The following is a 72,089-nucleotide window of genomic DNA, read 5'->3' as shown; positions in this document are numbered from 1 at the left end:
GAGGTTTCCCAGATACCCTCTGTCCCCACCACATGCATAGCCTTCCCCGTTACAACATCCCACACCAGCGTGGACATTTGTTACGACTAGTGAACCTACGTGGACACATCACAATCACCCAAATTCCATAGTTTACATTGGGTTCACTCTTGGTGTTGTCCATTCTATGGGTTTAGACGAGTGTATAATGATTTGTCTACCATTACAGTATCATACCAAATATTTTCACTGCCCTAAAAATCCTGTGCTCCACCTACTCATACCTCAGTCCCTGCTAACTCCTGGCAAACACTGATAATTTTATTGTCTCCATAGATTTTTTCATAAATGGATGTTGGTGCTTACTTTTGGGGTTAAAGAAAACAATAAAGAAGATTAATTTTGTAGAGGAATATCACTTAGGCAATTATCATTTACCTGCACAGGTGAACCCCATCTTTCTCTGCTTACAAGAACATAAAGACCAGATTCTCTTGTACCCTACACAAACACCATACGTGCCATTAAAGTTGCCAAGAGCTAATTAGAGCAAACTAGTTTAAAGCAGAATCTGTAGGCTTCAGTTTAATTTTTATTCCTCAGAGAACCCTCCCTGCCCTTTCACGGCCCCCCTCCCCTCCCAGCAGCCTGCACTTTCCCTTCTCTGTAACTGTCATGATACCTGAGAGGTGACTTTTGGCATTTCCTTGTTTAGTGTCTGTTCCCCACTGTGGCGTGGACTCCATGTGGACAGGGAACAGGGAAGTTGTGTTTACCTTGAGTTATGAGCATCTAGCATGTGCCTGGCACACAGGAGGGGCTCAGTAAACATCTACCGAATGAGTATGGAATAAACACCTGTGAAACAACCCTGGGGACAGATTCCAGTTTTCAATTCTGCTTTCATGGGGTCGGCAGTGGGAACAGAGTTTACTTGGGAGCAAATGTTCCTGTGTATGTGGGGGAAGAGATTCACACATAGGTCTTGTTGGCCTTTGTGGAAATGGTGATGGAACATGCCTGAATATCTTTCATGAGCTGTTATAAGCAGAAGGGATACGAGCTCAAGGAGGGGTAGCACTTTTTAAAAAATAAAATTTATTTTATTATTTTATATTTTTCGCGGGCCTCGCACTGCTGTGGTCTCTCCCGTTGCGGAGCACAGGCTCCGGACGTGCAGGCTCAGCGGCCATGGCTCACGGGCCCAGCCGCTCCGCGGCATGTGGGATCTTCCCAGATCGGGGCACGAACCCGCGTCCCCCGCATCGGCAGGCGGACTCTCAACCACTGCGCCACCAGGGAAGCCCTAAACTTTATTTATTAGAACAGTTTTAGATTTACAGAAAATTGGGAAGATAGTAGAGTGAGTTTCCATACACTCATATACCTTCCCCTATTATTAACATTTTACACTATTAACATTTGTTACAATTAATGAGCTGATACTGACACATTTATAGTCCCTATTTATTCAAATGTCCCTAGTTTGCCTTGATGTGCCCTTTCTGTTCCAGGATCCCACCCAGGACACCACCTTACTTGTAGTTGTCATGTCTCTTTCGGCTGTTGTAGGCTGGGACAGTTTCTCAGACTTCTAATTTTTCGATGACCATTTTTTTAAAGTTAATTTTTATTGGAGTCTAGTTGCTTTATAATGTTGTGTTAGTTTCTGCTGTACAGCAAAGTGTTGATGACCGTTTTGAATACTGACCAGCATTTTGTAAAATGTCCCTCAATTGAGACTTCTCTGATGTTTCTCTCATGATTAGACTGGTGTTTGGATTTTGGGGAAGAAGAGCACGGAGGTAAAGTGCCATTTTCATCACATATCAAGGGTACATACTACCCACGTGACTTACCACTGTTGACCTTGACCTCCATCACCTGGACAAAGGGAGTGTTTGTCAGGTTCATCCACTGTGAAGTTACTCTCCCCTCCTCCCCATACTGTCCCCATTGGAAGGAGGTCATTATGTGCAGCCCACACTTAAGGGGGGGGGTTATACTTCACTCCTTGAGAGTGGAGCATCTACACACATTATTGGAATTCTTCTGCAGGGGAGATTGTCTCATCTCCATTTATTTATTTACACAATCATTTATTTATATCAGCAAACACTCATTGACATTTATTTTATACTTTGGGTTATAATCCAAAATCACTGTTTAAATTTTTTTTCTGGTCAGCTTATTCCTAGTTTGGCCATTGGATGTTCTTTAGCTGGCTCCTGTGACCATCTGACGTACCCCCATCATTTCTTTTTTAAGAATTTCCTTACGTTACGGCACTGAGAGAACTCTAGGCTCATCTTGTATATTTCCTGCTTCAGTCCTAGAATCAGCCATTTCTTTAAGGATCTCTAGTTCCATTTATTGGGGAATAGTATTAGGTGTGGTATGCTTGTTGCTACTGGGGGTGGTAGAACTTTTTCAGGTATTGCAGATTGAGAGGGGCATTTCTTCTCTACAGGTATAGATTTTAAGTCCTAAGTCCATATAGTCTTATTATTTTCCTGCTTTGTTGGACATGAGTAGACTTTGAGTACATAGATGTGTCAGAAATTCATCACAAACGTCTTTAGATGGGAATGAGACTGGCTAAAATAAGAGTCACTAAAGGAACGTCACTTGGCCATCCCTCAAATATGAAACAACTGATATATCAGGCAAAGGAAACATAACATAGAAGAGTCTGTTGTTTTGTTATTGGATAGCTGGTAATAGTTATCATATCACAGATGTTATTGTAAAGGTCTGTTGATAAAAGCAATCAAGATTGTACTGAAACTAACACACCATTGTAAAGCAATTATACCCCAATAGAGATGTTTAAAAAAAAAAAAAAAAGATTGTACTGAAAGTATTGGACAAGAATGTTGCTTTGGGGCCAGACTGATGTGGATTTGAATCCTTTGACCGTTATATATCAGCCTTGGATTTTGGACAAGTCATTCTACTCCTCTCAGCCTCATTTTTCTCATCTGTAAAGGGGATATAATGATCATATCTACCTCATAGAGTTGTTTGAGGATTAATGAGATATTTCACATCAGGTGCTCAGTCTCAGTGCTTGACAAATGGTAATTACTCAATAAATGTCAACTGCCTGAAATATTGCCAGGGGGCACCCGGTCAGGGGAAAACAGGTAGAGCAGATGTCGAGGTATACAAGTCCTGTTCAGACACCTGAAAATAAATTTTATTAGGACAGTGGATTTTGGCCTTTCATGTGGACCGCTTTAGGATATGGGTCAAAACTATTTCAAGGCCTAATAAAAACAAACAAATGGGACCTAATTAAACATAAAAGCTTTTGTACAGCAGAGGAAACTGTAAACAAAACAAAAAGACAGCCTACAGAAGGGGAGAAAATATTTGCAAATGATGTGACAGACAAGCGATTAATCTCCAAAATATACAAATAGCTCCTACAGCTCAATATATGTGTGTGTGTGTGTGTGTGTGTGTATGACCTAATCAAAAAATGGGCAGAAGATTTAAATAGACATATCTCCAAATAAGACATACAGATGGCCAAAAGGCACATGAAAAGATGCTCAACATCACTAATTATTAGAGAAATTAAAATCAAAACTACAGTGGGGTATCACCTCACACTGGTCAGAATGGCCATCATCAAAAAGTCTACAAACAAATGTTGGAGAGGGTGTGGAGTAAAGGGAACCCTCCAACACTGTGGTAGGAATGTAAATTGATACAGCCACTATGGAGAACAGTATGGAGGTTCCTTAAAAACTAAAAATAAGCTACCATATGATCCAGCAATCCCACTTGTGAGGATATATCCAGAGAAAACCATAATCCGAAGAGATACATGCACTCCAATGTTCATTGCAGCTCTATTTACAGTAGCCAAGATGTGGAAGCAACCTAATTGTCCATTGACAGAAAAATGGATAAAGAAGATGTGGGGTGTGTGTATATATATATATATATATATATATATGAATGAGTGGAATATTACTCGTTCATAAAAGAGAATGAAATAAAGCCATTTGCAGCAACATAGATGGACCTGGAGATAATCATACTGAGTGAAGTAAGCCAGACAGAGAAAGACAAATACCATATGATATCGCTTATGTGTGGAATCTAAAAAAAAAGATACAAATGAACTTATATACAAAACAGAAATAGACCCACAGACATAGAAAACAAACTTATGGTTACCGAAGAGGAAAAGGGTGGGGAAAGGGATAAATTAGGAGTTTGGGATTAACATATACACACTACTATATATACAATAGATAACCAAAAGGGACCTACTGTATAGCACAGGGAAATATACTCAATATTTTTTTAAAATTTATTTTATTTTTGGCTGCGTTGGGTCTTCGTTGTTGCAGGCGGGCTTTCTCTAGTTGCGGAGAGCGGGGGCTACTCTTCGCTGCTGTGCACGGGCTTCTCATTGCGGTGGCTTCTCTTGTTGGGGAGCACGGGCTCTAGGTGCGCGGGCTTCAGTAGTTGTGGCTCAGTAGTTGTGGCGCACGGGCTTAGTTGCTCTGCGGCATGTGGGATCTTCCCAGACCACGGCTCGAACCTGTGTTCCCTGAATCGGCAGGGAGATTCTTAACCACTGCGCCACCAGGGAAGCCCTATACTCAATATTTTGTAATAACCTATAAGGGAAAAGAATCTGAAAAAGAAATATCTATATATAGTATATATTCTATATATATACATACTGATATATATAAAACTGAATCACTCTGTATACCTGAAACTTACACAAAATTGTAAATCAACTGTACTTCAATAATAATTTAAAAAAACGATTTCAAGGCCCCAAATATAGCAACATCCAGGCAGAGCAACTAATGGTAGATATTTTTCCCAGGTGGGGTGGTGGGCTCTCCCCCGTTGCTCAGATTCTGATAAATGAGTCCCCCTAGATCTGCCAACCCTACAGAGAATGGGGAGTGGACCTGCCCGCCCACCCACTGCCACATTCCCCTGGCAGATGGCCCAGGGGAAAGAAAAGGTGAACATAGCACTGGAATAGAGGCCAGCTCTCACCCCAGGTCTTGATGAGAATCAGAGGCAGATCTAAGTAGATGGACGGATTTGGCCCCCAAGAGTGTCATTGCTAGAAGGGAGAGGTTATCCATCACCCATGTGGGGAACTTTTGAGGAGTTTGGCAACAGATACCACTATCGTTTGTGGGGTCCATGACCTCTGAAGGTGAGTAGCGGAGGCGGCATTCACTTCTTGATGGAGCCGGTATCTCAAATGATGATTGTGGCAAGGACAGGGCTGCTCTCTCTAAACGGATCCCCAAATGGGATGGAGAGGGCCTGTCTCATTATTACACTGGTCTTATCTCTGATTGCTATTTTGGTTGGTGAGTCATTGTGAAGATGCCACGTGCTCAAAATTCCACCCCGGAGACAGCAGCCCTAAGGGCAAACATTTACTTGATTACCCCATGTTATGGACTGAATTGTCTTCCCCCCAAATTCAGATGTTGAAGCCCTAATCCGTTATATGACTGTATTTGGAGAGAGGACCTTTAGGGAGGTAATGAAGGTTATCTGAGCTCAAAAGATTTGGAGCCTAAACTGATAGGACTCTTGTCTTTTTAGGAAGAGGAGGAGACACCAGAGCTCTCTCTCTCTGTCTGTACAGAGAAAAGGTCATGTGAGGACACAGTGAGAAGGTGGCCATCTACAGGGTAGGAAGAGAAGCCTTACCCACAGCCAACTCTGATGGCATTTTTATCTTGAACTTCTAGCCTCCAAGAGTGGGAAAAAAAGTGTCTGTTGTTTAAGCCACCCAGTTTGTGGTAATTTGTAATGGCAGCCTGAGCTGTCTAATATGCCCCGTATTTTTTCCACTGCATGTGTGAAACAATTGCATTTCTTGTTTTGTGATCTGTTTGCTCCTGTCCTCTGGCCACATAATAAAAGTTACTCTGTTTATCCATTTGCTTAGGTTTAATGGCATTTCTTTCTGGTGAGTGAAGAATTTAAAATCCAGAAATGAGTTGGTGAAGGAATTAGTGAGTATCTATCCTCAGTTATTTTCTATCCCCAAGGATAGTCTTAACTTTTTAAAAGAAAATTAGGAAACTGTGGTCCCATGATGGGGTGCTCCTGGAAACCTGGTCTAGGGGTAAAGCCAACCTTTCATAAGAGGAAGTATCTCCGGGAGAATGGATTCTGGAGAATAAGTGTGTTTATTGAGCATTTGTGGCCTCGCTGGGCACATGCACAGGACCGCACTTACTAAACCCAGAGACTCGTGAAGTAGGAACACATCCCCAATGCTGTGACAGCTCACGGGCTCAGAAAAGTTCAGATATTTGCCCAGAGCCACTCAGGTAACAAGTAAATAAGATAAAATACAGACCTAATTTTGTTGAGTCCTAAACCTTGGGCTTTCCCAGCACTGAAGACTGTGGCACTGGCCCATCAGGGAGGGTTTATAACCTCAAGGACACTGGTCACCACTGAAACAATGCTGGTCACTGTGTGTCCTCGGCATCAGGCTCACAGCAATCTGCCCACCAGACAGGTGCTTCCAGTTGGGTCAGGAAGTTTCAGGAAGTTCCCGAATATGGGAGAAATACCCCCCCTCCTGACCATCACGGGGTCTTTGTCCAGAAAACCCCCTTGTTGTTGAGGAGAGAACTTGTTAACGGGAAGGGGGTGTTTAGGGTCCCTGGTTTGACACCCGTCCCCAGACTGGGAGTCTTTATTACAAATAAATACCTTCACATTTTACTCTATAGATCATCCTTGACATAATTTTGTTGACATGAGTATATCACCAAGTGTCTCCCTGTTATTGAATTATTGTAAAAATTTAGAGCTTTGGGACATCTCTAAGTCCATATGTGGATGACTGTGGACTTTGAGATACTTCCTCTAGGGGAAGATGAGACCAAGGAGGAACTACTAAGGGGACCTGCAGAGGCAGAATGGTGATATTTATTGGGATCTGGAAAAGAGGGGCAGGACAGGGTCAAGAGCAAGGAGAAGAGCAACGAACACTTACTGAGTGCTTATCTAATGACCCAGAAATCATTATGTCCATTTTACAGATGAAGAAACTGAGGCTTAAGTTAAATAACTTGCTGAAGTTCAAGCAGCTAATATCTCCAAAACTGTTTCCGGAACCTCATGCCAGTGCCCAGTGTCTTTCCATGATACCAGGCGTCCTCTCAGAAACCCTGGTCTTGATTCTCACCAGCCCCCACCAGCCCTTCCCTTCTCTAAGCAGTTTCCCTCAAATCCAGGAACAGCTGTGCAATTCTGATCTTAGCCACAGGGTGGCAACATTGTCCGACTATGGCTCAGGTCGCCTCCCCTGGGAGGATGGGAGGAGGTCAGCAGGGGCCTGTGTCTGCTGGGGTTGCCCTGCGCTGGGTGCTTTTAGCACCACATTTACTCAGTTCTCCCGACAACCCTGGGAAGTAGCTATTATCCCGTTTTACAGATGAGGCCATGGAGGATCTGCCCACAATTACCCGGTCTGTAGTAGAAGCAGGAATGGAATCAAAGTCTGCCTGTCTGTCTGCAAGTTCCCGCCTCCCAGCATGCTGGGCTCCCAGAGAAAAAGTCGTTCTGTGCCCTCAGGATACACAGTCTGGTGGGGAGGTAGATGGGATGGGCGGGGGACCCCACTTGAGCCTGGGCCGGGGGTGTGTAGTGAAGGAGGAGTGTGGGTGAGGGGTATCCAGGCCTTCGCTTTGGTTAACGAAGGGGAGAGTTAGGTTTTAAGGTGGGAATAAAGTACAGTTAGAACCACTCCTGTGAATCCCTTAGGATGCTGCTGTGTTGTAGACCGACGTACCACCCTCAGCAACTTGTCCTCCTGCTTTGGAAGAGACTGCCTTTTCCTCCTGGTAGACAGTTGGCTGTGTTCCCGAGCAAGGCTACATGAAAATGTGTCTGCAGATTGAAATGTTAGATTCCTCCCCCCAGACAAGGACGTGCTGGAAACACCTGGAGCTGGCTTGTGAGAGCTGGTTTTACGCGTCTTTTCCTGAGTCTGTGCTCAGGGTCATCATAGTGGTGGTTTGAAATGAGCCATGGAGGGAGTATCCACACCACAGGGATTGGCAAATGCTAGAGACCAGGGCCTTGTCCTCCTGAAGGGCCAGCTGTTAAACAGCTCCTGACACAGCCCTGCCCCCGGGGAAGGTGGGTGGGAGCAGAGAGATGGACCAAGGGCCCCAAGGGAACCCATGGATTTACAGCTTCCATCTCAAGCTTACTCCAAGCTTTCAGTTTGTGAAGAGAGTAGATTCTCCTAGAGTGGAATCGCTGCATAATTTAAGTTGCTACCTTCCTCTCTCTTCTTTATTGCTACTGAGAGCAAGTAACAGACTTTGAGTAGAAAACATGCATAAGCTCTGTCTGCACTGGAAGCAAGATGGCTAACACGGGCTGTGTCTTTGGACCCAACCCGTGATGGACTCTGCCCAGGTCCTAAAGAGGTGGGGCGCCCACATGGAGCAGAGTGGCTGTGGGGTTAGCTGCAGAGGGAGGGCACACACGTGATGCTCACCTCGGGGCTCAGTGACCACAGCAGATGGTGACTGGACGGGAAAGGAGAGCCCTGGCTGTGCCGAGACACAGTCTGCTCAGTAAATATTTGCTGAGTGGAAACCAGCCATGGCTGCCATGTGCAGCTTAGCTGAAAGCTGCCTGCCATGTTCAAGAGCATATGTGACACCCCAGCGTCCTTACAGGAGGGCTGGGACCAGGGTGAGTCAACAGGACACCCACTCTCAGGTGCCGACCCTGCACTTGCACCAGCCTGAGAGTGGGGTCTCCTTGCCTCCCTGTTCACAGGGCCTGGGGCCTGCATCAGAAGAGGGGGAGGCAAGAGCCTGTGACCTGGTCACATCACAAGGGGGGCCATCTGAGCTGCATCTGGAAGGGTCTTCGGGCATTGGGCAGGAGGGAAGTTCTTACTCCAGGCAGTGGGAGCTGGTGTGCAGGCTGGAGGCTGATGGGGGTTCTTTCTTAGGCCCATAAGGGATGGGGAGTGACCCCTAAAGTGGGGAGGTTTTCCCAGTTATCTGTTCCTGCTGAGGCTCTCCCTCCCTTCTGTGCTCCCAATGGGAGGGTCTCAAAGGTCGGTGGGCACCTTCTCAGGGGTCATGAGTGGGGACCTACCTCTTCCCTGTGGGGGGGTTGGTGTACCCTGAGCCCCTGAGGTGGGTAGAAGATTGTGCTGGATGTTTTGTTCTGTCCAAACCCTGTTGGTTGCAAGAGAGATGCTGAGAACTTGTCAGGCCAAGAACCACAAGGGAACCCTTGTGATAAAGGAAGCCCAGCAGAAAGAGCCCGACTGATGTGGCTGGGGAGAGAGTCACCCACAAACTGAGGTTGGGCAGAGCCATGCATGGGGGCTGGGCACAAGCTCAGCGTGGGGGCAGTCCCTCCACTAGGGGGGCTTCTCCAGCTTTAAAAGGTAATGTACTTGGTGTGACTGATGGGATGGTTAAGACTAAGGTGAAAAGACCCTGTGAAAGCTGGACCATGAGACTCCCTAGGAGGACACTCAATGCCCCAGGAAGAAGGGCAGGTCCACCAGCCTGCAGCTCACAGACAGTGAAGGTCCCCAGGCCCTGCTGGGAGACCAGCTGAGGCTTGCCAGGCCAGCAGCCTTTGCAGGTCTGGGTTGCAGCTGGGGGTGCACGCCTGTTTTTGACACACTGAGTGCAAGGGGAGGCGGCTGTGGTTGACCAAAAGTCACCTTGATCTCAGAGGCTGCTGAGATGCAGCCATAGGTCTTAGTTCCTCTCTGGGGTGATGCGAGGGAGGCAAGAGGCTGCCCTGGGACAGTCCTGGCCTCCTGCCCCCTCATGTGGCTTCTCAAGGTCTGAAACCATCTTGCGTGGGAGATTCACTGCACTGAGAGGGGCTTGGATCCGGAAAGACCGTTGGTCTGAAAGGGCAGGGACCTGGTCTTAGGCCAGGCTCTGCCTTGTACTGACTTTCCACATCTTGCCAGTTAACCAACGTCTCTGGAGCCTTAGTTTACTCATCTGTAAAATGGGAAGGTAATCACAATGGTACTTATCTGCCTCTCATAGGTGAAAGTGCTAGACAAGTGGGGTGCGTTGATGATGGATTAGCTCCCTGGATGCCTCTGACGGACTGGAGACCAGGAGAAACGTCTGTCGTGTAGATCCAGCAGGAACAGAGGAAGCAGTGCCCTGTTTATCCAGGGGTCAGACTTCTCCCATCCTTAGCCCTTTAGCCCAGGGCTGGGCTTCCACCTCATCAGCACAGGGGCCCGTCTCGGTGACCTGAGCAAGGACCTCCCACCTCCCACCCACCAGAATACTTTCTCTCAGGCTGCTCGTCTTTACAAAATGGAGGTATTTTCCAACTGTCTCACAGAGAACCATGCAGCTGTTTTTATTTTCTTTTTTATTCTAACGTACAGCAAATCACATTACAGATTTTAAAAAAAAAAGCCCCCTACAAGCAAAAGACTTAAAAATTTGAAGTGCCACACAACGGATCCGTCAGCGACTATCCTGAGAGCATGCATGTATTTAGCATTTTATCTCTGCTCTGTAAGTGTGTGGTGTTGAGGTGAAGAGACAGAAGTCACCCTGAGGGGTGTCCCCATCTTCCCCGCTGCTCTGTGCCACCCTGACCCTTTTGAGGGCCTGTGAAGGGAAACTCTGAGCCCAGGTCACAGAGGCAGGTCATGCTTCCTTGAGAATGAGGTCTGTCCTGGGGTCTTTCTCTGGAAGGGCCGGAGTCCTCCTCTTCAGGTCAGCCTTGGGCCCTGGAATTGCAAATGTGCCCTTAGCATCAGAGATGGAGCCAGAGCACGGTGAGGGGTGCAGGACCCCCCCCCCCGCCCCCGGCCACCACCCTTGTCCCTCCTTAACTCTTTTGTTTTGTTTTGTTTTTTTGCGGTACGCGGGCCTCTCACTGTCATGGCCTCTCCCGTTGCAGAGCACAGGCTCCGGATACGCAGGCTCAGCGGCCATGGCTCACGGGCCCAGCCGCTCCGCGGCATGTGGGATCTTCTCGGACTGGGGCACGAACCCGTGTCCCCTGCATCGGCAGGCGGACTCTCAACCACTGCGCCACCAGGGAAGCCCCCTCCTGAACTCTTACACTGCTACTCCTACTAGCACTCCCAGCACTTCTGACACCAGATGTGTGGGGTACCCCAGCACCAAGCAAATCTGTGACACCAGCTGCTTGTCCTACAATTCAATTCAGTTCTGACACTGTCCATCTGGAGATACGCTACAGGTTAAGGGCTCAGTCCTACAAGACTGCCCCGCCCCCCATTAACATGTCAATCGTAAGTCCAGGTTGTCACTCGTGCTTCCGATGATGTTATAAATCGGAGGTTCCCAAAACCTCCTCCTTGGTTTCAATTAATTTGCTAGAGCAGCCTGCAGGATTCAAGACAACAGTTTATTTACTGTTTACCAGTCTATTATAAAGGATACAGACAAACATGAAAAGGGAAGATATGCAGAGGGCAAGGTATGTGGGAAGGGGCGTGGAGCTTCTGTGCCCTCTCTAGGTGCCCCACTCTCCCAGCACATCCGTGTGTTCACCAACATGGAAGCTTTCCAGACTCCATACTATTGGGATTTTCATGAAGGCTTCCCCGTGTAGGCGTGATAGACTAATAACTCCATTTCCAGCCTCTCTTCCCTCTCTGGAAAAACAGGAGTGGGACTTCTAATCCTAGCCTGGTCTTTCTCGTGACCAGTCCCCGCTAAGGATCCCACCAAGAGTCACGTCATGAGAACAAAAGACTCTGCTATCAGCCCGGAAATTCCCAGAAATTTAGGAATGCTGTGTCAGAAACCAGAATCAAAGGCCCAGTGTTAGAACAAAAGATGCCCTAGTCCTCTTATCACTTCGGAAACTGCAAGGGTCTTAGGAGCTCTTTGCCGGGAACTCAGGGCAGGGACCAATATATGTTTTTTCTATCATCTCAAAATTACCAAAAATAGTTGGTCCCACAGGATCCTCACACTCATGCCCCCCAGCCTGGGCTCCCCTTCCTGCCCTGAGTCTCTAAAGGCCCAGCACTCTCTCCACTGGACAGCTGGGTTCCTTCTTGCCTTCACCCCTCACACCCAGTCCTTTGCCAAGTGATTCTACTGCAGCCGTGTCCCTCTATCCTGTCATCTCTGCCCCCCGTCACTGCCCTGACTTAGCCCCTCATCTCTTGCCTGGATTTTACAATGTCTCCTTTCTGGCCCTGTGCCTCCAGTGTCTCCCGACAGGCCATGCTGTCTTGATTAATCCATCTAAAGCATCTTCGGATGCTGCCTCTCCCCTGTGCAAAGAGCTTCACCGATTTCCAGTTATCCACAGAATTTATTTCAGATGCCTCAGCCTGGCTTTTAGCATCATCTATGGCCCTGCTACTCAGAGTGCGGTCCTCAGACCTGAAGCTTTAGCATCACCCAGGATCTTGTACGAAATGCAGACTCTCAGGCCCCCCAGAGCTACTGAGTCAGAACCTGCTATTGAACAAGATTGCCAAGTGAATCGTGTGCACATTCAAGTTGGACAAGTGCTGCCTTATCATCTGATTTCTTCCTTTTAAATATATATATAATCAGATATATAATATACATACTTATAGCATACGTATATGTGTCAGCAAGTCATACATGCATATGGTTTTAAAAAATGTACTGAAGGGGCTTCCCTGGTGGCGCAGTGGTTGAGAGTCCGCCTGCCCATGCAGGGGATGCGGGTTCGTGCCCCGGTCCGGGAGGATCCCACGTGCCGCGGAGCGGCTGGGCCCGTGAGCCGTGGCTGCTGAGCCTGCGTGTCTGGAGCCTGTGCTCCGCAACGGGAGAGGCCACAACAGTGAGAGGCCCGCGTACCGCAAAAAAAAAAAAAAAAAAAAAAAAAATGTACTGAAAAGTCTCAGTCCCCTCCTGGCCCCAATTCCTCTCCCCAGAGGCAACCACTTCTATTATTTCTGGTTTTAGTTTTTCCGTGTTTACTTCTGTGTCTCTAGATAATGTGTCTGATGGTATTTCTGGAGTTTTCACACTGAAGTATACCTAATGGCTTCCTGTTAATCTAGGGTGGATTTAACTCACTGATGCCCCCTCCCCTCCCACCTGCCTCCTGTTCTGCCTGCCAGTGGTTGGAACTGATCCTCTGCTGCTGGCTTTTGTCACTCGTCTGGTGGATCCTTGGTTTTCCCCTTTTGTTTGAAAAGGATCCAGGCAGCTCTGTGGGCAATCAGGCTCCACCTAAGGGTGGTGGCAGGGGCTGGCTTTTATGCTGGGGAACCCCTAAATTTCAGAATGAGGAGGCTTTCCTGAGGCCCCAGTACCCACACAAGCTGCTGAGTTCTCTCCAGACCATGCATGCATTCAGGGTTTTTGGGTTTTGTTTTGGTTTTAGAATAGCCTTTATTGTTGACATCTGAGAAGGAAATGCCTGGCTCCTTCATGGTCATGCATGGGCTGGGTGAGGGTTGGGAGTTAACTATTTCATGCCTAGACTGCCCAGTAGGCTCCCTGTTTCAGCCCTGTTCTCACTCCACCCTCTTTCCTACCTGGCCGTCTGAGTTCAGAGGCCCTGCGGTTCCTCTGGGCAGATGGCTCCATCCTCCGCTGTGCCCCTAGGTGTGTGTTCTAGGTCATTGGTTCTCAAACTTGGCTGCACGTTGGGCTCACCTGGATCATTAACAAAGTCCTGTCCCCTGGGCAAGACCCCGGAGATTCTGATGTAATTGGTCTGGGGTCTGGCTCTGCCTTCCTAGGCGGTCCTCTTCCTTTTCTCTCTGAGATTCCAGGCGTCTCTGGTCTGCTTTTTGTTGCCTCCCTGTCTCTCTTTGATGTGATCGATACACTTAAACAAAATACATTTACTATAGTTTTAAGGTTCCAGGGAAGGAGAGGACACACACGCATTTACTTGGTTCATGAACATCTTGAACAAGAAGTGCAAAACCTAATTTCAGTCTACGTGTCCAACTTCATGTGCAGCCTCTCCTTTGCACTCTGTAGTTTAGCAAATACCAACAAACTCCAAATCCATTCCCTTTCACCCATCTGCACACTGCTCTTTCCCACATCTGTGACGTCACTCATGCTGCTCCCCGGGTGATGTCTAAGCCCAGAGACGAGCTGCGGGTCAGCCTCTGCATCTCCTGACCTTCCCTCTGCTCTGAAACGGCTCCAGCAGTTTCAAGCTCCTCACTTTCACACAGACACAATCAGAGGCAAGAGCCAGTGGGCAGCGAGGGGCATGGGCTTCTCCTCTCCCTCCTTCCTCTTGTCAGGTGGAAGTCATTCTCAGAAGCTCCCAGGAAACTTTTCTTACCTATCATTGGCCAGAATAGGGCCACGTGCCTGCCACCAGAGAGCAGGGGAGTATCCCCACCTACATCCCTGATCCAGGTATCTCGTCTTGACAGCAGAGCCCGTTAGGGCTGTTAGTAAGAAGAGGGGAGGCTCTGGGGGAGGAAGTGCATGCTGTTTGACCACAGTATTGTATTTCTCTGTCCCTTCTGTGTCTTCTTTGGGGAACTAGTTATCTACATGTTTGGTCCCCATTGTCAGTCCATTTTGCTCTAATTGCTTCCCTCTTGTCTTCTGTGTTATTTTCTCATCGTGTTTCCCATCACTGATGGAGTTTCCTGTAGTGTTGATTCTGTTCTTTGTATTTTAAGTTCTGCCAAAGAATTAATTTTCTCCTCAATTATTTTATTTGCTGCTCCATCCTCCAACCCCCTTCATATTCTGATATTTCCTTTCACCTCTGGTTTCATCAATCTTTTGCAAACTGCTGTTTCTTTCCTTTGTTTTGGAGGACCAAATATTGGTGTAGGTCTCATGTTAGGGTTTTTTTTTTTCCTGCTTTTTTCATCTTTGATTGGAGTCTTTCTATTTGTTCTGCTAGTTGGCTCAGCAAACCTGTGTATCTGGATTCCTTTTGACTTTGCTTTCTGTCAGGACCCTGAAGTCCGAGCACATGAGTTAGAGAACTAGATGTCATGCCTTGTATCCTTTGCTTGGCCTCACAGCTGCCTGGGGAGGCTGGGAAGAGAGCCTGGGCTCTGGGCAATGGGAGCTGGAGCGCCCTGTCTGCTCCGCCTGCCCCAGGCCTGTGAAAGCCACAGAGAAACAGCCTCCTGTGAGTGGGGTCTTCCTGTTCCACGAGGAGCCCCCTGTGGGATTCCATTTCCTTCCCCTCCACCCCTTCTGACTGGGCCGGCCATGTGGTGTGGCATCGTGTGGTTCATGAGCTTTACGTCCCCTCACCCCTCCTGCCCCTTTGTCTGCTGCCTTTCCCATCTGGGTTCATTGCTCCTGGAATGGTGTTTCTCAAACTGGTGTGCTTTGTAGTCTCGGGGTCCTGCAGGTGCTCTGTTAGAATGTTTACATTTCATGCTTTCATTTCAATAATAATCTGACAGTTAATAATCTGGTAGTTCATTATGTGCATATTTGGATCCTACAGGTGCCCACCTATAACAAAGGCATTTTCAGGGCTGCGTTTGCTTTTGTGTTACAGCATCTTCACAGGGGGACCAGATAACGGCACAGAGCATCGTCCTGGTGGGGACCACCTGGTGCATGGTTTATGTGGAGGAGACAGGTGGGAGGACCGGCCATCAGGCAGGACAGGACAGAGTGACAATAATAACCTGTGCTTTTGATGCCGGCACCGCTCTGAGTGCTGTGAATGTGTTAACTCAGTGACTCTGCCGACAGCTCTGTGAAGGAAGACCCTGACTACTGCACTCTTACAGCTGAGGAGATGGAAGCACTGGGAGGTCAAGGCCCTGCTCAAGAGTTTGCAGCCGGTAAGTGGACTGAGGGTTTGACACGGGCAGCTGGGCCCCAAAGCCTAATTTCTTACCCATTAAGCTGTAAGGCTCACGTACATTCACCCAAAGCTAATTCAGCTAAAACCAGTTTGCTAAAAGTTTACACAGAAGTCCATTGAACAACCAATTTGCTGAATTTGATAAATTTATAAAATATTTATTTCTGCCAATTATTGATAAAATTTGGACTTCCCACGTAGTGCAGTGGTTAAGAATCCTCCTGCCAATGCAGGGGACACGAGTTCGAGCCCTGGTCCAGGAAGATCCCACATGCCACGGAGCAAATAAGCACCACAACTACTGAGCTTGCGAGCCACAACTACTGAAGCCCGCGTGCCTAGAGCCCATGCTCCGCAACAAGAGAAGCCACCGCAATGAGAAGCCCGTGCACCACAGTGAAGAGTAGCCCCGCTCGCCGCAAATAGAGAAAGCCCGTGCGCAGCAACACAGCTAAAAAATAAATAAATTTACTTAAAAATAAAATAAAGTAAAATTATTGATAAAATTTACAGTGCTTTGAGTCAGATGGATTACCAGAACCTGTGAGGACTTTGGGGAACAAAGACCCCAGGGATCTGGCTTCAGACTGCCTCCCTGGCCTCAGGCCCTCTCCCTCTGCCTGTCAGTCTCTTCATCTCTCTGCCTCCCAGTCTCCCCTCTCAGGCCATCTTGTGAACTGACTTCTCTTTCTGTCTCCAGCAGGGAGCTGGGTAGAGAGACATGAAACATTGCTTTAGGTGCTCTTAGGAAGAAATAATGAAACCTGTCAACCAAAATGACAGAAATCTTTGAAATCTGTTAAACCATTTTTCCAATATGAATTGCTTTAAGTTTTACACATAGTTTTAAAAAAAGAAGTTTCTGGTAAATGGATAGATTTGATAATTTTGATGACTTGAACATTCACTAAATTGGCATCCCTTCTGCCCCTTAGCACCTCTCCAAAAGGCTTGTCACATTAAAAAATTCCTGCCCTATAGCTGTCAGGGGCGTATCTGACTTGTAAGCTGAGGTATGGGATTCTATCTTTGTGGCACCAACTTATAAAAGTTCATTAGCGGGCTTCCCTGGTGGCGCAGTGGTTGAGAGTCCGCCTGCCGATGCAGGGGACGTGGGTTCGTGCCCCAGTCCGGGAAGATCCCACATGCCGCGGAGCAGCTGGGCCCGTGAGCCATGGCCGCTGAGCCTGCGCGTCCGGAGCCTGTGCTCCGCAGCGGGAGAGGCCACAACAGTGAGAGGCCCACTTACTGCAAAAAAAAAAAAAAAAAAAGTTCATTAGCAGTAATGTTGTAAACACCCACTACGGGTGCAAATACCCAATGAAGAACGTTCTTGTTCTATGATTCCAGTGGCAAGTAGATAGATATGTGTTGAATGAAGACTTTAATAATGTTGTCATGTTAATTTTTTTTCAGGTGAATAAAGCAATTCTACAGATCTATCAATTGTCACCTGGCAGAGTTTTGGTTAAGATGAGGTTCTGGTAAACAAAGACTTTAATCAAGTATTGGTACAATAAATGTATGTCAACTAGCATTCTTGTATTGAAGTTAAAAAAACTAAATAAAATACAGAGCCTGATGTGAGCCTGCAGTTTTTTCTCTTAATACCAACACCAATGGTTTAGTTTCAGCAAAACAAAAACATTCATCACATTACATTAAACTTGCATGTTTGAATATGTTTGAATAATCATTGCTTTATTATATTGTATTTTGTTGCTTTGTATTTATTTACTTTATATACACTTTTTGTTTATAATATAAAAGCTATAAGCACCAGACATTAATACATAGTTTCATGTTTATACATCTTTAAGTAACATAATAAAAATTAAATCAACATTCAGTAATGAGAATTATTTTCTTAAAAGGAATCTTTCTTTTTACTATAAAGTGAATTTTAATTGAATTATTACAAGAAATGAAAATAAAAGGGATCTCTGATAAGCATAACACAAATACCAAACTGACGAAGTAAAGCATAAAAAAAGTACAGAATTTCATTTATAAATAATGATGCAAAAATCCCAAGTAAAAATATTATCAAACAGTAGTACATTTAAAGAATAATATATCAACTGAGATTTATCCAAATAATGGAAGAATAGTTCCATATTAAGACATCTATTAATGTATTATTAGTAGATAAAAAAGAAAAACATATGCTATGTTCACAGATGTTAAAAAGGAAACAATAAAATTGACCATTTTACTCTTGGTAAAACTTTTTTTTCTTTCTTTTTTTGTTTTTTGCAGTATGTGGGCCTCTCACTGCTGTGGCCTCTCCCGTTGCGTAGCACAGGCTCTGGGCGCGCAGGCTCAGCGGGCACGGCTCACCGGCCCAGCCGCTCCGCGGCATGTGAGATCTTCCCGGACCGGGTCACGAACCCCTGTCCTCTGTATTGGCAGGCGGACTCTCAACCACTGCGCCACCAGGGAAGCCCCATACTTTCTTAACATGATACAACCATATGCCTTAACCAAAAAAAGAACATCATGCTTAATGGAGAAACACTGGGAGCATTTACATTAAAGTTAGGAACAATACAAGGATATTCTTTATCATCATTATTTAACATGGTTTTGGAAGTATTAGCCAATTCAATTAGATAAGAGAAAGGAATAAAGCATAAAAACTGGAAAGAAGAAAGCAAAAATTATAATCACTTGTTGTTAACATTTTTATTTACCTCCAAATTCAAAGGGATCAAATGAAAAACTGTTCCAAACAGTAGAGAAATTTAGTAATGTGGCTTAATATACATTTTGCATGTATTATTTTCATCAACGAGTTAGAATACTCACTGGGAACAAGACCCTAATTTTTTTTTTTTTTTTTTGTGGTTCGCGGGCCTCTCGCTGTTGTGGCCTCTCCCGTTGCGGAGCATGGGCTCCGGACGTGCAGGCTCAGCGGCCACGACTCACGGGCCCAGCTGCTCCGTGGCATGTGGGATCCTCCCAGACCGGTGCACGAACCTGTGTCCCCTTCATCGGCAGGCAGACTCTCAACCGCTGTGCCACCAGGGAAGCCCTAAGACCCTATTTTAATAGCAGCAAAATTATGAAGCATTATCATTTTCAACAAGACATGCCTTTTGACTTTTGTACTGCAGGCATGCATTATTGAATAAAAATAAAAAAGCCTGTGAATTAATTGAATTTTGAGAACCTAGATAGTACATTTCATGTGCTTAGAATTAAGCCTAGTAGGTGACAGAGCTCAAAAAAATATTTCCTTCCCTTTACACCCCTCTCCTCTACAACACAGCTGGCCCTGAATCTTGTATCTGCAGGTCTCTTTTTTCCACAGTCAAGGGCCATTCTTCCCTCTATTCACGTGTAGCGAGCTGGGCTGTGAAATCCTGAAGGTCCTCCACCCAAGGCCCATCCTTCTCAGGGCCCCCAGGACCCACCCCGTTCCAAGGAATCATCTCTCTCCCCCAGCCACCCCTGTGCAGGCCCTGCCTGGCCATGAGTGTTCCCTGATGGAGTCAAGTGGCTCACAGGTCAGAAGTGTGGCTGAAGGCTGAAGGGTTTGCTTCTCATATTTGGTTATTTGAGTAGCAGAGTCACCACCCACCATCTGTGATGTGAGAAAATTTTGATGGAGAACCCAGGGGAGCAGCTCGTGCTGCTCTGGGGTCTTGGTGAAATTGGTCAGGAAGACCTAGGCTTTAGCCCCAGCTCCACCTTAATGAGGGATCTGTGGGGACCCAGGGGAAAAGGGTGGGGTGGGGCAGATCTTGCCAAGGCCCCTCCATGCTCCAGTGTCATCGTGGTCTAGGCGTCCCCCTGGGGCTCTGGACTTCTCCGGATCTTCTCGTAGACAGTGTGGATGGCCAAAGTACACTCCAGGCTATGTGAATGGCAGCTGCCCTTCTCCCTGTCTTTCTACAATTCAAGCAGAGTTTAGGAGTGGTCTTGGTCAATTTCTAAGCATTAGGCAGATGGGTCAGTCATGCTACATCTCTTCATGAGCTTCTTGTCCTCAACTAGGTAGTTCTGGCTCTCAAAACTGATAACTCCCCAAAATATAGCTTCAGCACAGACCTGTCTCTTGAACACTGCAGAATCTTTGCACTGCTCTGTCTTCTACCCAAGATGCTACCTCTCTCTCCCTACTCTAAGACTTCCACTTTGCTCACTCCCTCATCTCTCTTTTTTTTGTGTGTGTGTGTGTTATGCGGGCCTCTCACTGTTGTGGCCTCTCCCATTGCGGAGCACAGGATCCGGACGCACAGGCTCAGCGACCATGGCTCACGGGCCCAGCCACTCCGGGGCACGAACCCGTGTCCCCTGCACCGGCAGGCGGACTCTCAACCACTGCGCCACCAGGGAAGCCCCTCCCTCATCTCTTTCAGGGTCTCTCTTCTTTGTGAGGTTTCCCCTGACAGCCTTAATTAAAACTGCACCCTACCCACGCATCTCTCCTTTCTGCTTTATTTTCTCATAACACTTACCATCGTCTAGCACTTCATAGTTTGCTTATTGATTCGTCATTCTCTCCTCCCTCAATCTAGAATGTATATTCTGTGAGGCCAAGGACTCTTCTTGTTTTGTAGACTTCTGTAGCCCAGATCAGAACAATTCAGGGAACACAGTAGACACTCAACAAATATTTGATGAACAAATTTGTAAATCACCTTGACTGCTCTCATTGCAAAAGTGCTTTGAAAAACTGAAAAGCATCAGATAAATGTAAGTTATTATTATTGTAATCCTCATTTCATGAAAGAAGAAACTGAGGCACAGGGAGGAAAGTGATTTTCTAGGGTTGATCAAGAAGTCTGTGTCACAAACTTATTTTACGAAATAGAAACAGACTCACAGACATAGAAAACAAATTGATGGTTACCAAAGGGAAAAGGGGGTGGGGGAGGGATAAATTAGGCATTTGGGATTAAAAGATACAAACTACTATATATAGAATGGATAAACAACAAGGTCCTACTGTATAGCACAGGGGACTATATTCAATATCCTGTAATAAACCATAATGGAAAAGAATCAGAAAAAGAATCTATCACTATCTCTATCTATCACTGTCTCTGTCTATATATATATATCTATATCTATATCATCCATATCTATATATCTATCTATAACTGAATCACTTGGCTGTATAACAGAAACTAACACGACATTGTAAATCAACTATACTTCAATTAAAAAAAAATCTGTGTCACAGCTGGGCCTCACATCCATTTCTGCACTTAACTCCCTGTCTCCTTGTAGGGAATTTATTTTCTCCGTCAGACGGAGAGCTCCCCAAGGGCAGGGACTGGTGTGGCGGGAGCTTCAGGACAAGGTTGTGTATCGGGGTCAGATGTCGCGTGTCTGGGTCAGACGTTGCCTGATCTGTTTCTCTATCCCAGAGCCACATATTGCTCCCCTCCTGTGCGTCTCTGGTAGGGGTATTAGGGTTTGGGTAACAATGAGCTATTTCCTGAGTCCCCCTGATGCCCAGGTTAGATAGGGACATAACTGAGAGGGACTGACATGGGAAGTCACAGTGTGGCAGGCACTGAGGCAGTTGGGGACAGTGCAGGGAACACTAGGCTGGGAATGAGGACACCCCTATCCTGTCTTGTGCTTGCCATGGTTCTCTGATAAGTCCAAGTGTTCTCTCTGTGTCTCACTTTCCCCCACTATAACCTGCTGGGACTGGACTGGGTCCTGATGTTTTGTGGACCAATGATCTAGCATCGTCCCCTCTTGAGGGAAGTCAGGGACGAGAGAGGAGAGGACCTGGCCACTGGCTACTCATGGGCATCCTGACAGCAGCTCTACTTGCTTCTCCTCTGCTCACCATTTTAGCCCAGTAGTTGTCAACGGGTGGGACCAGGAATATCAACATCACTTGGGAACTTGTTAGAAATGCAAGTTCTCAGGTCTGCCTTAGACCCACTGAATCAAAAACTCCAAGAGTGGGCCCAGCAAACTTTATCTTACCAAGCCCTTCAGGTGTTCCCGATGCGAGCTCCGTTTGAGAACCATTGCTTCTGGGAAGTCCCTTAGGTGTTCTCCCCTCCACCTGCGAGCCCTGTCTCCTGGTCTTCCCCCCGGTGAAATCATTCCATCTGTGACCATAGCACCAATTTCCAACTAAGGGCAAATAGCCATATGAGATGCTCTCTCAGGGACATCTCATCAGCAGAGGTATCAAAGCCTTTACGCAAAGAGGTGGTATTAATGGCAGGATCTCAGGCAGGTAGGAGGGAGAGAGACTTCAGGAAGGAGAGAGGAGGAAACAGGCCTTTCCTGATGCTTCTCAGATTCTTGGGTTTGCCCTATATCCAGGCCCTGCTAGTGTGCCCTACTTTTTATTTCCTTGGGTCTTGTATAGATGACAGGGTCTACCAGACACCTGGTCATTTACACTTTTGCTTCTTTCGCTTTGCCATCCCTCCTCCTTGGGTGGTAGCAAGGATCTGATGAGGCTGTGGACGTATGAGTGGGGTATGTTCCCCATCAGTGGTTTCCTCCCTTTGCCCCTCAGCTCCCAGAATGTTGTGGGCACCCAGGCACAGCAACCATATTGTCCAAAGCAAGGACTGGACCCAGAACTTGATGGGAAGCAGAATACTCTGGACTTCCCAGGACTCACTGTCTCTGAGCACATATCAGTTGACCCTAATTTGATTCCCTTAGACCCACCTTAGGGTGTCTCAGGAAGCTGAGCTCTTCATAGGGAGGGTCATGGCTGCTGGCCACACCAGTCTGAAGGTTAGCAGATTCCACTGTGAGAAGGGCCTGGGGAGTAGTTGCTGAGCCTGGCCCCACTGGCAGGAGAGTGGACCCACCTGTATATAGCAGATGCTAATGAGAATGGATGGAACTCGAGGTGACCCCTCATCAGCCCTTGGGTGAGAGCAGCCATTGCTCTCTGGTTCATAGGATCAGGTCCCAGACCCCTGTTCTGTCCCTACGTTCCTCCACCCTTCCTTTCTGGGCGTGCATACAGCTCCCACCTCCAGCATTGCTCTACCCCAGGCTTCTACCAGGAATGATTCACAAGAGAGGTCAGTGAGCCTCTATCTGATCATTGCCCTGCCACCTTCCCTGGGGTCTCCATCTACTCCTTTCCCCCAGATCCACCCCCATCCCAGGGCTCCCCTCAGGGTCTACCCAGCACCTGCCTCTCCCAGTCTGCATCTTCTTTCTCATCCAGATCCACACTCCAGCTGCTAGGCTCACCGTCAGAACCACAAGAAGGATGCCTCTCCAAAGCCATTTGCTCTGAAGAGAACCTGGAGTCAAAGGCTAGTGTCAGATCTGCCTCAGTCAGGCCTGTTGGGTAGGCAATTGGGAGGAGGTGGGGCCACCCTGGCTCAGAGCCTGTATCCCAAGTGTACACCCTTGATGCAACCCTGACAGGTTTCCTCCTTTCTATTCTCTCTACACACTAGCCGCTGTTACTTTAATGTTTCTTCACCAGGTTTTTCTGTCCCATTTCTGCACAGGAACCTCAGAGGCTCCCATTAGCTGCGTGTGCCATTGCTCATCCCCTCAGCCTGCCTCTTTTCTCTTCTCAGACTCCCAGAAGAAAAATACATTCTAAGAGGAGGAAGGAATAAAAAACTCTGGGGTCACCAGACCTCAGGGTATGTCCTTTTCTCTGTTTGGGATGTCTTTTCCACTACGCCACAAGAAAACTCCTATTCATCCTTCAAGGCCCATCTCAAGTGTTCCCTTATCTGTGATGCCTTTCTCAACTCGGGCAGCAGTTACTTAACATTTTTCTTCCTTCCATCCTTTCTCCCTCCCTCCCTTCCTTCTTTCTTTCATACCCAAACCATATATTTTGTATTTGCTCCAACTTTAACATTTAACATCTGCTTTTATGTTTAGAAATTTACTCCTCCCCTTCTTTGAGCTATTTCAAATACTGACATATTATGTGTCATGTACTGTGTTGATAGCTCTATGTAGATTATTTCTTTTCATTATCACAACAGCCCTATGAAGTAGATACAATTATTATCCATATTATGGAAAAGCTACAAAAATTAAGTAAGTTGTGCAGGGTCACACAGCCAGTGTGTGGTGAAGCCCCCGCTGCAGTAAGTTCCTTGAGGGCAGGGGCTTATCTTATTTTTCACTGAGCCTTTCCCCCATCACCAGCACCTAGTAGGCACTCAGTGTGAGGGTTGAATGCTGAGTGAGTGAAGAAATGAGAAGAAAGAGATTGTTCAGATGAGAGCCCCACCTGAGTGAGCAGAGGTCAGGAAGGCATTGGTGGGATGGGGCAGCTGAACTGGTAATTACACCTCTTTTTAAACATCAGTTGTTCCTGCTCTGTAGCCCTCAGGATAGTAGGGGATTTGGTATTTTATGACACCAGGGCCTGAAGTTCTTTCATAAGGGTTCCCACCCCCGTAACCTACCCAGTACAGTCCTTTTATGTGCTGAGGTGATGCTCTAGGCTGATGGGGGAAGGGTGGTAAGTGGGTGTAGTGACCACAGGTGCTCACACTGCTCAGAGGAGGGCTGAACTGTGGTTTATGTACTCAGAGGTAGTAGCCATCCTTTGAATGGGCAAGTCTGGTATGCAGCAAAAAACGGGCATCTATCTGCCTGAACGTGTTATGCAAGTGCCGCCCATCCAGGGTTGGAGCCAGAGTCTGGGGCACGGGAGGGTTCCAGGGCTGGGGGCAGGGTGCCCTGAGCTCCTCAGTCCTTACTCCTCAAATCCTTCTCCTCCCCTGCTTGGATTCTTGTTTTTTTTTTTTTGCGGTACGCGGGCCTCTCACTGTTGTGGTCTCTCCCGCTGCGGAGCACAGGCTCCGGACGCGCAGGCTCAGCGGCCATGGCTCACGCGCGCAGCCGCTCCGCTGCAGGTGGGATCTTCCCGGACCGTGGCACGAACCCGTGTCCCCTGCATCGGCAGGCGGACTCTCAATCACTGCGCCACCAGGGAAGCCCCCGCTGCTTGGATTCTTATGTGTAATTCAGCCTCCCAGGCTCCTTGATGCTGGGAAAGGGGGTGCACACAAGCCAGTCCCACATTTATGTTCTGGGTGATGCATTAGTCTCCATATATTGGTCCAACTTCTGGACTTGCAGGTTTGAAGACTACAATGAGACTATGGCCATTCACTGAAGTGGGGACTTTTTGTTTGCATCACATAAACTGCCTTAAAATGTCCCTCAGTCCCCCCATTTTCCCCAAGTCCTCCCAGCCTTGCCCTCCCCTGGTCTCTGCTGGCCCATTTTCATCACCTTCCTAGCAGATGGCAATCACCCCTCCATGGACAGATGTCCTCCAGGTGTAAGGCTGCTTTCTTCTCATCCGCAGGGCTGCTGACCACACAGGTGAGGCGGCTGTTGAAGTAGCCGAGGGGCAGGCTCAGGCTCAGCTTCCTGGAGCTGGGGGCTGGCCCCAGTGTCCCGCTCCGCTCCAGCTCCCTGGGGAGGCCCTGGCTCAGCCAGCTCACTGTCAGGTTCCCTGTGTTTCCTGGGGTCCCTCACTCTAGACTGACGTTGCAGCAGCCTGATGTGTTAGATGATGAATGAATCTGGATCCTGGGGTGGGGAATGCGCTCTGGGGTGAGAGGGGACAGAAGAGGAACTGAGTTTCAGGGTTAGAGACTCATCCAAGTATATCAGCTCTCTCACCTATGTGATGCATCTGTGTAGGTTTCTAACGATAGGCCTGGGGAAGGAACCTACTCTCCCTGGACTGAGGTTCTGATTCCCAGCCCACAGCCAGATGCTTGAGTCCCTTCCATGCTCAGTTAAGTCTAGATAAGTAAATTATCATGATGTATATGATAATTATATAATTATATGTATACATGATAATATATATGATCACCATATATTATTGTATATATAATAAATAAAACATGCGAGGCATTGAGAATACAGTGTAAAAACATGATAACGCTCTTGTTTTGTTCAAGGAATAAAAACATACTGATTATCTTTAAATGCTGAAGTAAAAATGTAAGTTTAGTCATCAGTGGGATAAAAGTACAATGTTGGGGCTTCCCTGGTGGCGCAGTGGTTGAGAGTCCGCCTGCCGATGCAGGGGACACAGGTTCATGTCCCAGTCTGGGAAGATCCCACATGCCGCGGAGCGGCTGGGCCCATGAGCCATGGCTGCTGAGCCTGCGTGTCCGGAGCCTGTGCTCCACAACGGGAGAGGCCACAACAGTGAGAGGCCCGCGTACTGCAAAAAAAAAAAAAAAAGTGCAATGTTGTATAATTTCCTAACTACTAGAGAAGTTTGGATCAAAGAAAACTGTATTAATTAAACAAAAGGCAAAAAAAAAAAAAGAAAAAGATGATAAAAAACATTAAATAGGATGTCTGGAGTAGGTCCATACATGTAAAAAATTAAAATGCATTTGAATGCGTTATATCCCCCTATTAAAAAGCCAAGACCCAGATTAGGTAAAACCAGATGTATGCTATTTACATTACCTAATGAAACAGAAAGATTAAAAAGAAAGAGAAGAAAAACAGTAGATGTGGAAAATGTCAACAAAATGATTGCAGGTGTGGCAATAGTCACTACAGACTAAATAAAATTTGAGATAAAAAACATTAAGCAGGTCAAACAGAGATATTTTAGATTACTATGTACCTAACAACATGGTTTGGAAATGTATAAATCAAATTCACTATTACTACAATAGATGAGTTTACTACAGCAGATGGACCTAAAAGGACTAGAGGACAGGATATAATATAGGTAAATACAGATGTTAGAGGCCAGGTGTCCAATCTGGTAGGTAGCTCACTATATGCTCAATCCCACTTCCTTCACTGTCCTTGACTTCGTCTCTTGAAGGATCTAGAAAGCTAAATTCTCAATTTCAGTCTTTCTTACAGTTGCATTGGTTCTGACCAGTGACTTAGGGGAAATCTGCTGTGTGAGAGGAAAGGTCTTCACTCCTGAAAAGAGAAAGCCTCAACACAAGAAAGATTTTTTTCCCCTGTCTTTCTCTCTTTTGCTTTTTATGCTAGAATGATGTCTGGAGCAGCAGCTATCTTGGACCAAAAGGCAACAAGCATGAGGACAGAAGCCCATGTGCCAAGGATGGCAGAGCAGGAATATAGAGTGAGCCTCCTCCCCAGGAGACAGTGTGGAACAGATGAATGGGTGCCAGCAAAAGCTATCTCTTGACTTCTGGTTATGTGAGAAAAATAAATTCGCATTTGCTTAAGCCTTTAAAAATCAAGTTTAATGCTAATTGCTGTCAAACATATCCCTGACTTATGTGCATAGATAACAGTAAAAAAGATTTGATCAGCAAAACAAAGTTGATTAAAAAAAAGGCCAATCAAAAAAAAATGTTGATGTCTGACTAAAAAATTAAAGCTATAAGTAAATGTCACTAAGAATGAGAATCGGGCATAACTACAGATGAGAAGAAATTAAAAATTATAAGAAAACATTGTGTACAACTGCATGTCAATATATTTGAAAATATAAGTGAAATAATGTTTTTCTAGGAAAGTGTAAATGATCAAAATCCTATTAGGAAGTGGCGGCAAACCTGAATACACCCACAGTCTTAGAAGAAATTAGAAACGTGGCCAAAGATCTGTCCTTACAAAGGTCATGAAGTGTATATGGTTTTAGGGGTGAGTGCTACCAAATGGCCAAAGAAAAAAACTCCTGTGTTATATACACTGTTCCAGAGTTTAAAAAGGCAAAATATTTCTGAGGTCATTCTGAAAGTATATTTTAACTATAATAGTTGCATCAGACAAGAATACCAAAACCAAAACAAGACAAAACGCACAAATCCATGGGTTAATGACAGTTACAAACAGAGAATTTAAAATTCCTAAATTAAATATTAGCAAATATAATCACACAATACCTCATGATCAAGTTGGGTTTATTATAGGGATGCAAGGATAGTATAATTAGGAAATTTATTAATGTAATTTACACCACTAGCAGATGAAAAGAAAACCATACCTAGCATTTATTGAGCAGGTATATATTTCCAGGCATAGCTCCTAAGGCTTTACATTAACTCATCTAATCCTCATAATAACCCTATAAAGTTATACATGGACTAGCTGTGTCAGTAGAGTCACCTAGGGCAGGGGTAAGCAAAGGGTAAAAGATCAGATGGTAAATATGACAGGTGGTCTCTGTCACAACTATGCAACTTTGCCATTATGGGGAGAAAGCAGCCGAATACAACATGTCAAAGAATGGACGTGGCTGTGTTCCAATAAAACTTTATTTATAATATCAGACATTGGGCTGGATTTACCAGTGGCTATAGTTTGCCAACCCTTGATCTGGGGCAGTTGTTGAAAATGCAAATTTGTGGGCCCTTCCCAAAACTCACTGAACATTCATCTGAGGAAAATGATATTTTTACATCACTTCTTTAAAAGATCTGATTTAATGAACAGATATACTTTAAATATAAAACCAAATGGAATGTCTATTACAAAGTGTCATGAAGCACAGACAGGTGTTTAGGAAGTTTATGTTCTTAGGCATTTAAAGTATTCACTCAGCAAGTGGTTTTTATGAATTTTTATTAAGCTCTTTTCAATAGGTAAAGGAATATTAATCGGGCTTGAATAATAAAAATTCCTAGAAGTCAGACTTCCCTGGTGGTGCAGTGGTTAAGAATCTGCCTGCCAGTACAGGGGACACAGGTTCAATCCCTGATCCAGGAAGATCCCACATGCTGTGGAGTAACTAGGCCCATGTGCCACAACTACTGAGCCTGTGAGCCACAACTATTGAGCCTGCGCACCACAACTACTGAAGCCTGTGCACCTAGAGCCTGTGCTCCGCAACAAGAGAAGCCACCACAATGAGAAGCCCGCTCACCGCAACAAAGAGTAGCCCCTGCTCGCCACAACTAAAGAAAGCCCACACGCAGCAACGAAGACCCAACACAGCCAAAAATAAAGAAATAAAATAAATAAATTTATTTTAAAAAAATCCTAGAAAAATTAGGTGCATTTCTGTAGGTAGCCTTTAAAAATTGCTTAAATCTATTTGGTTAAAGGAATACTTGCTGAATGCCTCCTGGGAGCTGTGTAAAACACTGGGCATATGCCAAAAAGAGTAGGGTATGGACCCTGCTCTCAAGTGGACAGCAGACCACACACAAATAACTGTAGTCCAAGGCAGAGAGAAACATTACCCATAAAAGAATTAGGAAAAAGAACTTTCAGACTTCAAAATGGAAATACTCATTCAACAGTGATCAGAAAAGCCTTTATAGGACATGGCAGTTCTGAAAGCCATGAGGTAACAGGGAGGGAGAGGCTATATTTGAGGAACAGTGTGTTTGGCTAGAAACAAGGCTGGAACACTGGTGTCAATTGATGGAGGATCTCTAATGCTGGGATGAGTACTTAGTGCTACAGGCGATGGGGTGTGAGCAAGTATTGCTGGAGGATTTAATATGGACACTGGTGGATTATCAGAAAATGGAAAGCAAGACAAAGGGAAGCCAGCTAGTAGCACTTGTACTTTTTCTAGCAACTCTTCTTTTGCTCCAGCCTTGTGGTTTTGATATGATTTGTTAGTCAAATCACCCTGACCCTGGTTACAGGGGAGGGCACAAGTCCCAGGCGTTGACAATCAGAATGTTATTTCCCTGGCCAGTGACCCATCTAGGGGTTATCTTGTGACCCAAGCCCAAACAGAAAGTGCCTTCCCTAGAATTTTGGAAACTCCCTTTGCTCTCTGGCTGAGTGGGATCCATAGCTGTACAAGGCCATACTCCCAACCACGTGGAGAAGCCCAGGAGAATAAAGCTGACAGGAAAGGGAGAGAGAAACAATGGAAAAAAAGATGAGAGAGTACATGGTCCCTGACAGACAGAAGAGAGTGCCCTTCAGCTTTCCAGTTCCTGTGAGCATGAGGGCCAGAGGAACTCCTTTATTGCTCCTAGAGACCTATGTATCTTTATCATGAAAACACTCTTTATTGATCTAATTTGAGTAGGCTTTCATTTTTTGCTGTCAAAAGAGATAGAATGCGACTGTATTGGTAGGCTGTTACTCAGAAAGTTATGCCAGGAATTTATCAGCCAAGGAGGAGAGAGAGACAAGTTCAGAAATTAGAAGCTGGAGGCCAGGGAGGCAGCTGCTATGTTCTCCATCCTTTACCGACTGGAAACCCCAGCTTGGATAGTCAACCCAGCCTCTTCTTAAAAGCTTTCCAATCTCCTGTGTTAGAGACCCTCACCCCTCCCCTGCTCCCACGAGGTGAAGTATGCAGGGAATGTGTGGGATATGGATATTCCCTGGAGAGCCACCACCATATGTCAAGAAGGAAGGGGCCAGGTGGCGAGGTGAAGGGTACAAAATTTGGAGCATGGCACATGGAGGAAAGTGTCAGGAAGCAAGGCTGTAGAAGCCGCCAAGGACCTGATCCTGTGCGGAGTTAAACTTCTTTTCCTGAGAGCCATTTATCCTGTGGGGGATGGGAACAGGGAACTTGGTTTGGTTTCAAGCAGGTAAATTACAGGAAGAGCACTACATTTAAAAAAGATCCAGATATCAGCCTCATGGAGGATAATTTGGAAGGGAGAGGAGACCAGAGGCAGGGAAGCCAGTCAGGAGGCTGCTGTGATGACCCAAGCAGAGGTGATGGAACGGGACAGGGGCTGGGTCACTTTCTGTATCTCTGACTTGTGTCTAGGACAGAGTTTCGTCCTAATCTCTCCAGCTGGACTTCAGATCAACTGGCTTAAAAGCATTTTACCTAATGACTAGTTCTAACATTCAGTCTCCTACTTCATGCTTTTTCTTCATCCAGTTGTGTTGTTTTGGTTTTGCCAAGTGTTTTGTCACTTAAGAATTTTTTAAATCAGTTTTTGAACCAACCGGTTAAGGATATTTCTGAAATAATTGTGTATTTCTAATAATCAACTTTGTAGTATTTTACAATTGAAAGAAGAGCTGTTTTGATATTTGTGGGTGGGCCTCTATACTTTTATACTCCCGGGGTTGCTGGGGGCTCTCAAGTGATCCCTCTGCTTTACAACTTTTATGTGCTGCCTCTCATGAGATGTGTAGCTCTGGAACCCACCCTGTACCCTGTACCTTCCCTCTGCCAGCTGTGTGTGGGCCCCCGAGAGTGGGCAGTGGGATTTGGATGAGGGCCCAGGCCAGGAGGGGAGGATGGTGGTGGTCAGGCCTTACCATGGTTCTGCTAGGGGTGGATTAACTGGGAGGTGATGAAGCTTAATCCCCTTTCTGTTCCTGTTATAAATACTTTTAAACAAACAAACAAATGAAAAGAAATTGTAAGAAATTGTAGCTAGTTTTTCCTAAGACGTAATTTTTAAAATTTAGTTTTATTTTTAGGGCATGAGAAGAGATGTAAAAACTCCTAAAAAAGAGGTTTCTTTTTAAGAAAAACTTATTTCTAACTTACCTTAGATAAAGTGGTTGTTGGAATGCCTGCTTGGGACACGGTCCCATACCTTACCATATAAACAGAGTCTAAAGACTTCCTCCTGGGATTTTCCTGAGTGGAATTTGATTTTCGCTGTATATAGTCCACTCATTTCCAGAGTGAGATTCCTGATGCTCAAGAAAGCCATCTCTGTTACGTTGAATCTGTGCTTTTGTTTTTCTTCAAGGTCATACCAATCAGGATTAGGGGTATTAGGCCTCCAGGACACCAGCAGCTGTGGTTTCTCATCATCCCCAGAATCCCAATTCCACTCAATTTCTTGGATGTTAGGACCCAAAGAGGAGTTCAGTCGCAGCTGGACAGTTCCCTCCAAAATCCTTTTCAATGTGCAGGAAGAGCTGGGGTCTTTGTCTGGGAATCTGGTGCAGGAATAGCTAAGACTGGAGGAAGAAAGAAGCAGAGCAAACATTGTGCTGTATCTACCGTCTGCCTCCACATCACACTAATTTTATATCTATAAAAAGAGAATTATCTCCAGTTTTACAGACAAGGAAACAAAGCTGCAGAGGTAACTTGCTTAGGCGTTGGTCTTACTTAGAAGCTGGCAGTTTTGATTCAAGCACATGTCTGTCACCCTCCTAGACTAATGCTCTTTCCTTTTCTTGCAGCTTGCACCCAACATGGCCTTTGGTTTAGTTCCAGGAATTAGAAACTGAAACTATTGAAGATGATAAATCATAATACAATTTCCCCATTTGTTTGTATATACCAGGAGAAAATCATTTCAGCTTTCCCTGCTGCCACCATTTTTTCACTCAACCCACTGCATTACAGTTTCTGGTCACCACTCCTCTGAAACTGCTCTTGAATGAATTACTAATAACTCCCTAAAATTAACAAATCCATATGTCACTGGTCAATCATCAATCCTAGTCTTATGGGACCATCTTGTCACATTTGGCATATGACTATTCTCTCTTTCTTGAAACTCCACTTATTTGATACAAATTTTTACTCCTTCGGGCCCTCAGCCCGCCTTCATTCAATAAATGCTTAATGAGCTAGGCACCACTGAAGTTGCCAGAGATACAGTGGTGAACAAGCAGACCAGGTCTCTGCTTTCATGGAACTTCCATTCTGGTGAGAGAGACTGCTGAGAAAAGCAGGGGAAAACAAATGACTTCAGATAATTATAAGCGCTGTAAAAAAAAAAAGGATGTGACACAGATTTCATATCTGTGGCCTGGCATCTGAACTCCCTTCTCGTATTTATGGCATTTTCTATCTTATGAGGCAAGCCCATATCCCGCTATAGAAGGTGAAAATGCCTGACACTTGCCCAGCCACCTTTGCAGCTGAGACAGCACATAACCTGGGCTCCTCCAATCAGATGCACCTACCCAGACTTTCAAACAGAAGCTAGTGTCATCATGAGAGGAGGACAATAGTATATGTGCTGTTGACAGTAGCCACCTGATCGCCTAAGGCAATGGAGGCAGCAGTTCTGGGGCAAGTCGAGTGTCCAGAGTCAGTGGTGTTGGGATGTAAGCTGTGGTGTCTGTGTCAGGAGTGACAGACCAGCTTCTACTGGACCAGTTCCTGGATGAGTCATCTCAAAGCCTTGTCACCTGGATCCTTCAAAGTTTTGTGGGCCACCTACTCTCCTTTAGTATACATATTTATCTAGTCAGTTGATTTCTGTTGCTTGTAGCCAAGAACTTAGGATAATGTGATAGAATACTGGTGGTTTGATGGAAGTGTGAGGTGTGGGTGGTTCATCAAGAAAGTCCTCAAAGAGGGTGTGACAACTAAAGTGAGTCCTGAATGATGACAGGACAGAATGAATTATTCCAGGCAGCAGAAAGAGCATGTGCAAAGTTTCCAGTGCAGAAATGACCTTGGCTTCCCTGTGGGATGGAGTGAGAGCTATGGCTGGAACAGAGTAAGGGAAGAAGAGAACTGAAAACGGATAGCCGAGGCAGGCAAGGATTTGTAGGGTGGGTAGGGGGGTTGGATGGATTCGGAGCGCAACAGGAAGCTGCCAGCTAGTGTTTAGCAGAGTAATATGTAATTTACATTTTTATTGATCACTTTAGAATGGATACTGTGTGCAGAATGGTTTATAGGCAGGCAAGAGGAGGAAAAGGGATTCCATCCAGTTCAGAAGCTTTTACAATAGGTTAAGTGAGAGAAGGATGGTGGTAGGGGATGAGGAGAAATGGGGAGATTCAGGAAAAATTTGGAGGTAGAATGATAGAGGTTGCTGATGGACTGGATGTCAGAGAGAAGGAAAAGAAGAATCAGAGATGATTTCTAGGTTTTTGGCTTAAGCAACTGGGTAGATGGAGTGACATTTATTGAGCTGTAAATACCAGAAAAGCCTGGGGAGGAGCAGGTTTGGGGTGAAGATAAGCATAACACAAGAATTCGGTTTTAGACATGTTAGCTTTGGCTTCCCAGAATGGATGTTAAATGGGCCATAGGGAAGGGTCTGAGGTCCAGGGGGAGATGTCAAGGCTGGAAATGTGGCCTTCAGCACAGTAATGCTACTTACAACCAAGGGATTAGCTAAAATCACCTAGGGATTAGGTGATTATAGCTAGGGAAGAAAAGAGGGAATAGCACTGACCACCAGAGGATTCAGGTCCATTGAGAGAGGTGGAGAAGGAGCAGTCAGTGGGGAAGACCCAGTGAGTGCAGGGTCAGAAAAGCTAAAAAAGGAAAGCGGTTCAAGAAAGAGGGGTGGGGCTTCCCTGGTGGCGCAGTGGTTGAGAGTCTGCCTGCCGATGCAGGGGACAGGGGTTCGTGCCCCGGTCCGGGAAGATCTCACATGCCGCGGAGCGGCTGGGCCCGTGAGCCATGGCCGCTGAGCCTGCGCGTCCGGAGCCTGTGCTCTGCAACGGGAGAGGCCACAGCAGTGAGAGGCCTGCGTACCGCAAAAAAAAAAAAAAAAAAAAAAGGAGGGTTGGATGACTAGGGCAGCGCTACTGAGAGGTGAGGTGAGACTTCCTTGCATTGTATTCTTTTTCTCCTTAGTACTTCCAAAATTCTTTTGTGTTTCTCATTCCATTAGTACTCACCTTCTTAATATGTATATTTCTTCACTATTATATTAAAAGATTCAAATGATGCCTGTCCTGCTCTTTATTCCACAATGCTCATCACCACCCCAAGTAGAATGAAAATGCAGAACATTCACTAGCCCACATTCTCTGCTCACTACACAGCCTTATAATATTCTTACACCTCTCCCTGCAACATCCTTCCAACTTGGAGGTTTCACTGACATAGTCAAGTGTTCTATTTCTAGACATTTATTAGATTTTCTCTGAAAATACGACTCTCTCTCTTTTTTTTTTTTGCGGTACGCGGGCCTCTCACTGCTGTGGCCTCTCCCGTTGCGGAGCACAGGCTCCGGACGCGCAGGCTCAGCGGCCATGGCTCACGGGCCCAGCCGCTCCGTGGCATGTGGGATCTTCCCGGACCAGGGCACGAACCCGTGTCCCCTGCATCGGCAGGCGGACCCTCAACCACTGTGCCACCAGGGAAGCTCAATACGACTCTATTTCAAGAATCTTTACCTACCACTTAAATCACAAATTCCAGGCAGTTTAATTACAACTGTTGTATGGTTTTCCGCTTACCTCTGCTTATTCTTTATCTTTCCCTACTGTTATGATTAACTGCTTGTTTGATGGACAGCTTTTTTGAGGATTTTCCTTAAATAGGCTCTGTGAGTGATATATTCTCTGAACCCTTACTTAAGTGCTAATGTCTTTTCTTACCATGCTAGTAAGTGGCATTGAGGCTGAATAGCAAGGATTGCTATCCCTTCCTTTAAGTAGCCTGTAGATGTCTTTTCACTGTCATCAAGCTTCCAGTATTGCAGATAAGAAGTCTGATTATTTTTCATTTCAAAGTATTTTCCCTTTGGAAGCTTTCTAAGTTTTGTTGTTGTTGTATTTCAAAAATTGTACCAGCATACTCTTAGGTGCATGTTTTTTTTTTTCATTGAGGTGAAATTCTCATACGATTAACACTGTAAAGTATACAATTCAGTGGCATTTTGTGTATTCCCAATGTGCAACTGCTACCTCTCTCTAGGTTTAAAACATTTTCATCATCCCAGAAAAACACCTGGTAACCAGTAAGTTATCATTCTCCCCCTGGTAACCACTAATCTACTTTCTACCTATTCTGGATATATCATATAAAAGGAATCATACAGTATGTAACCTTTTGTGTCTGGCTTCGTGTATACTTAACATAATGTTTTCAAGGGTCACCCAAGCTGTAGTATGTACCAGTATTTTGTTCCTTTTTATGGCCGAATATTCCATTGTACATATATACCACACTTTGTTTATCCCTGCATTCATTGATGGACACGGGCTGTTTATACCTTTTGGATACTATGAATAATGCTGTTACAAACATCTGTGTACAAGTTTCTGTGTGGACATATGGTTTATTTTCTCTTGGCTATATAGCTAGGAGTGGAATTTCTGGGTCATACGGTAATTCTAAGTTTAATTTTTTGAGGAAATGCCTGTTTTCTACAGTTGCTACACCATTCTGCAGTCCCAACAACACACATGGGGTCCTATTTATCCACATCGTCACTAGCACCTCTTATTTTCCTATTAAAGCCATCCTAGTAGGTGTAAAGTGGTATCTCACTGTGGTTTTGAGTTGCATTTCCTAAATGGTCAGTGATGTTGAACATCATTTCTTGCACTTATTGGTCATTTATATATCTTCTTCGGAGAAATATCTATTCAAATCTTTTGCCCATCATTAGTGTATAGGAATGCAAGAGATTTCTGTGCATTAATTTTGTATCCTGCTACTTTACCAAATTCATTGATGAAAAATCTGAAAGAGGAATTAAGGAAACACTCCCATTTACAACTGCAACAAAAAGAATAAAATACCTAGGAATAAACCTACCTAAGGAGACAGAAGGCCTGTATGCAGAAAACTATAAGACACTGGTGAAAGAAATTAAAGATGATACAAAAAGATGGAGAGATATACCATGTTCTTGGATTGGAAGAGTCAACATTGTGAAAATGACTATACTACCCAAAGCAATCTACAGATTCAATGCAATCCCTATCAAACTACCACTGGCATTTTTCACAGAACTAGAACAAAAAATTTCACAATTTGTATGGAAACACAAAAGACCCCAAATAGCCAAAGCAATCTTGAGAAGGAAAAATGGAGCTGGAGGAATCAGGCTCCCTGACTTCAGACTATACTACAAAGCTACAGTAATCAAGACATTATCGTACTGGCACAAAAACAGAAATATAGATCAATGGAACAAGGTAGAAAGCCCAGAGATAAACCCATGCACATATGGTCACCTTATCTTTGATAAAGGAGGCAAGAATATACAATGGAGAAGAGACAGCCTCTTCGATAAGTGGTGCTGGGAAAACTGGATAGCTACATGTAAAAGAATGAAATTAGAACACTCCTTAACACCATACACAAAAATAAACTCAAAAGGAATTAAAGACCTAAATGTAAGGCCAGACACTATAAAAGTCTTAGAGGAAAACATAGGCAGAACACTCTATGACATAAATCACAGCAAGATCCTTTTTGACCCACCTCCTAGAGAAATGGAAGTAAAAACAAAAGTAAACAAATGGGACCTAATGAAGTTCCAAAGTTTTTGCACAGCAAAGAAAACTATAAACAAGACAAAAAGACTACCTTCAGAATCAGAGAAAATATTTGCAGATGAAGCAACTGACAAAGGATTAATCTCCAAAATTTACAAGCAGCTCATGCAGCTCAATATTAAAAAAACAAACAATCCAATCCAAAAATGGGAAGAAGACCTAAATAGACATTTCTCCAGAGAAGATATACAGATTGCCAACAAACACATGAAAGGATGCTCAACATCATTAATCATTAGAGAAATGCAAATCAAAACTACAATGAGGTATCACCTCACACCAATCAGAATGGCCATCATCAAAAAATCTAGAAACAATAAATGCTGGAGAGGGTGTGAAGAAAAGGGAACCCTCTTGCACTGTTGGTGGGAATGTAAATTGATACAGCCACTATAGAGAACAGTATTGAGGTTCCTTAGAAAACTAAACATAGAACTACCATATGACCCAGCAATCCCACTACAGGGCATATACCCTGAGAAAATGATAATTCAAAAAGAGTCATGTACCACAATGTTCATTGCAGCTCTATTTACAATAGTCAGGACATGAAAGCAACCTAAGTGTCCATCGACAGATGAATGGATAAAGAAGATGTGGCACATATGTACAATGGAATATCAGTCAGCCATAAGAAGAAACGAAATTGAGTTATCTGTAGTGAGGTGGATGGACCTAGAGTCTGTCATACAGAGTGTAGTAAGTCAGAAAGAGTAAAACAAATACCGTATGCTAACACATACATACGGAAACTGAAAATAAAAATGGTTCCGAAGAACCTCGGGGCAGGACAGGAATAAAGATGCAGATGTAGAGAAATGACTTGAGGACACGGGGAGGGGGAAGGGTAAACTGGGACAAAGTGAGAGAGTGGCAATGACATATATACACTACCAAATGTAAAATAGCTAGTGGGAAGCAGCCACTTAGCACAGGGAGATCAGCTCGGTGTTTTGTGTCCACCTAGAGGGGTGGGCTAGGGAGGGTGGGAGGGAGACGCAAGAGGGAAGGGATATGGGGATATATGTATACGTAGAGCTGATTCACTTTGTTATACAGCAGAAACTAACACACCATTGTAAAGCAATTATACTCCAATAAAGATGTTAAAAAAAGGTAAAAAACCAAACAAAACCAAAAAAACCTTATGTAAAGCAGTGTCTGCTTACAAGTAAATGAGTATCTTAACGTACCCATTGTTTTTTAATGCATTCTGGTCGGAATGGAAAAAAAATCATTTCTAAACAATCTTGGGACTTATCTAAACTTTTTTTTTCCCAGCTAGACCAGTTAAATAAATGATCCAATGTATTAAAAAAAATCCTTTGCCCATTTAAAAAAATTGTATTGTTTGTCTTTTTGTTGTTGAGTTGTAAGAGTTCTTTATATTGGATACCACATCCTTATCAGACATATGATTTTGCAAACATTTTCTCATATTCTGCAGAATGTCTTTTCATATTTTTAATAATATATTTTGATGCACGAAAGTATTTAATTTTGATGAAGTCCACTTTATCTATTTTTCTTTTGTTGTTCATGCATTTGATGTCAAATCTAAGAATCCTTTGCCAAATCTGAGGTTATGAAGATTTACCCTAATGTTTCTTCTAATAGTTTTATAGTTTCAATGGGTTGTTGACCCATTTTGAGTTCATTTTTGTATATGATATTAGTAGGGGTACAAGTTTATTGTTTTGCATGGGTTATCCAGTTATCCCAGTACCGTTTGTTGAAAAGACTATTCTTTCCCCTCATTGAATGATCTTGACATCCTCACTGAAGATCAATTGGCAATAGATGTTTGGGTTTATTTAAGGACTCTTTTTTTTTTTATTTTTAATTTTTTTGTGGTACATGGGCTTCTCACTGTTGTGGCCTCTCCCGTTGTGGAGCACAGGCTCCGGACGCACAGGCTCAGTGGCCATGTCTCACGGGCCCAGCTGCTTCACGGCATGTGGGATCTTCCCGGACCGGGGCACGAACCTGTGTCCCCTGCATCAGCAGACGGACTCTCAACCACTGTGCCACCATGGAAGCCCTAAGGACTCTTAATTCTATTCCACTGGTCTATAGATCTATCCTTATGTCAGTAGCATATTGTTTTGATTACTGTAGTTTTGTAGCAAGTTTTCAAATTGGGAAACATGTGTTCTCCATACGAATTTGAAGACCATCTTTTCCACTTCTGAAAAAAAAAAAAACGGTTATTGGAATTTGGTAGGCATTACATTGAATCTGTAAATTTATTTGGGGAGTATTGCCATCTTAACAATATTGTCTTATATTCCATGAACATGGGGTGTCTTTCATCCATTTAGGTATCCTTTAATTTATGTCAGCTCTATTTTGTAGTTTTCAGTGTACAAGTCTTTCACCTTCTCGACTAAATTTATCCCTACCTATTTTTTTTCAGTCATAAGTGGAACTGTTTTCCTAATGCCCATTTCAGAGTTTTAATTGCTGGTGTATAGAAACAAAACAGATTTTTGTGTGTTGGTTTTTTACCCTACAAATGTGTTGAAGTTATTAGCTCTAGTAGTTTGTGTGTGTGTGGATTCTATAGGATTTTCTATATATAGAATCATGTCAGCTGCAAATAGATATAGTATTACTTCTTCCTTTCCAATTTGAATGCCTTTCATTTCTTTTTCTTGCCCCAATGCTCTGGCTAGGAATTCCTGTACAATGTTGAATAGCACTGGTGAAAGCAAGCATCTTTTTCTTGTTCAAGATCTTCAACTGAAAGCTTTCAGTCTTTCACCATTGAATATGATGTTCACTGTGGGTTTTTCATAAATGCCCTTTGTCATGTTAGGGAAGTTCCCTTCTATTCCTATTTTGCTGAGAGTTTTTGTCATGAAAGAGTGTTAAATTTTATCAAATGCTATTTCTGCACCTATTAAGATGATCATGTATTTTTTTTTTTCATCCATCAGTATGATGTGTTACACTGGCTGATTTTCTTATGTTAAACCACCATTGCATTCCTGGGATTAATCCCACTTGTAATGGTGTATGTAATCCTTTTAAGGTGCTGTTGGATTCTATTTGCTAGTAGTTTGTTGTGGATTTTACATGTATATCCATCTTCATTGGTCTATATTTTTTGTGGTATCTTTGTCTGGCTTTGGTATCAGGGTACTGCTGGCTTCATAGAATGTATTGAATGTAATACAACATATAGAATGTAATGTACAACAGAGTAACTATAGTTAACACTACTTTATGGTATATTTAAAAGTTGTTAAGAGAGTAGATCCTAACAGTTCTCATCACAAGGAAAAAAAACATTTTTTGTATCTATATGAGATGACAGATGTTACCTAAACTTATTGTGGTAATCATTTCACAATACACGTAAGTCAAGTCTCTATGTTGTACACCTTAAACTTATACAGTGCTGTATGTCAATTATATCTCAATAAAACTGAAAAAAAAAAGAATGCATTGGGAATTTCCTGGCAGTCCAGTGGGACTCTGGGCTTTCACTGCCAAGGGCCTGGGTTCAAACCCTGGTTGGGGAACTAAGAACCCACAAGCCATGTGGCATGGCCAAAGACAAAACCAAAAAGAATGTATTGAGAAGTGTTCCCCCCTCTTTTATCTTTTGAAAGAGTTTAAGTCGGATTGGTTTAATTTTTCTTTAAATGTTTAGTAAAATTCAGCAGTGAAGCCATCCAGTTCTGATCTTGTCGTTTTGGGGAAGTTTTTGATTACTAATTCAATTCCTTGTTATATGTCTGTTGAGATTTTCTATTTCTTCTTTAGACAATTTTGATAATTTATGTATTTCTAGGAGTTTGTCCTTTTCACATAGATTATTTAATTGGTTAGCATAAATTCTTCATGAGATTCTCTTATAAACTTTGTAATTTTTATAAGGTCGTAATACCTCAGCTTTAATATTTGACCTTAGTTAACTGCAATCTTCTAACTTTTTTTCTCAGATTAGGTAGAGGTTTGTCAATTTTGTTGAACTTTTCGAAAAACTAACTTGAGGTTTCACTGATTTCACTGATTCTATTATTTTTCTACTTTCTATTTCATTTATTTCTGCACTAAGCTTTATTATCTCCTTCCTTCTTCTGTTTTTGGGTTTAGTTTGCTCTTCTTTTTATAGTTCCTTAAGGTATAAATTTAGGTTGTTGATTTGAGATCTTTTTTATTTTTTAATGTAGGCATTTATAACCATAAAGTAATCTCTGAGCAGTACTTTTAATACATTTATACATTTTTGTATGTTTTGTTTCAATTTCATTCATCACAAAATATTTTCTAATTTCTTTTGTGATCTCTTCTTTGGTCCATTGATTGTGTAAGAGTATGTGTTTAATATCCATGTAATTACAGAATTTCCAGCTTTCTTTTGGTTACTGATTTCTACCTTCATTCCACTGTGGTCCAAGAAGATAGTTTCTATAATTCTGAAGTTTTATAATTTATGGAGAATGTTTTATGGCCTAGCATGGTTTATCTTAGAGAATGTCCATGTGTAATTGAGAAAAATGTGCATTCTTCTGTTGCTGGGTAGAGTGTTCTGTATATGTATTTTAGATCTAGTTGGTTTATAGTATTGCCCAAGTTCTCTATGACTTACTGATTTTCTGTTTAGATGTTTTATTTGTTATTGAAAATAATGCATTGGAGTCTTCAATTATTATTGTAGGACTGTCTATTTTCCCCTTCAATTCTGTCAATATTTGTTTCAAAATTGCAGACTCTGTTGTTTGACATGTGTATTGCATACTTATTATATCTTCTTGATGAATTGACCCTTTATCAGTATAAAATGTCCCACTTTGTTTCATACCATATTTTTAACTTAAAATCTATTTTTCTGTTATTAGAATAGTCACCCCAGCTCTCTTTTCTTTTTCTTTTTTTATAGATATGGTTCCTGTCTTTATGGAATTAATTAATTAATTTATTTATTTTTGCTGTGTTGAGTCTTCGTTTCTGTGCGAGGGCTTTCTCTATTTGTGGCAAGCGGGGGCCACTCTTCATCGCGGTGCGCGGGCCTCTCACTATAGCAGCCTCTCTTGTTGCGGAGCACAGGCTCCAGACACGCAGGCTCAGTAGTGGTGGCTCACGGGCCTAGTTGCTCCACGGCATGTGGGATCTTCCCAGATCAGGGCTCAAACCCGTGTCCCCTGCATTAGCAGGCAGATTCTCAACCACTGCGCCACCAGGGAAGCCCTGCACCACCAGGGAAACCCCCAGCTCTCTTTTCAATATGACTTATGTGGATCTTTTTCTATTCTTTCCCTTTCAACATATTTGTGTCTTTAGGTCTACAGTGAGTCAGGACAGTTTATTTTTTTTAACTTTATTAAGCTTTTGAATAGCCAGTAAAGTCACAAGGCTCAAAATTTAAAAGGTATAGAATGATAAACTGTGGAAAGACTCTCATGCTTTTTTCCTTTTCCCTGTACCTTTCCAGAGATATTCTACCCATATGCATCCATATGCATAGAAAACACATACATAATTCCCCTTTTTTTTTACACAGATGATAACATACTATGTAATCTTCTCTGAACAGTGCTTGTTTTCTTCCTTGATGGTGTAGGTTAGTAATTATTTCATAACAGCACATAAAGAACTGACTTAACCTTTTGCATAGTCACATAGAATTCTCCTGAATTATTATTGATCCTCTTTTTTTTTTTCCTTACTGATGAACATTTAAGTACCTTCCTCTTTTTTTGGCTTTTAATATATGAGTTATACTATTTTTCCTAATTTGTGACATTTTTTCTAATCATGGGTAGTCATTTCTGCCATGAGGAAATGTTAATTTTCATAAGGTTAAATCTATCAACATTTTCTGCTTACAGAGGTTTTTGACTTTGCCCTTGTCTTTGTCATACTTAAACCTTTCTTACTCTTGGTTATTAAATACATAATCCCATGATTTTTTTCATTTTTTATTTAAATCTTTTATATGATGTATTTTTTATTGTGGTAAAAATATACATAACATAAAATTTACTATTTTAACCATTTTAAGTGTACAGTTCAGTGACTTAAGTATATTCACAATATTGTGTGACTATCACATCTATTTCCAGAGGAAATTTCCAGATGCATTTAAATCTTTGGTCCCTGTGGAATTTATTTTGGTATGAGGTATGAATACAACCTTTTCTTTCTCTGATGGCTAGCCAGTTGTCTCAAAATAATTTATTGTGTCTTTTCTGGACTTATCATGTCTATTCATGTGCTGATATTCTGCTGTTTTATGATGTGTTTTAATGTCTGGTAGACCTATTCCCTCGATTATGCTTATTTTTTAGAATGTTTCTGAATGTTCTTGCCTCATAATTTTCCATATAAACAATCTGGATTAAAAAAAAACTTTGTTGGTAATTTTTTCACTAGGATCACATTTAATTTATAAATTAATTTCAGGATAACTGATTTCTTGACAATTTAATTTTCCTATTGGATAATATGCTACATTTTTCTATTTGTTCAGGAATTATTTTGTGTTCTTCAATAGCATTTTATATTTTTGTCACATATCTTTGACACATTTCTTGTTATGTTTATACATAGACGTTTTATTTTTCTGATGTCATGTCTTTCTGGTTATTAGTACTATGTAACATGTTCATTTATTTCTTTGTATTAATTTTGTTTACAACTCTTTTCCTGAGTTCTCCTATTATTTGTAATAATTTTTCTCTGGATTCTTTTGGATTTTTCAAGTAAAAAATTAAATCATCTATAAGTAATGATAATAGAACCTTCCTCTTTGAAATTTTATACCTCATTTCTTTCTCTGGTCTGTTGAAATAAATTTCTAGGCCCAAGACTGAGTCACTCCTGTCTGGATTGCCATGTCAGCAAACCCAAACTTAGATGACTTTTGTGTTCTTGTAAATGTTCCACTTGACCAGAAACTGCAATATCCAGTCAGCCAATCCCCAAACACTAGGCCAATTCTGGGCTCTGTACTTATTTTCTTATTCCTTATTCATTTTCTATTTTCCTCTTCCTTATTCCTTATTCTTTATCCTATAAAAGCTTCCTGCCATCCACCCCATTTTACAATCCTTTGGACCCTTGGAAATGGAGAATGCCCACTTCATGAAGTGTTAAATAAAGTTGGTTTGTGTCACCTAAGTTTCCTTTGTTAATCATATTTAACACAGGTGTAACTGTATTAACCAGTATGTCTAACACTGTTAAATTGTAGTGGTGAAGGTAAAATCATCTGTACTATAAACAATGGTTATAAGTAATCTATGAGACTACCTGTGCCAGTTTCTTTTTAAAGAATAGGTCTTAGAAAATTTAACCTATTTTTAAAATCAGGTAATGTGTTATTATTATTTATTATATATATATGTATTTGGTCTTTATCCACTACTCCTGGGACAGAGCTCCTAAAGCCTTTGCAATTTCCTACATAAGCTCTCCAGGGGCATTACAATATTTAATATTTTTCCCAGGTCCTGAAATAGCTCCAGAGCAATAAATGTGAAATGGGTATCTTTTGTTATTCATAACAAGCCCCTTTGTACCACAGCTGAAATTTATGTTCATAAGTGACTTTGGAAAGCTCCTTAGGATGGGAGCTGGTTGTCAGGGGAACCAACCCTGTTAGCAGGTTGGAACTTTCAGTCCCACACTCTGTCATCCTGACAGTGGAGAAGGGCTAGCAACTGAGTTTAATCACCAGTGGCCAATGATTTAATCAATTCTGCCTGTGTAATGAAGTCTCCATAAAAACTCAAAAGGACGGGGTTAGAAGAGCTTCTGGGTTGGTGGACACAAGTAGGTGCTCGGAGGGTGGCACACCTGGAGAAGGCATGCAAACTCTGCCCCCGTTCCTACATACCTGGCCCTAATGCATCTTGCCCATCTGGCTGTTCATGAGTTACATTTTTAAAATAAAAAACCAGTGATCTACTATAAACTGATCTCCCATTGTTCTGTGAACTGCTCTAGCAAAGTAACCAAACCTGACAAGAAGGTCACGGGAACCTCTGATTTATAGCCAGTCTGTCCGAAGCACAGCTAACAACCTGGACTTTTAACTAGTGTCTGAAGTTGGGGGAGAGTAAGGGACTGAACCCTTAACCTGTGGGATCTGACATAAGCTGCAGGTAGACAGTGTTATAATTGAGTTAAATTGTAGGACACCCAGCTGGTATCTGGAAAATGACCAAATTGCTTGGCGTGGGGAAAAGAACTCATACATCTAGTGTCAGAAGTAGTGTGGTAGTAGTGGGAGAGTAGGGGAGAAACACCAGGGTCTGTTTCCAGAGCAGGTAATTTATCTGTTTAGATTTTCTTTCTCTTTTTGGACTCAGTATTGGTAAATTATATTTTTCTAGAAAATGATCCATTGCATCTCAGTTTCCAATATATTTGTATAAAGTTAAGCAAAATAGTTTTTTTGTTTAACTTCCTTTGTATGTGTGGTTATTTCCTGCTTTTAATTTCTTCTTTTGGGTATTTAGATTTTCAAGGGACGCTTTTGAAAGATTGGAGACACTAGATCATGCTTGTGTGCTGGTGGCAGTGATTCAAGTATTTTACTCTCTTTCAGACAAAACACTCTAGAGTAGGAGACAGTTTGTGATCACAAAGCCATGTTTGGTTTTTTGAACAGGGAATTAAATTATTAAAGAGAAAGCAACTGGTCAGAGTTCCGGAAAAGGTAGGAATGAGGGAATTTCCAAAGACGAACTATCTAACGAAGAGAGCTGCAAGAGCTCCATACAGCTGTGAAGCTTCGAGCTGTGTGTGGTTGCAAGCTTCCTGACTCCTGGGTTTTGGGTTTTTTTTTTTTTTCTTGTTTGTTCTCTCTCTCTTTCATTTTTAAAGAAATTTATTAAGCTATTTCTCTTGGACTACAGAAAAGATTCTTTACTATGAACAGGGAGATAAAGTTTCAATTTACAAGAAAACTGAGAAAAATCGCTAGAGAGATACTGGTGCCACAATTTTTACAAGATCCCAGTTCCTGATTTCCAATTCTCTTCCTAGTGCACTTCTGGAACCCATTAGAACATACAGAAAAGGGACCAAATCCAAAAATGACTGAAAGGCTGGGTAAGCGCAGTGTAAATAAGGTCATTTCCATTTCTCCTATACCAACACATCTTGTGTGCCCTGCCTTGAGGGCACATGCAAATATATGTCCATAAAATTTTTCCCTTGCAAATTTTTAAGGAACTGAAATTAAATATGATGATATGATACCATCTCCTTTAAATGTTTTAAAATTATTATTTTAAATAAAGGACAAAGCTCACCAGTTCAATCAACTTCAATTCTTAATAAAAATGAGTTAATCATGAACCCAGTACTGCCTGAATCTGCTTTAATCCAAGATGCACTTAGAGGAAAGAGTTCTTGTTTTGTCACTGTTTAAGGAATGAAAAGGACATTGTGGCTAGAGCCACTGGCACCCATCCAGCTCCCTGCTCTCCCCTGTCATGTGGGACTCCATGCAGCCTGGTTATGACTGCTCTCGATCTGCTTATAATTCGGCATGGCTGATGCCTGCTTGGGCAAGGCATGAACAGCTACATCTTCTATGGGGGACTTCCGGCCCTCAGTGGTTGTTAGGCAACTACAAGTGCACAAACAGAAAGCAGATGGGCAGATAGCTTCCTGTGTACCCCTTGCCACCCTGTCACCTACACAGCTCTCTGAATGTTGACAAGTGCTGTAATGGCAGAAGAGTAGAAGTGCTCTGGGAGCACAGAGGAGCCAGCCTAGATGTAACTACATCTCAAGAAAACCCCCAGCAGATCTCCCTGAATTGCTCCCAGTAGACTCTATGATCCTAACAAGGAAATGATAGCACTGTTGAGTAGGAAAAGGAAAAGGAATTCAGAGGGGGGAAGGCACTATGGGAGCAGCTGTTTCCTTACGGAGAAATGTAAATGGGATAATTTTCTTAGAGGCTAGGGTACAAAGGGAGGGTCTGAAGTAGCGAGAGAAGAGTGATTTCTTTTAAATAGCAGAGGTTCCCCTATCCCTTAATTAAGAGGTCAGAGTTCTGTGTGTGGGAGTGGTGGGGGGAGGGTTAGGACAGTGAGGGTAGTGCAGCCTGTGTCCACCACTCTGCAGTCTGAGGCACAAAAAGGTCCTGGAGCTGTTAGATGCCTGGTGATGCTTCTTAGTTCTGAGACCTTGGGCAAGTTAATTAGCCCCTGTGAGCCTTAGTTTCCTCAAATGCAAAACGAAGGTAGTGTCATTTACTTAATGGGGCTCATGTATAAAGCCAGATTCCCGACATATGTCACAGTGCCTGGTGTTTAGCAGGGGGTCTTCCATTGTGTTGACCCTTCCTGCCTCATTAGGAAACCCCACAGGAAGCATGTAGTGTGTGAGGCTGAAATGAGATAATGTATGTAATATTCCTAGTATGGGAGGAATCCTATGGTAGATGCTCAACACATATTTATTCTTGTCTTTCCTTCTAACCAAGTCCTTTTCATCTTCTCACTCACCCACACAACTCTGCCTATCTATAGCAGTCATCGTCACCACCTTCGTGTTGTAACTTGCTCATGTTGTAATTTATCCTCTTGTTTGGTTCCAATTTCCTCATTATTATAAGTAAACCAAAAGGAATGTCTTTGTGCATAAGATTCTTCTGCATGAAGTTGTTTTTCTTTGAGGTAAATCCCAGAAGTGAAATTACCAAGGAAAAGGTATGAACATTTTAAATGTTTAAATGTTTCTGACACATAAGATGGACTACAGAGAAGCTTTATACTTATTTTAAAAGCTGACCATAATATATGAGAGTGCCTGTCACACTGTTCCATTGTCTTCAGAGTAGTCTCATTAAAGAAAAACACCTGTGCTAATTTGATAGGCAAAATATGATACCCAGTCTTCTTAATTTGCATTTGTTTGATTACCTGTGAAGACCATTATCTTTCATGTTTATTTATCTTATCTATTTTTTCTTTATGCTTCATCTATTCATACTGTCTGCTCACTCATCAACAATGGTGGTAGTATTTCTCTTATTGATTGGTAAGGGGAAACTGACTTTTTTTGCGGTACGCGGGCCTCTCACTGTTGTGGCCTCTCCCGTTGTGGAGCACAGGCTCCAGACGCGCAGGCTCAGCGGCCATGGCTCACGGGCCCAGCCGCTCCGCGGCATGTGGGATCTTTCCAGACCGGGGCACGAACCCGTGTCCCCTGCATCGGCAGGCAGACTGTCAACCACTGTGCCACCAGGGAGGCCCGAAACTGACTTCTTTTAAAGGTTTTCACAATATTCACCATGTGTAGGAGGTGGAGGTGGATGGGGAGTTTAGGAGAGTGTGCAATCTCTGTGTTGCTGCAATCCCCTTGATTCCCAGAGGAAAACCTTTTCTCTTTTATAAACTGTTGGATCATGATAAAACTGTCAATTATAAAACAAGGAAACAATAATTTTTTGTGTCTTTTACAGTGTCTATTTGCAAATCTTTCATCAAGATAGAGAAGCACCACATTAGGTACATGAGTACCCTGCGTCCCTAGGTCAGACATTGCTCTGACATAGGGATGCATGTGCTCTGTTTCATTTAATCTCCCAAATGACACCTCAAGTTAAGTGTTATTCTATCCATTTTACACGTGAGGAAGTTGAAGCTCAGAAAGGTAAAGACACTTGTCCCAGGGTATATACGTTTGTCCAAGATTTTATGGCCAATATGAGGCAGGACCAGAATTTGTGACCCAGTGGGTCTGACTGCAGAGCTCAGCCCTTCTTTGCAAAGGCAGGGGGGCAGCTCACAAGTCACACACAAGGCAGCACCTGCAGCATTACCCCTGCCCCCCCGAGGAGCTGGAAACAACCGTAACCACACATAAAAGTCACCGGCAGATGAGAGGCCGGGGTCCCACTTCCCCTGCCTCCCCACCTCTGTGAATGATGCCACAGCTCAGCTGTCCCTGAATGATGGGGCAATGGCAAGCTGTGCCGGCCCCTCACCCCACACGCCCTCCCCAGCCTGGGAGGAGAGGAAGGAAGCAGGCTGGGGGATGGGTAGGGGCTGGAGAGAAGGGCCTCAGATTGTGGAGGTTTTTCTGCCAAACAGGAAGCTGGAAAGTGAGACACCGCTCTAACCATTTCAGCAGCGGCAGCCCAGTAAATCTGGGCAAATATATGCCTTCTGAGGTAAAGGTTTGACAGTGATCTTCCTGTCCTGAGGAACTTGCAGTCACCTCAGAAAGGCCCTAGTCCCTCTTTCCTCCCCCCTCAACTCTCAAAGAAGCTTGAGGAACAGGATGTTGATAGCATGCAAGCCCCAGCTGCCCACCTGTCTCCCCAGCCTCCTACCACAGCTGCGTCGTTCCAGGAGCAGCCCCACCTGTCCTGTTGCTCACCGAGAACGAGGCTGATTTGGAGCATCAGGGTCTGGCTGGGGAGCCAGCGTCTGCATAAGCAGTCCATGACTGCCTGGTGACTGCGTTAGACCTGGGCTCATCCTCTGTCCCGTTCCCCGCCCCTCCCAGCGCCCACTGTCCTCTCAAATCCTCTCAGCACAGCTAGAGTCTCTCCTTGCCCGATGAGTCAGAGGACAAAGTTTTAAAAACAAGCGGTTTTCTTTCTGATGAGAATAATCCATGTTAACTATATAAAATTGGGAAAACATAGAAAATTGTACAGAAGAATAAAAAATCACTTATCACACCTCACAAATCTAACCATCATAAACGTTCTATTTTTCCAGGTTATTGAGATATTATTGACACATAACATATGTAAGTTTAAAGTGCATGACATGATGATTCGCTACATGTATGTATTGCAAAATGATTACCACAATGAGGAGAGTTAACATCTCCCTCCCCTCACACAGTGACTCTGTGTGTGTGTGATGGTAGCATTTAGGATCTATTCTCTTGACTAGTTTCAAGTATATAATACAGTATTGTTAATTATAGTCACCTTGCTGTGTAATAGATCCCCAGAATTTATTCATCCGATCACCTGAAGTTTGTACTTTTTGACCGTCTCCCCAACTCCCAGCCCTGGAAATGACCATTCTGCTCTCTATTTCTATGAGTTCAGCTTTTTCAGATCCTATGTATAAGTGAGATGATGCAGTACTTGCCTTTCTCTGTCTGACTTATTTCCCCTAATGTGTGGCCCTCATGTTCCATCCATGTTGTCACAAAAGGCGAAACCTCCTTCTTTTTATGGCAGAATATTTTCTTTATCCATTCATCCACTGATGGACACTTAGGTGTTTCCTTGTCTTGACTGAAATGAACATGGAGTGGGGTGGGGTGCGGGGTCAGATATGTCTTTGAGATCCTGATTTCATTTCCTTCAGATGTATACCCAGAAGTGGAATTGCTGATCATATAGTAGTTCGATTTTAAATATTTTGAGGAACCGCTATACTTCCATAGCGGCTGTACCAATTTACATCCTCACTAGCGGTGGACAAGGGTTTCCTTTCCCCCACGGCCTCGTCAATACTTGTCTCTTGTCTTTTTGACAACAGCCATTCTAACAGGTGTGAGATGATATCTCATTGTAATTTTGATTACATTGCCCTGATGATTAAGGATGTTGAGCATCTTTCATGTACCTGTTGGCCATTTGTATGTCTTCTTTAGAAAATGTGTATTCAGTTCCTCTGCCCATTTTTTAATTGATCATAAGTACTTTTTTTTTTTTTGCGGTATGCGGGCCTCTCACTGTTGTGGCCTCTCCCGTTGCGGAGCACAGGCTCCGGACGTGCAGGCTCAGCAGCCATGGCTCACGGGCCCAGCCGCTCCATGGCATGTGGGATCCTCCCGGACCGGGGCACGAACCCGTGTCCCCTGAGTCGGCAGGCGGACTCTCAACCACTGCGCCACGAGGGAAACTCCAATCATAAGCACTTTTGTATAGTTCCTCTGGGTATGTTTTTCTGTGCATTTTAAAATAAAATGAAAAAAAGGTTAACTTTTTAGATAAAGTAGTGGTCTTCAAAGTGTGCTACATGAGATGATCCACTGAAGTATAAGAAGAATGTCTATATATTTTTTTAAGATAAGAAAAAATGTCCCACGCATAATGTGTAATAAAATTTCCCTGGCACCCTGTCTTGGTCTGTTTGTCAGTCCTGTGTGAATGAATCACCCCAAGAGAAAGTGTGAAGTCCCAAGGCCAAGGTTGAGAGTGGCACTCTCATTTGTTGGGTCAGTTTCAGATGATCGCTTTCTAGGCGGCATAGGCATCACTGAATTAACCAGCACAGAGTGGTCAAGTTGTTTAAAAAGTTCTCCGGAGAGAACACATGTAAGGCAAAGAACAAGAAAAAGACAGAACTGACCCTCTCCTACACCTGATTAAGTTCTTTGTCAGCACATTTATGAGGCAAAACTGATGACCCAATTAAACTGGACAAGAAACTCACCCCAAATTCAAAGCTGTTTAGGTCACCATGATTAGATCTCTCTTACTAGCTGCCTAGTGTATTTCTAACAGACACAAATGTTTGTTGTCACATTGCTTTAAACTAGAAGAATAATGTAAGTAGTCGAAATGTCCCTAGCTTTAATTTTTGAGTTAAAAATTCAAACTCACAAAAAATCAAGAATACCCTATGAAATATGGATTTGCCTCCACTACTGTTAATGATAAACCTTACTCTAAATGCATATTGAGCCTTGAGGTATTAGCTAATGTTGTATGAACCATCATGAACAGCCAGTATTAAAATACTGTTTATTTCATGGATATGGATATCTCATATTTTTATAGATTTTAATTTTTGGTGTCTGATTTTAAACATGCAATTCACAATTAATAAATATACAGGGCTTCCCTGGTGGTGCGGTGGTTGAGAGTCCACCTGCCGATGCAGGGGACACGGGTTCGTGCCCCGGTCCGGGAAGATCCCACATGCGGTGGAGCGGCTGGGCCCGTGAGCCATGGCCACTGAGCCTGCGCATCCGGAGCCTGTGCTCCGCAGCGGGAGAGGCCACAACAGTGAGAGGCCCACATACTGGAAAAAAAAAAAAAAAAATATATATATATATATATATATATATATACACATATGGTGGGATTGCCTGCTTACAAGATTTTAACTTATTTTTCACAACCCTACCATAAAGTTTGTAGACCACAATATAGACTCTATTTCTTTTTTCTTTTTTTTGGCCACACCGTGTGGCATGCAGAACTTCCCTGCCCAGGGATTGAACTGTGCTCCCTGCGTGGAAGCGCAGAGTCCTAACCACTGGACCACCAGGGAAGTCCCTAGATTCTATTTCTTTACCTTCTCTACTTTCTAATGGTTTATTTTTTTTTTTTTTTTGGCGGTACGCGGGCCTCTCACTGTTGTGGCCTCTCCTGTTGCAGAGCACAGGCTCCGAACGCACAGGCTCAGCGACCATAGCTCACGAGCCCAGCCGCTCCGCGGCATGTGGGATCTTCCCGGACCGGGGCACGAACCCGTGTCCCCTGCATCAGCAGGCGGACTCTCAACCACTGTGCCACCAGGGAAGCCCTACTTTCTAATGATTTTGATGATAAACATCCTGTTTTCAATTTTGCTAGTGGTTTTCTATAAATGGATAAAAATGAGTTTGAACCTATTTTTCCTCATCATCAATGATATGCATAGAGTGTTATTTCCTTCCCCATGTTCAATGAAAATTGAGTATGTTTCCTCTCTTTCTCCCAATTCTTAGTTTTTCTGATATAATTTGGGGTTTTATATACAGCTTATATAGCTATTGAATCTTGTTTAATTTATGTCTTCTTTTCCACAAATTTAAAAATATTTGCATTACAAGTTTCGTTCTCTAGCAGCTTGAAGTGCAGGCCAAGCTCAAGTTGCTTTAAGAATAAAAGAGGTTCAGTGTCAGTATTCTCATATACTGAGACTGGAATTCGATCTAGAAAACCAGGAAAGTGGAAGCGAGGGGCATTTCTACTGCTTACATTATTCCCTCTATTTTAAGACAGTGTTAACAGCAAACTTATGTGTTAGAAATACATTTGGCTGCTAGTGAGAGAGATCTAATCATGGTGAATAGTAATGGTAAATAATGGTAAATAAATTGTGGGCTTGTTTTTCTCCTGTGTTCAGGAAAAATCTGTAGGAAGCAGTGCAGAGCAGCAATGGTAATTCTATGAAGCATCAAATTCCCAGGCTTCTTATATTTTTCTGTTCCTTGGTGTGTGGCTTCCATCCTTAAGGTCACAGAATGTCTGCTGGAACTCTAACCATTATGTCCAAGTTCCAGACACTAGAAAGAAGAAAAGAGGAGAAATCTGAGAAGGTTTTTCCTCAAGTCCCATCCAATTACTTCTGCTTACATTTCATTGCCTTTCTCTGTCTTACAAAGGAGTCTCTGAAGTGTCAATTTTTAGTTAGCACATCACTACCACCGAATATATAGTTAGAAAGGATAGCGAATAGGTAGGCAACTAGCTGTTTCATCCGTAACACCCTTAAACATGATTCTTTGAGCACTTATATGGCTTTGCTCCTGTTAAGATTTTTCCCTAGAAGTGGAATTTCGAGATCAAAGTGTACTGTACATTTACAGTACTCATCTGTCAAATTTCTTCCCCAAAAGGCTGCGCTTGTTTACATTCCCACAAACAGTGTGTGAGAGCTCCCATTTTCCCATAGCCTTGCCAATACTGGCTATTATTATCTTGATTGTCAATTTGATATATGAAAAATGGTATCTTGTTTCACTTTTTATTTCCCTGATAACTGGTGAATTTGAGCATCTTTTTACGAGTTAACTTATTGGCTTTTACAAATAGGGGTTTGTCCACAGAAATTACTCTTCCATCCATGCCATCTTTCACCCCCTCCTCTTAACTACCCAAAACAAGACTAGGCTTATAAAGAGTGTTCAGAACTAGGGATGTGTAGAAAGTTAATTGAGCCAGTACAGATAAGTTCTGCCACATGGCATCTGAAGGAGAAATTGGGTTTTCTTTCTGGACACAGTAAAATTCTAACGAGGAAGAAAAGGCCAAGGGAGATGCTTGCTAATGAGTCATGAGGTCTGGTGAGGAGAGAGACAGAGAAGTGGTTGTTTGGGATGTTCTGGGAAGCTGTTGATTCAATTCTCATACTTGGCTCATAATGAGAGTCTCTGTCCGGGGTTACTCCCGTGGCGGGAGGAGTGGCAATGTCTGAGAGGAGGAAGAACATCAGCTCAGTCCCTACCAAAGGCCTGGTTGACTCATGGTGTTACAGACTCATCCAGCCTGAATAGGGAGACACTTCTGATCTCCTTTTGATCTTCTACCCAACATAGAAACCCCACATGCACCACTGATTAATGACACCCTTGTCACTGAATAACCCAACGATACAAAGTTCATCTGGTCCAGCATCTCTTGGAATGAACATTTACGTAACTCAGATGTCAACTTGATTAAACATGGCCTGAAATTCACTTTTATACCCCTGAACTCTCAAAAGCCCTCCTTGGTCTTCAGTAATATTTGACCTCTACATCCTCATAGCCCCCTCCCAGGGCCTTCTCCATTACTAAATCCCTCCTGAGGTTTCAGATCTGCCCTGTTTGCATTCCGCTGAAACTATCCACTTGAGCTAATCATCTTACTGGCCTAATAACTTCACTGAACATCTGGAGGTTGTCAACAAGGAGCTACACTCTTGTTGGCACTCCCCTCACTGTCTGTCTCCTTTCAAAGTCAGGTTCTCCTGACAAGTGGCTCTTCCCTCAGAGGGGGTTCCAGCCTCTTCACTCCAATTGCTTGTCTCAAGTCTTCCTCATGCTGCCTTCCTCAACCCCTGGAATTGTGGTGAATAAAATTTTCTCCATCTCATTACAGTTTTTCAGAAAAAATATTCACAGCTCCTTGCAAATTTTCTCCTACAAGGTGGGAAGGAGAAAACAAATCACAACAGTTACTTGTGGGACTGAGCTCTTCCGTCCTGTGTAATATCACACTCCTTACTTTTTATAATGGTTGTGGAAGAACTCTTCTGTGGGTGCTTTTAACGATTTGGAACTTTATGGTCTTTTATGGATCTGGCCCTTTCCTTGGGTACATGAGATCATCAAATCTGGCTTTCTCTATCCAACACAGGCACGGGTCCCACTGCATCATTAGGATGTTTTAGGGGGTTCATACTGGCAAATATGCAACTGTTGTTTGATCAAGTCTGACAACATTCAGGTTTAGAGATGATCTGCCACATATCCTGCCTGTTCAGATTCAGGGACCAGCCTGGTATCTACTCACTGGAAGAGAGCGTCCTTTGGTGGATGCCCTCCTTCTTACAAGAGGAGCAGAATACTTTATCTACCAAGATGTTTCAACTGTAGATCTAAAACTACACATCACTCTGATTCCTTTCATTTCTTGATCTTAATTTCTGGACTTCCAGGGTAGGGTTTGCTTCTGGTGCAGCCTGCAACAAAATACCACTTCCTGCCTTAGCTGAAACAAGTGGGCAGGATTTTCTGCCTCCCAGGATCCAGGCAGTGCTTCCATTTACCTGATCTGCACCACATACACTAGGGCTGCTAGGTACTAAGGGCAGGTGGTCATACGTATGATAGTTCCTTGCCACCATACCACACACATGAAAATTAATTAGTGGACACTATATATGACAATGCTTCTTACACATTTGGTCTGAGGTCTCTTGTGTGGCTAGAGGTGGGAGCCTCTTTATTCCCCTACCCAGAAGGTTGCTTTGTAGAAATCTAACTTTAGGGACTCAAGATACTTTCCACTGGTCTCTGGATCCCCTAAAGCTGAACCGATGTCTCCCATCCAACCCAGTCTTTTGGTATATTTGACAATATTGCCACTATCTCTTCTCCCTCCTCAAACTGCTTCTCCCAGAACAATAATTTGGAGGCCCATCTGGTGAAGTCCAGGCCTCGTGTGTAAGATTTCATTATAGGTTCTCTGGCAATGCCATGGCCTAGCAATCAACGCCCTCCTCACTTGTGTTGTCTCACTGAATAAATCTCTCTAACCTCAACACATGTGTAGAGGCCTCTTCTTCCCTTTGAGGGATGTGTGGTCAGAAACCTAACATGCAAGTCTCTCTGACTGTCAGCATTACCAAACACCTGTGAAAATCCTGTCAGGTATTGATTTCACAGAGAAAGAGACCTTTGCAGCTTTAAACCCAGATATGGTATATAATACTAGATATTGCAAACTTTCTCTAATCTCTGTCAGTTCTCTGCCTCCAAAGCCACACTGTGGCATGCCTTCAGCCATAGGCACTGCACTTCTTGCTAATGTTTCTTATTTCTGGTAACAGCCTACCTGATGGCTGTTCCCTTAGCTGCAAGAGTCAGTCTTCAGGAAACTCTGTTCCATCAACTGAAACAGGTAGGAAGCCCATGTTAGCCCAGTGTTGGCCACAAACCTCCTTTCCCTTCCAGGAAAGTTTCTAGTTTCTTAAGGAACTGTGGTTCCATTGGGTTAACATTAATTTCTAGCTTCCAGCTTCCAGAGTAATTTGTTAGAATTTACTCATTCATTTATGCTCACAGGACAATATTTCAAGGTGGGAGAATCAAACATATCTTATTTAACATTAACCATATGTAGACATATGCTGTGTGCATGTTCACTTGTCCTCTTGTCCCAGGTTCCACAAATGCTAGAGATGGTCTTGGCAGCAGGAAGAGGTGTGCTGGGATTGTAAGGGAACTGCTTATGCAATGTAATTTTGTCTTCAGGTCCTGCTTGAGCCTACTCTTGTATATAACTTCCACTTGATAATGAAATGCTAGTGGACATGCCTGACTGTATGATTACATGGATTGAAAATCCATCCATCCAGTTAGGGATGGTCAGCTCAGGTTGCATGGTCATTTGTGGTGTCCCATGGTCCGGTATTAAGACTATGAGAGTCTTAATATCAAGTCTAAAGCTGTATGAGAGGAGAGTTACTTTCCAAAGAAGATGTGGTTCTGCTTAATATCAGAGGACCCTCCCTTAGCTTTCTGCTGTCATGGTCTTCCACAGGCCCCAAAGAATAATTAGATGGCTCAAGATCACTTCATACAGTGGTCAATGGCAGAGCTGCTTACATTGTAGCTTGTACCAGCTAGAGAATCCTCTCTTTCTCTGGGCCCATTCAGAGGTGGTTGCCTTATGGATTACTTGGTAAATGTACTAACATAGTACACCCAGTTGTAATGCATTTGCCTCCAAATACAAAAAGGCCTAGAAAGCATGGTGTCTCTTTCCTCATGACAGGGCATTAAGGTAAAACAAATTTGCTTTTAACTTTGAGGGGATATGCTGATATTCATAAAATTAACCACACACCATGCAAACACTAATCCAGAGAAAGCTATAATGGCTTTCCAAGCAATTATATCAGAGAAAGTAGACTTCAGAGCAAAGCAAATTACCAGGGATGTTACATAATGATGAAGGTCAATTCACCAAGAAGAGATAAGAATCTTAAATATGTATGTACCTAACAACAGAGCACCAAAATAAATGAAACAAAAACTGACAGAACTGAAAGGAGAAATAGACAAATCCACTATTACAATAAGAGACTGTTAAATTCCTCTCCCAGTAGTGGAACTGGTAGCTAGAAGATCAGCAAGAATATAGAGGAAATGAACATGACCTTGAAAAAACTTGACCTAATTGATACTTATAGAGCATTCAACCCCAAAATTTAAAAAATTTATTTATTTAATTAATTTATTTTTGGCTGCGTTGGGTCTTCGTTGCCGTGCATGGGCTTTGTCTAGCTGCGGGGAGCAGGGGCTACTCTTCGTTGCGGCGCGCAGGCTTCTCATTGCAGTGGCTTCTCTTGTTGTGGAGCACGGGTTCTAGGCACATGGGCTTCAGTAGATGTGGTGCGTGGACTCAGTAGTTGTGGCACTCGGGCTCTAGATTGCAGGCTCAGTAGTTGTGGTGCAATGGGCTTAGTTACTCCGTGGCACGTGGGATCTTCCTGGACCAGGGCTCAAACCCATGTCCCCTGCATTGGCAGGTGGATTCTTAACCACTGCACCACCAGGGAAACTCCAGACTACACAGTTTTGAAGTGTACACGGAAGATTTATCAAAATATATCCTATCCTGGGTCATAAAACAAATCTCAACAAATTTAAAAGATTTGAAATAATATAAAGTGTATTCTCTGACTATAACATAATTAGAGTAGAATTTAATAACATAAAGATAACAGAAAAATTCTCCTAACAGTTAGAAATTAAACAAAACACTTAATAATTCACAGGTCAAAGAGGAAGTCTTAAGAGAAATTAGAAAATACACAAATCAAATGAAAATGAAAATACAGCTATCAACATTTGTTAGAGGAAGCTAAGGCAGCAATATAAAGGCATATATCACAGAAAAAGAAATGTTTCAAATTAATAATTTAAGATTTTACCTTATGAATCTAGTAAACCAAGAGCAAAGTAAACCTGGAGCAAGCAGAAGGAAGGAAGGAAGAAAAATATAGGAGCAGTGATCTGTGAAATTAAAAGATCTAATAAAGCATATATACAAAAAAAACAGTGATGCAGTTAATATCACGTGTAATGGTGGAAAACTGAATATTTTCCCCCTAATACTGGGAATAAGACAAGGATGGCCATTCTCACCACTCCTGTTCAACATTCTATTGTAAGTTCTAGTCAGTGCAATGACAACAAAAAGAAATAAAATGGTATATACATTCGAAAGTGGGAAAAAGACCTGTCTTTATTATAGACATTGTCTGTAAGTTTTTCTAAATAGAAAATTCCAGGGAATTTACACACACACACACACACACACACACACACACACATACAAATTCCTAGAGCTACTGAGCTTACCAAGGTTGCAGATATAAGAGCAATAGGGAGGAACACTTCCTAAAGCCTGATTAATAAATTTGCATACCAGGTTGTGGGAAGTGCATCGAGGTTCTTGAAGGGGATTTTCAGAGATGGAGATTAATCTAGTCAAGCTCTACAAAATGAATTAGAGGGTGGGGCAGAGCACTAGTGCATAGAGCCCCGTTAGGCTTTGTAGGTATTTTCATGGTCTGCAGTACCTGATTCATCCCCCTTAGCATTTGGTCTAAATTGAAAATATGAATCATACTTAATTCAACTTGAGGCATTTCTCCCACAGATTTTGTGTAGTGTAGTTAACAATAATATCACCACCTGCTATAGTTAATGCATCTCAGTGTCCCCTGGAATGGTTCTTACCTGCTCCCTGCCTGCCAGCAAGGTTGAGCTTCTAGGACCCTGTAGGGAAAGGGTCTTAGCTCAGTACAGTTACTGCACAATTCGGAGAGACAACCCTGTCCCCCTTCCCATCTGGAAGATAATGATGTTCTCAAACACTTAGAATCCTCCTTTAAATGGCAATCTGCATGTTTTTGGAGTAGCCTTTGTTATAATTCACACACAACTGCCTGACTGTATACTGGTATGTGTGTGTGTGTGTGTGCGTGTGTGCGTGTGTTTCTTTTCAGAAGCTGAGGTTTTAGTAATGATAAGCTTTGCGAGTTTCCCCTGATCTCTGGGAGTCTAACTGCTACAGGTGGAGCTTGCCGGTCAAGCTGGGCAAATTTAAAGGGAGTGACATATGAGACACGGTTTTGTCCTGTTTGAATTAATGATTTGGGCAAATAGGAGGCTGCTTTGTTTCTATGAGGCTAAAGATGGTAATAGGAAAAAGAAGGAGAGAGAATATGTTGTATGAGAAAAGATAACCTTACAATATTTTTCATAGGCCCAGGTAAACCAGCTGAAATTACTCTAGCCTTTCCCATGAAACAAAACACACATTTATTGCCAGATTACAGAGGTAATGATTGCTTCTGCTTTCATTTCCTGTGGGAGAAGAACAATCCATCCTCTTTCTCACCAAGTTTCATGTTATAAAAAAGGAACTTGGCACACTGCGATATAGAGTGACGAGAGAGCTCTAGAGGACATACAAGGAGCATGACCTCTGGTCTGAAACCAGAGAGAGGGGTGAGGATGGGGGGGGATGGGGGGGTGCGGGCACTGTTCCAGATATTCAAAAAGTGAGGGGGTGGGGTAGGAAGCTGAGAAAAATGTGATGGCTTGGGGAAATCTTCCTTGATTTCCTTAGCAATAAGGACAAGAAACAGTTAATATTTAATTATTGTTTTCTTACCTCTGAAGGTTATAACAGTAAAATAAAATCATTGCATGTGAGGTCCTTAGCACAGGACCTGACATATGGCAGGCACGTGATCAACTACACTAGGGAATGGGAGAGGAAGAAGCCAAGGAAAAGGCCCAGGTTTCTGGAATGGGTCATTGGCTGAGAGTGGGAACCCAGCAATAGGTTGGAAGTTGAAGACAATGAATGGTGCATCGGGCGTGTTGAACATGAGCCCCAGTGGAGATACCTAGTAGAGAGTTGGATGCAGGGTCCGATAGTTGGAAGCAAAGGGTGTGGGGTGGAGATATAGACTTGGGCATTAGCAGCATGTGAATGCTATTTGGAGCCCACAGGGTAGCTGTCCTAGAAAGAGAATGAAAACGAGTTGAAGGGAGGCTATGACAAAACCACTGGAAGCACCAACATTTGAGGAAAGCATTAGAGATAGAGGAAGAGCAGCAGGAAAGGAGCCTGAGGAGGATGGCAGAGGGGAATGAGGAGATCTAGGGTGCATAATATCAAGGACACCAAGGGAAAAGAGACTTTAGGGAGTCAACAGTGTCAAACACTGGAGCAGCCGCTGGTCCCCTCATGACGCTCTAAGGAGTCAGGGTGAAGGGAGGCTGAGTGTCTTGAAGCAAGCGTAGTAGTGGCTGTGATGTGGGAGAGGGAGAAATAGGGCAACAGTTGGGGGTCTGGGTTTAAGGGGACGTTAAGAGGGAGAGTACCGAGAATGATTAAGGGCTACAGGAAAGGAGGGAGCAGATTCAGCGAAATATGCCAGAGAAAGAGAAAGTACATTAGACAGTAAAGTTCCTGAAAAGGGGGGGAGAAGGAGGGGTTAAAGCATAGGTGAAAGTACCAACTTTAGACTCTAGGAGCTCAGTGTCTTTTGTGGGGACAGAAGAGAAAGTTAGAACAGATGTAAATAAATGCAGGTCAGTTAAACGTTAAGTGACAGGAACTTGAAGGCATCGTTTTTTTTCTTTCTTTCTGTTTTTCTTTTTGCAAAGAAACTATTTTACTGTCTTTAAAATTTGGGGGACATGTTATTTACAAGAGTATAAAGCATCAATTGAAACTTCTGAGTGGAGGTTTTGGGAAGTGGCACCTCATCTGGCCCTTCTATCATTCAATGGAGAGATCAAGCATATGTCTTTCACATCCTAAGCCAACAGAACAAAGTTTCATCCTTTGTTGCTTCAAATACATGGTTGCAGAAGGCATCACTTTCTGACTTCTCTTTTTGTTTCCTGAGAAATAGGAGGCTCTTTTATTTCCCAAGGGTGATAAGGTAGAACGGAGTTTGGAAGGCTATGAGAAAAAGTCTGCAGTGTGACAAAAAGATGGGTTCTGGAGCTCAGTTACCTGGATTTGAATCCTGGCTCTGATGCTTCCCAGCTATGCGACTTGATCACATGATTTAGTCTTTCTGTGTCTCCTTTTACTAATCTGTGAAATGAGGATAATGATGTCTAGCTCACAGAGTGTTTATGAGGATTAAGCGAATTTAAAGCGTGGAGAACTGTAATAGAGCGGGCGCTCGGGAGGCCCTGAGGCACCCCACCCCTGCCACGGGGAGACCGGAGCCCCTGAGCCTGCCTGGGATCCTGGGGTGGAGCTGGGCAGTGTGCAACCCTTTGCACGTGGCCTGTTGCTGTGAGCCATTACCAGGCAACCATTATCAGCAGATGAGAGCCAGAAGGTTAGAGCAGTGGTGAGAGGGCCCCCTTGGCTAAGGGCGGGGTGGTGGTCCTCCAGCGGAGAGCGAGGTAAGAGGCAGATGTGGCCTTCTCCCGGGGGCCCTCCAGGGACAGGAGGGCTGGCAGGTGAGCTGGGCGCCCAGCGACAGGTTGGGGGCTGTGTCCTGCAGAGCTCACGCCCTCTCCATGGCCGCCCACTGGCTGGGCCCAGGCCTTGAGGCAACAGTGAACCTCTCTCCCAACCCCGCCTCTGCGAACCTAATGGCAATGGCAGTCTGCATGGGTCGCTGTCTTCGAGACCCGGCCCCGCCGTTTGGGTGGCCTGAGGAGCCTGAAGGCCAGTTGAGTCCTGGGCCCCTGGCTCCCTCAGTGATGACGGCTGGGCAGGGTCTGGGGACCTGGCCCTGAGGGCGCTGCCAGCTGAGATCTGCCCCTTCAGCCGGGCCTGGGCACTGGCGGTAAGACCCAGACTGGGTGCTGCACCAACGCTCCCGGCAGGGTAACTGACCTCCGCAGGGACCCCCTCCTCTTAGCCAGGACCTGGACTCGGAGGGTGAAAGTTGTGCCTTGGGACCTGCCCTTTCTTGTCAGAACGGAGAATAACATTTGTCTGGTGGAGATTTATAGGGACATCGTGACCTGACCTCAAGAACAAAGGATCTTTGGTCAGTTGCTTCATTCCAAAATTTAAAAGCAGCTCATGAAGCTCAAAAATCAAAAAAAACCCCAGCCCAATCCAAAAATGAGCAGAAGACCTAAATAGACATTTCTCCAAAGAAGACATACAGATTGCCAACAAACACATGAAAGAATGCTCAATGTCATTAATCATTAGAGAAATGCAAATCAAAACTACAATGAGGTATCCCCTCACACCAGTCAGAATGGCCATCATCAAAAAATCTACAAACAATAAATGCTGGAGAGGGTGTGGAGAAAAGGGAACCCTCTTGCACTGTTGGTGGAAATATAAATTGATACAGCCACTATAGAGAACAGTATGGAGGTTCCTTAAAATATTAAAAATAGAACTACCATACGACCCAGCAATCCCACCGCTGGGCATATACCCTGAGAAAACCATAATTCAAAAAGAGTCATGGGGCTTCCCTGGTGGTGCAGTGGTTGAGAGTCCACCTGCCGATGCAGGGGACACGGGTTCGTGCCCTGGTCCGGGAAGATCCCACATGCCACGGAGCAGCTAGGCCCGTGAGCCATGGTCGCTGAGCCTGTGCGTCCGGAACCTGTGCTCTGCAACGGAAGAGGCCACAACAGTGAGAGGCCCGCGTATTGCAAAAAAAAAAAAAAGAGTCATGGACCATAATGTTCATTGCAGCTCTATTTATAATAGCCAGGACATGGAAGCAACCTAAATGTCCATCGACAGATGAATGGATAAAGATGTGGCACATATATACAATGGAATATTACTCAGCCATAAAAAGAAACAAAATTGAACTATTTGTAGTGAGGTGGATGGACCTAGAGTCTGTCATACAGAGTGAAGTCAGAAAGAGAAAAACAAATACCGTATGCTAACACATATATATGGAATCTAAAGAAAAAAGAAAAAAAATGGTTCTGAAGAACCTTGGGACAGGACAGGAATAAAGACGCAGACATAGAGAATAGACTTGAGGACACGGGGGGGGGGAAGGGTAAGCTGGGATGAAGTAAGAGAGTGGCATGGACTTATATACACTACCAAATGTAAAATAGATAGCTAGTGGGAAGCAGCCACACAGCACTGGGAGATCAGCTCGGTGCTTTGTGACCACCTAGAGAGGTGGGATAGGGAGGGTGGGAGGGAGACACAAGAGGGAGGAGATTTGGGGATATATGTATACATAGAGCTGATTCACTTTGTTATACAGCAGAAACTAACACACCATTGTAAAGCAATTATACTCCAATAAAGATGTTAAAAAAAAAAAAGAACAAAGGATCTGACACCAAGAATTTGCAACAACTAACCACTCCCCTCCCTCACCTTTCCTATAAAATTTTCCTTTGCTGAAAGTTTTCAGGATGTTTGGGGTTTTTAAGGCATGAGCCACCTGTCTCCTTGCATGGCCCTGCAATAAACTTTTCTCCGTTCCAAACTCCATTTTGATATTGTTTGGCCTCACTGTGCGTTGGGCACACGGACTTGCGTTCGGTAACAGAATGATTAAGACAGTACATGGCACATGGCAAGCACTCAATAAGTGTTAGCTATTATTAATTTATGTTATTATCTTTAAATAGCTATCATGCACAACAGCTGATTGCTGGGTGGTGTTAAAGACTGGCTGAGGCTAGATATTGTGAATTTATAATGGCTTTGTCAAGGAAGGCTGATGATTCTGCCAGGCAGTTTGAGTGTGGTACAAAGGTGGGGGAGAGTTGGACCAATATAGGGTTGCCAAGTAGGTGAGACTAAATAGTACTGGAACATATTTTTGTTCTGATTTACTTACTCATTTCCCCCTTGGCCTACCACTATTTGTGTCTTATGATAAATTTTTTTTTTTTTCACAGCAGCACTATTTATTACATAATAGCCAAGACAGGGAAGCAACCCAACAGATGACTGGCTTAAGAAGATGTGACATATACACACATACACATACAATGGAATACTACTCACCACACACAAAAAACAAAATCTCCATTTGCAGCAACATGGATGGATTTATGGAATCTTATGCTTAGTGAAATAAGTCAGACAGAGAAAGACAAATGCTATATGATATCACTTATATGTGGAATCTAAAAAAATAACACAAATGAATCTATATACAAAACAGAAACACTCACAGACATAGAAAACAAACTTATGTTTACCAAAGGGGAGAGGATGAAGGGGAAGGACAAATTACGAGTATGGGATTAACAGATACGAACCACTATACATAAAACAGATAAGAAACAAGGATCCACTGTATAGCATAGGGAATTATACCAAAATCTTGTAATAACCTATAATGGAATATAATATGCAAAAACCCCCAAATCACTATGCTGTACACATAAAACTAACAAAATATTATAAGTCAACAATACTTCAATTAAAAAAAAAAGAACTATATGGAACTTATATACTAAGATCTACCAAGACAGTATATAGGTCGACCAAGCAAAAACTGGACCATTATTTAGTATAAAGATTTTGCAGAAAACATAACTTTATTAATGATAATGTTGCTTAAGCTAAAAAAAACTATCTGAAAATACTTTACCAAATAATATAATTTCCCCTTTTAATTGGTTGTGGGTACAATTTTATAACTAACATTATAACACAAAGCACCCTTGCTGCTAGTCTGCCTTGTTTTACAATTTAATGCTGATTTATATATTGATACAATACTAATAACTAATAAAATATAATAAGTATTATGGTAAGATTATTGATTCTGAAATACTAGAAAGCTTCATATGATGAAATATCTTAGGTATTATCACTGAATTTTTAAAAACAGGATATTGCTTTTAAACTTTTAAAATCATGTTTATTTAGCTTATTTAAAAATATATATAAATTCTAAAAATATACCATACCAAGAGTAACCGATAAGGACTTTTTACACCTTCCAGTTCTGCCTACATTCCCAAAACTCATCCCTGACACCAATGATATCACTGGGCATAGGGGTAGGGGGTTGGGGGCAGCCTCTGAGACAGTCACTGAGGAGGGGCCACACCTCAATGTGAGTCAAGTTACAGTTAGAGCCTAGTCATAGAATAATATGTCTACCACAGGCATCTTTCCTTAAATTTAAATTATTCTTCCATTTTTTTCCCTAAAGCCTTTCTTTCCTCTATCTCTAGTTCCCGGATAAGCCCTCATCCTAAACACTCATTTATTTATTTTTTTCTCTCTTGTTCCACTGGTGTAACATACGAGTTTATGTCCAGTAAACTATCTTCTGGGGAAGAAAACTCAAAACATGATCAAAGAATTTACCAAGTTTAAATTTTAAGACTCTAGAAGCCTGAGTAGTTTAATCATTGGTTGCCCAAAAGCATTCTTTGTTTCTTTTCCAAGATGATGATTCTTCATACATTTCCTTTTTCCATATGGGCACCTTGGCTTTTAAAGTATCAATGGCATAGCTCACAGCTTCGAGGGAGGCAGTCCTATGGGCTGAGGACACAGCAATGATAATGCTTGCTTCTGACACTGGAACTAAGCCAAGCCGATGGAACACTGCTATGTGTTTGACTGGCCACTTCTTTCTAATGTCACTACAAATTTTTCTGACTTCATTTTCTGCCATTGGTAGATATGCTTCATACTCTAAGCTAATGACTTTTTTCCCTTCGAAGTTATTCCTTGTAGTTCCTACAAATAGGGATATTGCACCACAGAATGGAGAAATCACCAGCTGTTGCTCAGATGTGAATTTTATTATATCTTTTGATTTCTCTTCAACTTCATTTATATCTTTCCCAGGTGGCTCAAAAGCACTATCCTCCACTAATGGGGGGGATAATGGCAATTTCGTCTCCTGATTGAAGCAGGAGGAGCTGATGTCCAAGCTCGGCATATTCTTGACGAACAGCAAATATCACCTGATTTCTGATGTCAGCCAATCCAGGATGGCGCGTTTCTATCTCATTCCACAGCTGCAATGCTTTTATTTCTTGTGGCACAGAAATGGTCTCTGAGCGAATTCCTGTTATTTCAGCACTTTCTGCAAAATACAACACTTCCACCTGGCACCGCGACACCATCCCCCCAGCGAACCCCAGCCGGGTTATGATAAATTTGTGCAGAATGTTTTAGCACAGAAATTAGCTGATAGATAAATCCAGTTCTTCCTCATAACGGTCACTTTCCATTAGTATTATTCTGAGGAGGCTTTAACTCGTATTGACAATATACTTGACCATCAATATCAGTATTATAATCTTACCAACAATGCCAGTTGTTATGGACTTAACTGTGTCTTCCCAAAATTCATATGTTGAAGCCACTCCAATGTGACTATATTTGGAGACAGAGCCTTTAAAGAGGTAATTAAGGTTAAATGAGGTCATAAAGATGGGGCCCTAATCCAATATGACTGGCATCCTTGTAAGAAGAGGAAGGGGCACTAGTGATGTATGCATGTACAGGAGAAGGACCATGTGAGGACACAGCATGAAGGTGGTCTTCTGAAAGCCAAGAATAGAGGTCTCAGGAGAAACCAAACCTGCCAACACTTTGATCTTGGACTTTCAGCCTCCAATACTGTGAGAAATAAAATTTCTGTTGTTTAAGTGACCCATTCTGTGGTATCTTTGTTGTTGTTGTTGTAGTTGTTTTTGCGGTACGCGGGCCTCTCACCGCTGTGGCCTCTCCTGTTGCGGAGCACAGGCTCCGGACGTGCAGGCTCAGCAGCCATGGCTCACGGGCCCAGCCGCTCCGCGGGATCTTCCCGGACTGGGGCACGAACCCGTGTCCCCCGCATCAGCAGGCGGACTCTCAACCACTGCGCCACCAGGGAAGCCCTGTGGTATCTTTTTATGACGGTCCTAGCAGACTAATAACCAGTGTTACACCATATCTCAGTATAGCGGTATATACAACCTGAAAAATAAAGGCCTACTCCTGGGGAATATCCTTCTTGTTTGTAGATGGAAAAGCTCTTGTTGGCATTTTGTGCCTCAGAGGGTATAAGAGAACATGCCTAGATTCAGCTCATCTCTGCATTGCTGTAGTAACTCCATATCCACTAGTTTCATGGACCCAGGTGGCCACCTCAAGTAAGTTGCACCAAGATATATACTTGCTGGTTCCAATCACCCTTGCTGGAAAGGGGTTCTTTTGATGTACATGAAAAAAAAATGTCCTTCCTTAATTCACTCCTTATATTCCCATAGTCATTTCCGTGGGGCCACATTCCATAAAGATATCACGTTAGGACCGTTTCCATTACACTTCTGCTTGATTATATGGCTAGGCCAATGGCCACTGCCCGTGAGTCAATAAAAATTCAAACATGGGGCCAACTGCATTGCGATTAACATTAATCAGCACGAACAATTTTATTTTTACTTTCCTTAATCAAGCTGTTGCCTTTCCAAGCAAGATGTCATTTATTCATTGTGCAGCTGTCTTCCATAAAGTGAGCAAATCTTTATTGGTCAATAGAGAGTTGTTCATAAGCCACTTCCCAAGTGGCCCAAGTGGCTGCAGGATTTAGCAACGCCTCAGGTATTTCCAAAGTTGACTCCTGGGGAAAAGAGCACCCCTGCTCCTGAATTCTCCTTGCACTGCCCCAGTAGCATATTCCTATATAAATCATTTCCATTTTATTATGGAACTCTTCTTGGCACTGTCCTCCCCATTAGAACATTTCTCTGACATCACTCAAGACATTTTGAGTATTTCAGTATAATTTTACATCCTCCAGTCATAAGACTAATCTTAATTAGCATCCAATAGCAAGTTTGTTGTCTCCCAAATAGTTTCCTCTCAAACTCCTGGTCCAAAATGCCAGCAATCAGCAGTCACTGCTAGGTAGTTTTTGCGGTACGCGGCTTTTGCCATAAGCCCCCAGTCTTGCCTCAGTATAGGGCTATTGTACATAAAATACGTCTGTACTATCACCCCAGCTAGATACCGATATAGTGTTAATTAAAGTGCTAATCTCTTTTTGCCAACCAGATATTCTATACTGTTTCAAATTAATGACTTGTGGGCTCAGGCAATCTTATTGCTTCTCAGTTAGCATGTTCTATCAATATTGACTGAATGGTATATTTACACGTCTTCTATTCTACAATATTAATAGGGGAATCATTCCCAACCCAGACACAATATTCATCCCCATAATACATTCAAGTAAAGGAGATAAAACCTCTTTTCATTAAATCTGTTCAAATATTTCAATTTTCATCCAAACTTTCACCTTCATCCCATCACCTGTTACATCCCTATATCCTCCCAATCTAACTGTAGCCCCTGTTAGGACTTCATCAACAGGTTTTGGAAGACAGTTCATGAGAATTCCAGTCAGAGTCCCAGAAACAGCTCTTCCCTACTTCCTGACCATTTTACCAACGCCTGTGCACATGCCCATGGGTCTCCTTTGGTCAGTTCTTCTCTTAACTAGACTGTAGGATTATTGCCCCAGCTGATTTGAGGTTAAATTTCTCATTCTCGGGCTTCCCTGGTGGCGCAGTGGTTGAGAGTCCGCCTGCCGATGCAGGGGACACAGGTTTGTGCCCCGGTCTGGGAAAATCCCACATGCCGCGGAGTGGCTGGGCCCGTGAGCCATGGCCACTGAGCCTGCGCGTCCGGAGCCTGTGCTCCGCAACGGGAGAGGCCACAACAGTGAGATGCCCGCGTACCGCAAAAAAAAAAAAAAAAAAAAAAAAAGAAAAATTCTCATTCTCAACTTTGCCCTCTAGATTTTTAAATTTCTCCAAACTAGAGTGAGATTTTTGGAGACCCCTGATTGTTGTGGGACCAGCAGGGGTTCCCATTGGTCCACCTAACTTCCAAGAGAGCTGCATTAAGACATTTTTGACACTATTAATGTCTGCTTTATTTATCTCACTTCTTATAAACCATTTATAGATTTCTACCTCCTAGGATGACTCCCTTGATTCTCCCCTTTCCCATTCCCCAATCTCTTGTAAATCAGTCTAATTCTGTTCATTATCTGTTCTTTTCTCTTAGGTAGCAACCCTGAGGCTAGCAGCTGTGGTTTGAAGTTGTTGGAATTCAAGCTTGGCCCAGCATCAGTATCCACCCTAACATTCTCTATAACTTTTATTTTAGGTATTACAGATAACAATTACCAATGGATTGCATATCTAGCTTCTTTCTTGTTACTCTGAATTTTCTTATGCATGTAACAAACCAACTCTTCAGGAATTGGATCCATCATTTCTAAATTTAATTGATAACTTCAACCTCTAATAACTGATTGCAGCACAGCTGTAATTCCATACTACGGGTGACCTTGAATACATACAGGAATCAAAGATTTCTCATCCTCTGCCTCTTGTTCTTATTTTTCTCAAACCACATGTTTCAGTGAGCAGGGATTGTTGCAGGGAATCCCTCTTCTGATACAAAATGTAAGAGCTGGGCTCACTATAAAGTTAGGAGACACTGTGCACACAAGACCACTTGTTACCGAGTGCAAGCTTGCTCTGCTCGCTACATGACAGGCAAATAAATCAGGACATGAGGGGCTGAGTCAAGGAATAGAAACTTTATTCAGAAAGCCAGCAGACCGAGAAGATGGTGGACTAGTGTCCCCCCAAAAACATCTTATTGGGGTGTGGATGCCAGTTTCTTTTATAGAGCAGAGATGGGGAGGACATGAGGAAGTAAAGTAAAAAGGCCATTAGCTTTGCCTGGCTTGGCCAGCATGGGGAGAGGATGTGGTAATGTCTTCTTTTCTACAGCCATTCACCTGTGGACAGGGTCAGATTGTCTCCCTGTGAGCTGAACAAAGGCACTTTAGTTTAACGTTCAGGCAGAGGGGCAGGGTTCCCCGAGGCAGACAATTTTGTATGATTATAATAACAAAAGCAATGAAAAGCAAAGGTTAAAGTCAAAGAAACGATCCAACATGGAGTCAGATTTTGCTCTTCCCTGTTACACACTCACACTTCTGACACTAACTGCAAGTCCAGCCACCCTCAAGTTTTGATAGCTTTGTTAGAAGGACTCACAGAACTCCATTCTTTTCCTTAAAAATTTTTTTTAAATTTTAAATTGTGGTAATCACAGAACTCCTTTGTTATAAGGACTGTGAAATAAAATCCATATTTTATGGCAAGACAAGAAAAATTTAAACATAAAAAATTTTCTCTGCCCTTTGGCTTCCTCTCTCACCTCTACTATGCATTGTGTATCTGCATTATGCATTGACCAAACCTCCCCATTGGCAGAAATACCTGCTCAGCCATAAGAAGCAACATTCTCCTAGCACCAACACAACTCCTTAAAAGATGACATTCTTTCTTGATATTGTAAGAGGTCATGATAACCCATCACTTTGTACTTACATATCTGGATTTTGCAAAATATTGACATCATTTAATGTACAGCTCTCTGTCTCAAAAACCTGTGTAACTGTGCTTTGAGCTCTAATGGGAAGAACAGTTCTCGGAGCTTTATGAGAAGCTGTTCCCAGGTTATAATCCTCAATTTGGCTTGAATAAAATTTTCTACACAGGGAACTATATTCAGTATCCTGTGATAAACCTTACTGGAAAAGAATATGAGAAAGAATGTATACCTATGTATAACTGAATCATTTTGCTGTACAGCAGAAATTAACATAGCATTGTAAATCAATTATACTTTAATAAAATAAAAAAAATTCTATTTCTCTCTTTGATTAAATTTTTTTCATCAGCAAGACTCACAGACTCACTGAAATCTCTTATATTCAAGGTGACAGTTCATTACAGGGAAAGATACAGAGTAAAATTAGCCAAAGGAAAAATGCACAGGGCAAAGTTGAGAAAATGTACCACCTCACCATGGAGTCAGGATAGCCTTACCTTCCTGGCATTGATGTGTAGCAATACGCACAGTACGTCAGCCAGGAAGGCTTGCCTGTGCAGACCCTCAGCGTCAGCAAGAGATGAGCGCTTAGGGTTTTCTCAGACCTTTCACAAACATCAATATGGTACTGGGGATACACACAGCCCTATAAATGCAAGGGCCTTCTAGATTCCAGGGAATACGTCAGAGCTTTCAAAAGCCCCTATGGACATCTCATTCCCCAGTTTTTCCTTTAAAGCTTTTTGATGAGCCTATTGTTTTCTTCAACTATTATCCACTACTGCATATAGCCACAAAGTTAAACACTTGCTCGCAGTTGCTTTCAACAAATACCTCCCTTCAAGTAAAGGGAGAGCACTGAGTTAGGTAAAATACAAGCATCGTTGCAAATGGGGTCTTCCAGGAAGCCACCAGAGAGGCAAACAATGACAGTTCTTTGCACATGAACCTTTAAAAAGAAGTCCAGCCCTGTTCTGCTCTTGCAAGTGGCTGCTAGACTGCTAGTTTCACCATGAATTCAGACTATTTTTCAAAACTACAATGAGGTAAAGAGTAGGGGGTGAGACTGAGGCAAGTTAAAACACCACAAAGTTCTCTGTTCTTATTGAGATTAAGCTGTTTCTCTTGAATAAATTCTCCTTGGGTTGCTGCAAGGTTAATTTTCAGAGTTCTGAAAAAGTACTCTAAAGTTAACAGATTTTCTCATTGCTTTTATGGAGGAGAGAATTTCTGAAGGCTCTTACCCCACCACTTTCTACACTTTACATTTTAGCATACATGTTGAATTATCTTCTTTTTTCTTATTAAAGCTAAAGTTGTTCAGTGTTTATATATTCCCCCCTTAATGACCCATTGAAACCACCCATCATCCTATTATTATTTTTTGAAATTTTGTTCTAAGTTTTTA

The 72,089-nt window shown here is 43.0% G+C and overlaps 2 protein-coding genes across 3 annotated transcripts; both read right to left on the bottom strand.

Moving 5' to 3' along the window:
- Nucleotides 1-19,473: 19,473 nt before the first annotated feature.
- On the bottom strand, nucleotides 19,474-32,181 carry LOC149750604 (SLAM family member 9-like). Its single transcript, XM_089913341.1, is given in 6 exon segments — nucleotides 19,474-19,701; nucleotides 22,468-22,613; nucleotides 22,950-23,060; nucleotides 25,055-25,354; nucleotides 31,247-31,582; nucleotides 31,585-32,181. Coding segments are annotated over 6 exon segments (1,092 nt in total). The 5' UTR covers nucleotides 31,673-32,181; the 3' UTR covers nucleotides 19,474-19,590.
- Nucleotides 32,182-64,813: 32,632 nt separating this feature from the next.
- LOC111167063 (molybdopterin synthase sulfur carrier subunit) lies at nucleotides 64,814-66,417 on the bottom strand. Of its 2 annotated transcripts, XM_089913331.1 has the most exons (2): nucleotides 66,256-66,417; nucleotides 64,814-66,122 (listed from the first exon to the last, which is right to left on the bottom strand). In XM_089913331.1, exons 1-2 carry the CDS (start codon nucleotides 66,397-66,399, stop codon nucleotides 65,667-65,669), a joined length of 600 nt encoding a protein of 199 aa, XP_089769457.1. In that variant the 5' UTR covers nucleotides 66,400-66,417; the 3' UTR covers nucleotides 64,814-65,666. The 2 variants fall into 2 exon arrangements, with proteins under 2 accessions (XP_089769457.1, XP_022415168.1); XM_022559460.2 differs by having other exon boundaries at nucleotides 66,058-66,417.
- Between the last annotated feature and the right edge of the window lie 5,672 nt (nucleotides 66,418-72,089).

Source organism: Delphinapterus leucas, chromosome 1 (genome assembly GCF_059928025.1).
Source record: "Delphinapterus leucas isolate spDelLeu-1000000601 "Yukka" chromosome 1, BTC_Dleu_Yukka2, whole genome shotgun sequence".
In the NCBI taxonomy this organism is placed as follows: Eukaryota; Metazoa; Chordata; class Mammalia; order Artiodactyla; family Monodontidae; genus Delphinapterus; species Delphinapterus leucas.
The sequence above is the reverse complement of the archived record's forward strand: the minus strand, read 5'-3'. Positions and strand labels throughout refer to the sequence as shown.

What these genes read in the sequence shown, in the direction of transcription:
- LOC111167063 (XM_089913331.1), bottom strand. Translation starts at nt 66,399, where the DNA reads ATGGTGTCGCGGTGCCAGGTGGAAGTGTTGTATTTTGCAGAAAGTGCT. An exon ending in AAACGCGCCATCCTGGATTG is followed by an intron (nt 66,123 to 66,255) that starts GCTGACATCAGA and finishes AGTGCTTTTGAG; the next exon opens with CCACCTGGGAAAGATATAAA.